Source organism: Platalea leucorodia (genome assembly GCF_965183815.1).
Source record: "Platalea leucorodia genome assembly, chromosome: 6".
Taxonomy (NCBI): domain Eukaryota; kingdom Metazoa; phylum Chordata; class Aves; order Pelecaniformes; family Threskiornithidae; genus Platalea; species Platalea leucorodia.
This window is the reverse complement of record NC_138828.1, coordinates 81062247-81134335: the sequence shown is the minus strand read 5'-3', so window position 1 is coordinate 81134335 and position 72089 is coordinate 81062247.

The window sequence follows — 72089 nt, the reverse complement described above, 5'->3', positions numbered from 1 at the left end:
CATTTTTAAATGAGAAAAGTGGCACTGTAGTAGACCTGAATTATTGCTTGGGTGCTGAGACATTTGAGATTTCAAAGCATGTACTTTCTTCCATGGTGGGTTTGCCACAGAGCCACAGCAGATAGCCCAGCAAAGCTTGCCCTGTGCTGCAGAGCTCCCTGTGTTAACCTCAGAGGAAGAATCTGCAGAAGGGAGAGATGGATTACCAGAAGCAGCTTTCACTTGTTGTGTGGATCTTTTTATAGCATGACCTTGAAGGCTCACGGTATGCAATAAAATATCAAATGGGACTTACTGCTCTGGGCCATATCTTCGAAAAAGCCAACCCATGGAAGTAAGAGTCAGATGGTGTTTTCTAAAGCACATAGGAGTCCATCCCCCACTGAAGTGGATGGCACTTAGCTCCTAAATTATTTCTGAAAGTATCAATATTCACCTGTAAATACCTAAATATTTTTGAATATATGGTCTTCAATACCAAGGGAGAACGATAATAATGAGAAGTAATACGTGACCCAAATCACCTACAATACTATAGCTATAATTGTACCAGTAAACTAAACAGAAACAAATCATAGACTTTGGCAGTGGCATGGGCTAGACTTTCTAAAAGCAGGTGTCCTTCCTTGCATGGTTTTGGCTCATGCCAGGTATTTTGGGGGCAGGTGCAAAAGAGACCTCAGCCCATATAGGTATGAGCTCTTGTGTGACATTTGTCCTCAGGGATGGAAAATAGCCATGGCCAATTGTATTTCTTAGCTTGTATTTATTGGCATACTCTTTGTAGGGCTAAATGAGGGACCTGTAGACCTCTAACATCTTTCCTCCTCCCCTCTTATCCCCAGTAAACCAACCTTTGGCAGGGATTTTTGGACTAAATTGCAGATATTGCTGTTAACCTTCATTTTTAAATCCCAAGGCAATGACAGAAGCTACAACACAAGAAAGAATTTTGGTGGTGAAAACAGGTGTAATATTTGGCCACTGGTTACATCGTCATCATGCCTAAAGGAGAAAAGCTGCAAACGTGCCCTTCCACAAGTATACACTGGCTCCTTAGTAGAAATACCCATTAAGCACTTCTTTTGTAAAATCTGCACCAAGAAACCCCCCAAGCTCCCTGTATAGGTCAAGCAAGCAATCTCTGCAGACATGGGGGAAAAAAAATGTTTTGCAAGTCCATAATCTCAAGACAATCTCAGTTATTCGGTTCTGAAGCCTTTCAATGGAAAGAACTCCGTTACCAGACTGGGTGTTTTTTCCAAGGAAAGAATTTGCCACTGGCTCTTCCATCCTCACTGTTTATATGTGCCCTCCTCCTAAACCAGGCAGCCTTGATATAAAGGTATATTAACTGGGAGATCTAACACATTTTTGACAAGGCTCAGCAGAAATAATACCACCAGTATCAAGGAATAAAATGAGAAACATAAAGATGCTGTTTAAAATGCCAAAGAGCTCTAGGTTAAAAATATGAATATAAGGCCTGATCCAAAAAGTCTTTTGAATTTAATAGAAAGAGTCGTGATGAATTCAGTGATTCTGGAATAAGGCCCAAGAAGAGCAAAAAAACACCATGTCGTAAGCTACAGTTCAGCCCTCTGCACATTTCTAACTCATGAACTGATTTCTCCCAAGGCCACTCAGCAAACTGTTCTTGGGTCAGTGCCAGCTAGCGCATTGCCCTGAGAGCAGGACAAGTCACTTAGGGCATCTGTCTGTGTTTGACTTTTGGGACAAAAAAACATCTGGAGGCCTTTGGGGCTCCACAGACAAGTGCTTTGGGATGGATACAGCTTTGTGAGACTGTATGAGGCAGCCAGCAAGAATCTGTGGGCTTGTGCATGGCAGGCTCTGTCCTGCAGGGACCAGAGGCACGGGAAGAGCATCCTGCACAGAGGTCCCCAGGCTGTGCCAAGGTGTCTTGCGGAATGTCACAAGGTCCTTTTGTGTTAACTCAGTGTGTCTCCAGTTCAGGCCTGGTCTCATTTGCTGAAATGCGAATTAACTCCAGTACCAAACCCCGTGCATAGCAGAGAAAGCTCTTGTTCTGAAGGAAACTCGCCATAAAATAGACATGCAATTAAAAAGTGAAATATTGAACTGTTTTCATTTATAGAGAGCAACACAATCCTATAGCTGGTAACTTATTCACAGAGTATGTATCTTCTGTAACAACATCTATGATCACATATAAAATATTTAGAAATTGCTTTAGCTTTTCTAGACTGCAGTCTTTAAAATATCCTCCTAATTCTTTTTGTAGAATATGCAGGCTTATTAGAATAATTTAATCAGCAGGAATAGAAAGTAGCTTTATGATCATATAATGGGTATTTCAAAAAGCCCAGTGGCAATTCCCACTCTCTCTTCTTCCTCTTCCTCCACCTCCTCCTCCAAGAAAAAAACCAACAATGACACCACCAACAAAAAAGGTTTACATTTCCCAAACTACTATTACTTTCAGTGAATTTGGTCTTGAGCTGCTGCTTTTTCCATCATAGTGAGTTTTCAGCTGCCTGAGTCTGCTCAACCATTAATGGTAGATTGCCCAGTTGTCCTTTAAGCACTTGTGTGCTTACTCCCTGCTGTGGCTCGTGGCACTCTGTGTAACGCTCAGCAGAGCTGCTCTCTGTCCATATTCCCTGTAAACCCCTGTGCATGAGACTTACCGAAGATTCCCATCTGGTTAAGGGGCATGTGACGAATTTTAACTCTCTCTCTTTTACTGTTACCTTCCTACCAGTTTTATCTGCCTTTTACTGCCTCCAGGACTTTTGGGGACACAGACTGTCCTATTTCTGCCTAAAGAAAATGCTAAACTTTATTTTTTTTTTCTTACAGAAAAGGGCTTTTTTGTAAGGTGAAAATTTCTACACAAATGTCCATTCCTGGATGTATTTTTCATGTTTTTTGTTTAAACAGAAAACTTTATTTTTCCTTCTCTCCTTCCCCCAAATGGTAACAACCAACATCTGTTGTGACGTAAAGGATTACCCAGCTTGCAGGTGTGTAGAAATTGTGACAATGCGTACACAGGATTCCATAATATACAAGGACACAGAGGCTTCTATCCTCTAAAACTCTCTACTTTATTACAGATTACCACAAATAGAAAATAAAATCACCACAAGCAAGTATATCTGTGATTAATAAAGTGAATATATATATATCAAGCTATTGCAAATTACTATCAGCAATTAATAATACAGTATCAATCAACAGTAGGGCAGCAGTTAATAATAGTAGCAACCAATCGTATAATGAAAACCAATAACAGCAACAACCAAGTAGGTTTATGCTATTACAGGTTGCTACAAACTTATCATTAGTGAAGCAACTTATCAAGAATTTAACAGCAGATATCCTTATGATAGACTGCTTATATGGATGTATAATACCTGTATCAAGGGAATTAGATTTCAGAAGAGGCCAAACCATCCCAGAGGGAGGACCAGCTGATCCCAGAGGGAGACCTAACGATCCCAGAAGTGGAAGGACAAACTGAACCAACCCTAAGAGTGGGCCCAGAGCGGGATGAGTAAGAGAACAGACAGACTCTCACTTCAAAGATAATCTGTGGCACAGAGTCTGGAGTCAGCCAGGTGTCACCCAGTGAGCATCCAACATCTCATAGAAAGTTCATGTGGAGAATTCAACCTGTTTAGGAAAGGAGAAGTACACACAGCACAGGATGTTCTCAGAGAGACAAGCTTCATTTTGGATAAAAATTAAGCCCTTTTTATATCATAGTGACATAAGAGAATGTAGGACACCATCAGTTTGAGCAACCAATAGATGCTGCTAATTTCAATTTTTCACCTATAACAGCCAACAGATGATGAGGTTTTCTCTTCTTTCAGACCCATTTTTATTTTCCCAGACTGTTTCCACTTTTTCAGATGGTAAGTTGCCATTACATTTTCTTGGTTTTGCATTTATTGGCCGTATCTTGGGATGTCTCCAGTTTCTAGATAACCCAGCTGTACTTCAAAGAGGCCAGCTGCACTTTTCAAGGATGTTTCTGGTTCCAGAGCCACGTTCCCAGGCTCACAGCTCCTAGCCTGGCAGGCTTTTCTCTGTTTTGTAATTTCGTAATTTATGTTTCGTAACCTTTATGGCTCCTCACATCAACACCTTACATTCGTATTTCAGTGTTATAGTGACTGAATTCTTTTTCATTTGAGTTGACCAGAAGACAAAAAAACAAAGGAAAGTATTGATCTGTTTTTCTCTCTCTAACTTTTCAGGTTTTGAAAAACGGTTTTGACAACAACGACAACATTTTTGTACTGCCTGAAATGTCCCATGAGAAGCAAACCTACTTAGGAAGGCCTTTATCCTCTAAGGATTTACCAGTCTCAAACATCTGTTTTCTGTAACTGATGAGAACTAAAGAAGGTGGAGAAAGAGAGCCACAGGAGAGATGCCAGTACCCCAGGGAAGAGAGGACGTGAAGATCTTCTTTGTGTTGCTCTACATAAAGCCTTACAAAACTTGGCACGCTTTATGGTTTCTGGGTACATTGAGGTCTGTATTCCTAAATGTGTGCCTGCTCTGATATTTGAGGATCACCTGAACGTTGGCCCACACTTATCCAGAATATGCAGTGCATCCTTCCTTATGCAAATCATTTCTAATAGTCTGTACCAAAGGCCTTTATTTCAGTACAAATTTAATGTCTGCCATGCTCCTTTGTGCCGTGCACAGAGAGACCCGCTGGGAATCAGACTATGGATTTGCTTTTTCCTTCTGGAAAATGGAGTTCAGAAAGGCTGAAAGACAGGAGCAATATATTAGGGGCTTTCTGGTAATTGCCTTAGTGTGTTCATGATCTGTGTGCTTTCTTTTCAGACCTGACACTGCAAAACACAGGTGAAGCTGGGAAGCAGGCAGGGAAAAAGATTTCATGACAAGAGAGCAGCAGAATTTGCAAAGCAAGAATGGAAAGTTTTGAGGCACAAAATATCCAAGCATGCGTTGGAAGCTGGTTTTAAAGGATGAATAGTTTGTGATTAACAAGAATCTAATCTAATCCTATTAACATAATAATTCAGGATTCTTAAGAATAGAATATCTTCCTATCCTAGGAAGATGTTATTTTTAGATGCTGTGTGTAAATTTGCAGATAACTTAACAGTTGTACTCAGGAACTTAAAGTACTAAAATAATTTTAAGAACTAATACTTAAAGTTGCTAATGATGAAAACATTTGTTTTAGTATCCTTAAGTAAGGATGTACTTATATAACACAAATTTATACCTTGTTACTAAATCTTTATGTATTTAAAAAATCTTGTACTTTTCCCCCTATCTCTAGTTTTTAATAAACTGCTGATTTTCAGGGTAACCTAGGTAATCACTAATCATTCACGGTCATCTGTGTCGTGGTTTAACCCCAGCCGGCAACTAAGCACCACACAGCTGCTTGCTTACTCCCCGTGGTGGGATGGGGGAGAGAACCAGAAGAGTAAAAGTTACTATAAATTAATTCTATCCCAGCCAAAACCACCACAATCTGCATGTCTACTTTTCAGTGCTAATATCTGAAAACTACTGAAGCAAAAACATAACTTCCTATTAGCAGCCTGTGTTAATGAAGAAGGTCTAAAGCATACATACTACTTAGCTCTTAAACGAATTACAAGTCCTGGTTGTTAAGTGGTTGAGTGAGTATTTTTAGACAATGTTTAAATAGCACCTCTTTTCTATAGCTGCAGTTGTTTACAAAATGCCTGTATTTTACCTGCATTTTTGCTCTAATTTCTAAAATAACATTTTTAAACAGCTGTTAGTTCTTCTGTCAATAGCTCTTGCTTTATAATCACCAGTAATGAGCCAACAAGATTCCCACTGCATTCCCTCAAGCTATAATACACAAGGAGGCAGACTTTTCCAATTTATTTTTATTTAACTAACATTTCAAGCACAAAACTTGAGAAGGTTTTTCAATGGCATTTACATGCAGAAAAGGGGAGAACTCGTTGTTCTATACAGATGAAAGCCCTGTTCATCCCTCACCTACCAATAAAATGAAATGATACCTTCAAGTGGGCTGAGGTTTCCTCCTTTGTACCCAGAAATAAAGTATGAGCTAGCTATTAAATGATTCTATAATATGAAAGAAGGAAAAGAAACCTTTTATGTGTGACAGGGGATGTTTAACCTTATCATGATTTATTTAAATGTTTCAATGCCACATTTAGTGCCATGGAACATTCAAAGGTCATGTACTAATACTCCTGGACTATGGTATTTTGCAAGTAGCTCCATGGAAATTAACAGTAATGTTAAAAATGCACATCTATTTTCAATGCAAGAGTTGTAAAATTAGACTTGAAAGAAGTCAGTCATGGTACCCTAGATTAGTGGAAAGATTTGACACATCTGCTCACACTTAGTAACCTTGAGTTCTCGGGGTTGAAGAGCATAGTTCTGTTCAACATCAGAAAAGGCACAAAAATGTGACCCTGAGTGAGTGACATAAAGCACTTAGAAGTCCGGAAGAGAGACTGCTTTGGGAGAATTGAAAGGTATTTTTATATATGCTGGGTTTGGTTCAGAGTTTATGACAACAGCAAAATAAATGTGACTCAACAATGGACCTCAATATAAAGCTTTTCTCCTCCAGGGGTCTAGCTGTAGGAATGATGGACAAACCTCTAACAGAGGTTTTTGAGATTATAATCAGACCTCCAAAAATTAGAAGTGTAACCAAATCCTCCAAATGTCTTTGGATGTGTAAGAGTACTTACTTACGTGCTTGAGTATTAGAGTTGCCAGACCCTTCCTGTTAGGCTACAGGACTCTTTTCAGCGCAATTTAAATGGCCCCAGACTTGACTGTATGGAAGGAAGCTGGTACGTGTCCTGGTTTCGGACATAGCAGCACGCAAGTTCAAGAGCTCTTGCGTTAATGTTCAAATGCTATTATGCAGCTTCTGCACCTGGCACTTGCATGACGTGTCCTTTTTCCAGCTCAGAGGACTTCAGTTTTCATTGCATGCCACAAAACACCAAAACATCGTGGAGGACTCCAGGCAAGCTCGTAGCTTCACTCACATGAATCCTATTTTGGGCTTAGTATCGTAAAATGAGATTGAAGACAATGCGTAAAATGGACTAGAATTACTAGAGCTGCAAGAGCTGAGATCCATTTTGTGGCTCCTTAAATAGCTTGGGAAAAAACCCAAACTACTCACAGATATCTTAAAGGTTTTGTGCTGGAATAAGCGCGACACTTACAGATGTTATGCTGAAAATGTGATTTTATTACCTGATTGAACTTGCATTTTTTCAATGAGAAGGGTCTGGAAGATAGGATGTAGGCTGCATGAAAATTTGCCAACCTCAGAATAAATTATTCCCAGTAGTCTTCATTCCCTCTGACTAAAGGGCAGCAGTATCAATGTCTCTTTTCATAGTCAAATTACTTTAGTCTTGTTCCTAGTGACACTTAGCTGTCTGCTGCCTACCAAAAAAAGCTAACCAGGTTTCTATGGAGTTACACTAGGTGGGGGAAAGGGTGGGAAAAAATCTATATTCTAAACCACAAGTCTCACAGTCAAAATTCTGAACTTTGCAAGTCTGGATTTATCTCATTATTTAAAAAGGCCATACAAAAGATTGTCCACTGTCCAAAGTCATTGCCATAAACTATAAGCCAAAAAAAGGAAATCTTATACCATTACAAGAAGCTGGCAGTGAAACATGGGAAAAGCTGTGGTAGTGGCTTGAAGAGTAGACTGGGTTTTGAAAGGATTACTGTTTTACTTTACATAACGATTATATTAGGTTTTTTTCTAATTAAATTGCAGAACAGACCAAATTAAATGTTAAGAATTACACTAAGATACCAGGCTACATTTGCAGGAAGAAGCTGATAATTTTGGTATGTTACTTTATGTAACACTGAAAGGTGAAATAAAGAAACATGCTAAGGGGCGATGCCAATTAAATAATATGCAATTGGCACCTGAATTATATTTCCATTTGCATTAGAAGGCATGCTCGGTGATACCACTGGGTCCAATATAAACCACATTATCCATGGCCTGGACGGCAGTAGGCATCAATATCATCATAAACCAATCTTCACTTGGTAACAATAACACACTTTTTACAAATGAAATCTTTATAAAACACTGAAAAATGTCACCCACTTCAGGCTACTCCTTCCTGTTCTTTCTCAGGAGCTTTCTGACATGCTAGCTGTAGGCAGTTTGCCACTAAATGGCTTTGATGAATAGTACATGAAACTGTAATATGAACGAAATTATGTGACAGCTACATGGATGATGGTATGTACATGGAGGAAAGTCAGTGATGGATTCAGCCTGTATGTTCATGCCCCATGATAAAGGAGACACTATAGCACTGAGGAATAGCAATGAACTCACACTTCATTTTCTGTCTTTTCTGGGAAAAGCTTCCATAAAACATAATTTTCTGAACAAATAGAAAGTCTATGTTCTGGAAAACATGTGAAAGGGATGAGATGACGTTGGAGATACTTAATTGTGTCTGATTATTAGACAGAGGTTAGATAGGTCTTGGTAACTCCTTTTACACATTGATTATTAATAAACAATCTATACCTTCAAAATTCTTCTATTGTTGGGCCATTACTGTGACCTACAATAAACCTTGTCTTCTTTTTTTACCCTTCCTTTAAAAATAAAAGTCAAGCAAAGCTGTTTTCTTATCAGGCCTTATTTTATAAAATATAGTCAATTGCATTTGACAATTTGTTGATGTCTTTAAAATGAATTCTTTGAGAGTATGCCCTTTATGACTTCCTGATTCCGCCATGCACATTAAAACTGTGATGATTTGGGAAAATTTTCAAATTTAAATAATAAAAAAGGTACTGATTAAATTCAATGTTAAAAAACTAAAAATTTGGCCCTTTTCCCATGAAAGTTTAGGGTCTACCCTGGAATTAGCACCTACTATAGAAATAACTGCTCATTACTTGTTATTTTGTGTTTCATTGAAGTGATCTAGCACACCACAGAATCAGAATAAGTTTTATGTCTGATTTGGATTTGAGGTCTTTTTTTTGTGCTGATTAGTGGATCTGTGCTTAACAGCTAAAAATATCTGCTGATGGAAACTTGTTGGGAAAATGAACAAAAAGTCTCACGGATGCTATTTTAATCTCTCCAATGATACCTTCCTCAAAATGAACATCTGGAAAGTATAGTAACATATGCTTTGCTTAATAGTGAATTACCCCACATATTTCAAGAAAGGGAGGAATTGTTAAAATTTTCTTTTTCTTTCACCACAGTTTGCATACTTCAATAAAAGTAACTCTTCTTTTATATCCTCCTTTCTAAAGTAGCAGCTCCTAAACATATGATGCTTACATGTACAATGTAATTTGGTCGGCCATTTCACCCCTCGGATTTATTCTGCAATTATACTGTTAGTAAAAATATTGTCTTTTAGTTCCATAGGCCAGAGTTGGGCTCTTAGACCTCTCTGTTTTCACTATAATTGCATTTAACTTTCATGTAAAGACAGTCATTGCCATGCCTAGTCATTGACTGCGTTGTACGTTAGAGGTAGATTTTCATATGCACAAATTAAAAATTTGGATTGAGTCTCTAACCTGATGATTCATTGGCATGACTCTCACAAATATACATGTGCATGACTGTCTTAAAATTCTTGCTATTTACTGTTGTATGGATTTCTCCTGACCTGAGTTTGGATCTCCTAAAGAAAAACAGCTCACAGAGCACAGCAGAGTGTGTTGGTATTCACGGTGTTCTTCTATTTTCTCTGAGCAGTTCAGTCTCTAGTTGACAGACAACTGCAGCATGACTCCCATTCAAAGGAAATTTGGGGCAACTGGAGACTAGCATCTTTTCCAGTAGTAGAATAAGCTGCAAGCTGAATGTTAGCCTCTACTAAACCAATTCCTATTCATAGTAATTTCATTTCCACTGGTGAAATAAAGAGCTGAATTATGCCCAGATTGTCTAGTAAAGAACAGGATGTAATGAAGGCTGGATTTACTTTTACAAATCCTCTTAAGGTATTGCTTCAGAAAAGATAAGAAAAATAATTTAATTTCATGAACAGTTCAGCAGTTGTAAAATCCCACGCTATGAAACAGAAAGGAGACTTTTGGAGAAAGGCTTCCTTGGGATAGCCAACAGCCACGGTGCGTCAGAGCGTCTCACTGAAGTCCCACATCCAGACACATTTCAGACAAGTGCTGCAGCTACTGCGCTATTTTGAAACGAAACATGCTCTTCTTTTGACAGAAATGCCACTTTCACTTGAGAAATTAGTCCTTTTTTTCCTCCATTACAATGAAATATTATTTTTCTTTCAAAGAGAGGAAAGATTTTTTTCCATTTTTATTCAGCATCTAAACCTATAAATTGCAGATAAACAATATCATTTTGCTTTTCTTCTCCCATATGTCTTTTGAAGTATATATTTAAATCACTAAAACAAACTTTACTTCCATTTCAAGACTGCTTTTGTATTCTGGACCTACTCAATTAATTTTCTGCTTTAAGGTATTTGAAATGTCTTTTAAAATTAGACAAAAGACAATGAATATGAACCCCAAATGCCTCATTTAAAAATAATTTGAGCTAGTATAATGAGCATAAATCATTCTAATAGAGCAATTTTACATCAATTATGACACCATTATTTTTGAGCTCATTACTGATTTTATAAATAAAACAGTAACCTTTCATCACTATACCATGTAGATGACTACACTGCATTGTGTCGTGACATGAAATGGGTGTCATCTTGCACTCTCAAGGCTGTACAATTATTCCCCACATTATTTAAGTACTTGACAGCCCTGTGCTAAGTGCAGTGCAGAATAACACTACGTGAAGTGTGTATCATTTCTCTAAACTCACAGGGAATAAGAAGATTTTTCCACCACTTTCTGTTAAGTCAACTTCCTCCCTAATTAATAAGACACTCATTTTTTTATATTATTCTTTGTTGCCTTTCCAGTTAGATCTTACATCACATACTTGAATCTGTGTAGGACCTTTTAGCTGTGTATTAATTTTTGTCTAATTTGAACTTATCGTTTTTTGCAGTAAATTTGTACTTTGTTTAAATCAGGAGCTTATTGTGCTTAACAATGAACATACAGCGATTACATGACAGACCCTTCCCAAAGATGTAGATGAGGTAGAGAAAGTGGGGAAAGACCAGTTCAGTGTCATGGTATAGATTGGAAGCAGAGATTAAAATTGAAGACCTGACTCCCAGGCCAGTACTCCACTAATCTGCATCCCCTCCCAACTATGTTTGGGGGGGGGGGGGCAGGAAAAAAGAATTGCCAGGTAAATTTTAATAACATTACAGTAATTTTCTTCAAATATCTTTTCTGTCTTGGTCTGACTAAATCACTTTTTCTACCCCTTTACACCATCCCTATTCGTATAAAAGTGCTGATCTTGAAAACAGCTATTCAGATAATTGGTGAGTTATTGAAATACATTGTTTTTACACACAAAAATGTGGGTTCAGGCTGCCATTGGAAAAGGGAATGTAACTGACACAGGCGTGATGATACATTGCTGAAGCAGATTATTAAGGGCAAGGAAAGGTTGGAGATGAGGAGAGAGAGAATGAGAAGCCAAGATCCTACCTGCCAGTAGAGTAGCCTGTTGCACAAGGGGAAATTTGCTGCAGGAGCCCCTCTTACTCTTGAGATGTGGTGACCCTGATGTACTCTTCACCTCATCTTACCTACTCAGCATGTAAACACATTGCTGCTCAAAGCAGGTTATGAAAGAAATACTCAACCCAGGAGGCTGTAAACATGACAGTACAGTATTCCCAGACCTCTGCAGTACTTGTCTAAAGTTATGCCTATGCTATTAAATAAAAGGGCTTGTTCTCTGTCCTTGAAACCCAGTGGTATGTCATAACGGCTAAACTGTCTTCCCTCTTTTGAAAACAGAGTTGCTTCCTATCTGCTGAATACTAATAAACATCTCCAGCCCATGCTGTCCTGCAAACCATGTTTGGGCACTTGTTGGGAAAACACTTACTGACATAGGCCAAAATCATAGCAGGTAGCATGCAAATAATTAGACAATATGAGCTATCATGGGATGGTTTTGAAGGCTGCTCCATGGCCCTGATTATTTCACTAGTGTGAGTGCAGTGACTGTTAAAAGTCTTGGGAGATTTGGAGCATGAGCACAAGCACAAGAAGTCACGTCTGAACACTGGACCATAAATCACAAATGAGCTGGAGGCTTCCATCTGGCCCCATTTCAAAAACTGACAGACAGCAACAAAAAAGAAGTGATTGTTTATAAAAATGCTGGAGGGAAAGGAAAGCACAGAGCAAAGAAGCATGAGCTGGAGACCTCCAGGCAGATATCAGCAGACCAACACATCCACAGCAGCATGCTGCTGGCCTAGGAAAAGGCCAGGCTTTCAGCATCACGTTAACATGGTGTTTACAGCAGCACTAATACAAGGAGGGGTTCTTTTCTAACTCTCTTTGGACTTCCAGGTGCCAGTGGGGACAATGACAAGACACGGGCTGTCTGTTTATCCTGACTATGTTTTAAGGCACGTAGACAGAGCCAGCTCCAACCCAGAAGCAATGTGCCGGTGCAGTACATCTGCTGGGGGTTGTGCCACATTAGCAGTGTAGTGCATCTGTCTTCTCTGCTCAGTATTTCTCTCTACAGCAGTCTAAATCAGAAGGAGCAGAAATCCTATAACACAGGGATTTTGCACTCATAAGATTTTAGACTTAATCATGGAAGCAAGCAGCATCCTGCCTCTCTCATTTTTTTTCAGAAGAGGTGTTTACCTGAACTGAATCTGATTTCCAGACCCTTTCAAACTCCTCTAACGAGAAACTAATGAGGTCAGTGTCTTCTAAGACGGATTAACCCTGACTGAGGCCAGGAGGTGGGGGTCAGGTCCAGAGGATGATTTCTTTCCAGAGCCCTGATTTACCACCTCTTTATTACACTATTCCTGCACTATACTAAGCAGGAGGCATGAAACTCAATAGGGATTTTGATTATGCTCTTGCATGAAGACCACTTATAAAACTGCACTTGCCACCACACCGCTAGTTTTCTTAGTGGTAGACTTATCTTCCCACTGCCCTTTTATTCTGAAAAATAATAATTTATTACTTGTTGTGCAGCACTTTTCTTCCACCATTTTCAATGCCAGACATGATATTAGCCTCCTGGCACAGTGAGTCTCAATTGCCAGGTGTCTGCCAAAGTACTGTGGTACTGAATGTCAATGGTGAGACTATTTAGATTGATGGAAGGGCTTAACTGATGGACTGGTGTGAGCAGGTAGGAGACATGCACTCTATACAGGGAAACGATTGCTCAGAAACAGTCTCTAACGGGATATGATGCAGAACACAAACTGCTTTCAGGCTTCAAACCAAGGTTAGAAATCTTGAAATTTCTGCCTAGCATGGTTACCAGATAATAAAACCAGATATATGAAAAGCAGAGGATGTGCTACTTGAACTGAATTGCATGAGTGATGGGGGTTGGGGAAAAGATGATCCCTCCATAATTTGCATGAGTTGTCATAAACCTGGGGTCCCATCTCATCACTCACCTGCCATTGGTCTGAGAATGGGACTGAGTCCCCAGTGAACGGAGTGATATGCCACTTCCCAAATAAAATATCTGAAGACTTTCAGAACAGCAGGGTTGATCTCTGTCCCTGGCCCAGCTTGATCACACTACCATGAAAATACATCTCTCTCTGGCTTCTTCCACAGGCACATCACACCACCTTTACCATACCTGTATGTATTTGCAAACTGTTCAAAGACAAAACAGGAAACCACAGGTAAGACTAAGATAATTCATACACTTCAAAGAAGACACAAATCATGGACTGTATTTATATCACCTCATGCTTGGAACTAGGTATGGCAACGTAAGGAAAGCAGCATTTATGGTGTCTGCAAGCTACATCTGTACTTTTGAGCAGATAACTAGTTAAGCCTTACCCTACCTGGAGATATATTCTTGTCAAGACATCCTTTCATTAATCAATGGACTATGCTACAAGTAGCTCAAAAAATATACTGCCCTTTCATGGATATTTTTGGCAAACTCCCCACTGAACTCATACTTAGAAAATAGCAATGTGAATCTAAAGTATGGGGAAGACTATAACTCATTCCCTAATCAAAAACAGGTTTTACTTTCAAGGCTATAGACTGGATAGTGCTAAACAAGTGTTGCATCATGTTATTTTAGAAGCATATTTACAGCATTAACCATAGACCTGCTTTTAAGGCTGTGCTCTACCATTGACACATACGTCTTTGTGCTCAGTCCGTTTCCATACCACCAACTATAGATCCATAATATGGGCATCATGATTACTTCTCTTCCAGAAGTTTATTGAAATCTAAGATTTTGTAGCCCTTGATTACAGCTGATTTTAACCATCCATTGGTATCTTGATCAAAGATGTCAAAATCATATGATAGCCACAATAGGCACATACTGGAGGTAATCATCTCATCACTTTTGGTGTCTGCCTCAGTTATCTCTCTATAAAATAGTGTTTTCCTGCTTTACAAGGCTATAGGGAGAATAATCATATACGATAGGGATAGAAGGGATCTTAGTAGACCATCAAGTCCATTTTTCTTGCTTTACATTAAAAATTAATGAAGAATTGTGAGACGTTCTGTATCTTACAGTAATAATAGACATGAAAGTACCTAAGATCCCCAGCAAGATGAGGATATACCTTAATTCTACCACTGGATTAATTTCCAGTGGTAGATTTTTCTTCTTTATAGATTAGACAAAACTACTTCAGAAAGGATATGTAATTTGTTAAAAAACACAAATGTGGGCAGTAATTACTAAGATTTCATGGCTAAGCTCAGAAGAAAATGTCAAAACAGGCTCTTTCAGAAGTTTTTCTAATACAAGGTCCAGTAGCATGAGATATTGTCATTAAGCTCTGGGAAGATGGAGTGAAGAATGGCCCTAGTGAAATTCATGGTCAATCTAGGGCTGGGAGGGCAAGTGAGCTGTTCTACTGAGTGTAGAGTTAAATGGCTGTGCTATATGAATAATCAATGAAATCCAAAGAAACAACGACAAACATATAGATGCTGCATAGGCCGAGTTGATCAAATGCACAGGTACGGCAAGGGAAGGATTACTGCCTAAGCAATATTGTAATAAGGAAGTGTCTGAAGATAATTAATGGCTATTTGAATAGGGATTGTTCATACGACTCTCTCCCGAGTAATCTACATCTACAAGGCAGAACTCAAGAGAATTTAGGATTCCTGACAGTGTTTGAGTCTATATTCCTTTTACCAAATGGCACACACAAGGGGAACTTGAATTCCAGTAGACATTTGAACAGATTTCTCTAAATAAATAAAAATACCATTACGCCCATGTCTATTCAGCCATAAGCCTAATGACTCCTATTGTCTTTTATCTAAAGGAATTTTCTTCTATGAGTGGTGAAGAATGGAATGGAAAATCTTAAGCTGGAAATCTACTGAAGGTCCATCTCCGTCTCCATATCTTTTACCTTAACTTAAGAATCTTCCATTATTAGCTTCACTTCAAGTTTAGATTTAATTGGAATGTTTCAATTAGGCTTTAGAAGTACATGAAACATTTGAAGCATGAACATTTGAAAGATGCAGTATGGAGGGGCCACAGAGAGTGTCCTTATAGCTCTTGTTTCCTGTGTGCAGAAAATGCAATATATGTGTCTGAAGTCCCCCTACATTCTAACATCACATACCAGTCCTTTACAACTACTGTGTATATGTGTTTAATAGCCTCATGGTGAAGGAGAGAGCACAATTTATGCTGAGTGCTCCAGCTCTTTACTATGCCTTACTCTCTAAGAAATTTTCAGACACAGAAGAATTATGACATACAAGGCATGAAACTGAAAACAAACAGCCACAGCTAAATTATTTGTAAAGCTACTACTACAGAGTTATAGATCCAAATCTTCTGCAGGCATAAACTGATGGAGCTCTTATGTCTTCAGTGGAGAAATAATCTTACCCACATGCAGCAAATTATCCTTTCCCCATTTCAAGGATAGTGCAGTAGAATAATCTAGGCAGCCAAGGCTGCCTAAAATATGGGATCCTTGTTCAAGGTGAAGTCAGAGAGTTTCTGAATGTGGCTGCATATGGAGTGTCCTAACCTCCCTCACAAAACTATCCGAGTCATCTGCAGCTCTACAAAGGGTGTAAAGAAAGCAACTAAAAGGACTGAATTCAGTAAGTGTAGAAAGGAAAGAGGAAATTTTTAGATGGTTTTTTTTTTTAACTCTTATCCACAGCTCCTTAGTGAGTTCCTAAGAGACAAAGCACTTTTAAGTCTTATATTTCTTCATCTTTATCTCCTCCTTCTCCTCCTTTTATGTACATAGCAGGGTTTGACTCTGAGGTACAATGTCAAATGATTTTTAGTGCTTTGTAACCAAAGGCAGGAGAAGGAAGTTTTTCCTCAGCCTTATGCTATTCTTGAAACCTTCTCCAAGTGCCCCATTTCTTTTTAAGATTTTTACTAATCAGAAAAAGGACCATTTCAGTATTTGAAGTAGGCTTAAAATGGGATGTTTCGATAGCACAAAGGCACACTTCACCTGAAGGCTGACTTCAAAAGGCACAGAGCCTTCTGTGAAGGCATCAGGATCAACGGGTGTGTGGAGACATTCAGTGTGTTTTGCATTACAGATTTGATAGTTGTTTTACTGTAACTCCTTGAAGAGGTTTTCAATGAAATTTTCTGGGCACCTCATAAAGTATTATTGCCACAGATTGATTGCTAGTTATTTGTTTGTTGTCGTAGAAAAGTTTCTGTATATCAAGATCAAAGATGGGTTCAATCCTGTCCCCTGCATTCAACTTGAAGGAGAAACTAAGTAAGGACCATATCAGCTGTAAGTAGTTTAATGGTAACAACAGTCTGGGGTTGTTGGATCCCACCTCCTTCCCATTTCCTTCATGAGAGAAACACCCAAAGGAAAAATTCCCTTTTTGAATGAAAAAAAAAAAAAATCAATTAGTCTATTTAATATCATTGTAATTTTGAACAAGTTCAGAGAAATGATAAGCTCTGACCTGGTGCTGCTGCCTCCAGCAGTTTTCAAATAGCCCATCTGTTACAAGGCAGTGACATTTATTTTTACTCCCTGAACATCTAAGGTTCATCCCTAACATGTGTGAAGAGCTTAAACACCCAAGCCATCAGTATTGCTGTCCTCAACTCAGTTTTTTGTTGCCCAGCCACAGAGGGCTACTGGGCAGTGCTGAGGGACTGCCTGGGTGGCTGTGGGCACAGTGGGCACCAGACACCCTGCTGCTCCCCTCTCAGCTGGCTCAGGGGGCTCTGGTTGGTGCCAAAATACAAGCAAAAGTTCTTTCTCTATCCCACTAGTGAACCTGTGTATGTTGTCAAATGCCAAAGCCCGAGCCTTACTCCTCTGTTACACGACACTGTGTTTTTTCCTACATCTTATGGACTTACCTGACTACATGGAAATCAGGTTGTGGATTTGGTACAAGTAGGACATATCAATTAACCTCTAGCCAGCAAGCACAAGTGAGTTGAAGCCATGTTGGTAAGGATTTAAAGGCTGTCTTCTCAGAGATTTACTCAGAGTCCTGAGAGGTTTTAAACAGTTTGTACTAAATACTTTTTTTGCCATGTTTACACTGTGACAGCTATGTCAAAGCCAACATGAGGAGCTCAGTACAGATGGCTATCGCATCTGTGAATGGACTAGAAACAAATCCACAGAAGACAGATATTTAATTAGGGCAAATGGTGGGATTATTATTTTGCTGATATACAGGCTCCCAGTACAATGACTTTGGCACTGACTGTGATCATTGTGAAAACAGAGGGCTAAAGGAAATGTAGGGAAAGTGTCTGAGCTCAAAATAAAAGAAAATTAAAATTAAAGTAGGGAAAAACTGAGTCTTTTCTGTTGAGATTTTTATTGCAAAATTTGAAAATGCCAAAGGAAGGGAGGGAAAAAATGTATATAATTTCAAAATGTACTTCACATTTTTCACATTGCTACTTGTCCTTTAATGAGATGCATATAATATTCAACTCCATCCACAGAGGCAGTCTATCAGAATAACAATAAACAAATTCCAAACTCTGAAGGAAATTTTTAAAAAGTGTAATTTAAAAGAGGCAAATATGCTATAAGAAAAAAATTAAGCATAGAAGTCACTTGAAATAATGATTTACTTTGCTACTGTTATTAAGTAGACCAAATAGTAGACCAAATCCATGTTGTGAGTAGGCTATTGGTACTAGAATCACGTTGGCCACATTAAGCAAGGTGTTATATGAATGCAAAAAGGGGCAATTGCCATTTATAGTCTAGACAGATAAAGAAAAATATTTATGGAAAGGAAGTATTTTTTGGAAGACTATATTCAGTAGCAAATCCAGAAGAACCCAAAATTCACGAATGCCAAAGAAGTGATCACATTGCCCAGACACTATCCATCTTTGTCATGTGTTGACCTTGCTACTGGTTCTCTTAAAACTTCAGCTCACAAAGACAACTATCCTCTTCATTTTTAGCTGTCCTCTTACATTTATTCCAAATCCCTTCATTAGATAGCCTACATCTAATTCTTTTCTTTTCTATATTTTCTAAAACACTCTCATAATCCTTATATCCATCAAGGCTTTTGTGAGGGGATGAGCTTTGGAGAATAAACGTGAACTGCTGCGCTTAACAATTGTCCTAACTAATACACTTTGTCAATGCAGCAGCTTCATGGGCAGCAGCATTTGAAAGCTATTTATTAACGAGATCTATCCCTGGCTTCATCCTTCACTTGCTGCTTTCTACATGAAAAGATGCATTATATCGAGCATTTCCTCAGTGTAAAGTCTTGTGTCAAGAACAATTAAAGTACACACATTAATACAATCTATTCCTCAGCATATTTTTTTCTTTCCTGTCCTGGTTTCAGCTGGGATAAAGTTAATTTTCTTCCTAGTAGGTGGCATAGTGCTGTGTTTTGGATATAGCATGAGAATAATGTGATAACATGCTGATGTTTCGGTTGTTGCTAAACAGTGCTTATACTAAGCCAAGGCCTTTTCAGCTTCCCATGCTCTGCCAGCAAGGTGGTGCACAAGAAGTTGGGAGAGAGCACAGCCAGGACAGCTGACCCGAACTGGCCAAAGGGCTATGCCATGCCGTATGACATCATACTCAGTATATAAACTGGGGGGAGTTGCCTGGGGGGCAGCGATTGCTCCTCAGAGACTAGCTGGGCATTGGTCGGAGGTGGTGAGCAGTTGCATCACTTGTTTTTCTTGGGTTTTGTTCCTCTCTCTCTTGTGGTTTTCCTTTTCATTACAATATTATTATTTATTATTATTATTATTTCTTATTATTAATAATAATAATAATATATTTATTTTTGTTTTGTTTTCTTTTGTTTCAATTATTAAACTGTTCTTATCTCAACCCGTGAGTTTTCTTACTTTTGCTCTTCCAAATCTCTCTGCCATCCCTCCAGGGGCGGGGAGGGTGAGCGAGCAGCTGGGTGGTGCTTGGTTGCTGACTGGGGTTAAATCACAACATTTCCTTTCCTTTTCCATTTTCTTTCCTTCTTTGCTGCTGTTTGACAAAGGCATCATGCCACAGTACTCTGCATGTGTCAGATGAAGGTAACTGAAACACCACAAAATCAAAATTCTGCCTTAAAGAGACTGGGGGGATGGAAGGAGAGGGGAAGAAAGCTTACCTACTTCATTTAATTGACTTATATAGCTGTGTAAAATCAAGTGCAGTGATGCAAAATGCTGACTGGATAGTAGACTGATAAAACTGTCACTCAGACAGTAAACTAGAATCTCAGATTAGATCTTAAACCAGTTTGGAAAATGGACTTGGCCATTTTCTTACTGAGTTTCTCACAGGCAAAATTTCCTATTAATACTTTGAAAATAAAATGAGGGGAAGGGAGGGAAGGGGCAGGGGGAGAATGAGAGAAAGAAGTGGGGGAGAAGAATGTTGTAACCACCAAAATGGTGCAGTAGCAGCAAACCGTGCTGCATTGCAGGCAGTTCGAGCCAGCTCAGGTAAGAACCTCTTGCTTTCTGAGTTCTGGGCTGGTGAAGGTTGAATATATTCAGTTGTTCAAATTCCTTCTCTTCTGTGTCAGGTAGACCCAGTGCAGACAACTTTAATTTGCAATAAATCAGACCAATTATTTTCTATAGGTCACACACAGAGAATTTTTTGATATTGCTACAAACAGCTTGTTTCATAATTTTATTTTAGATGAAGGAAAGCTGAATATCAAAATGGAAGGGCTAGATTGTCAGAAACTTAAAATTTCTCTAGTAGGTTTAACTGTTTTGATAGAGCTAGGGTGATTTATAGCAGCCCTAAATCTACTTCCTCTCATATTGTAATCTCCTGACAGATGTGTTTAGCAGTTCATATACCAGAGGTATAAAAGGTAAGCATTGAAGATTTTACTACCAAAAAAATTAGACCTTGAAGTCAGAAGGGATGCAGTGAGGAAGTAGAAAGAAATGGAAAAGAGGAAGGGGAATGTGAGTCTGTCTGCATGGATTACTTCCTTAATCTTGAACCATCTGCTCTGTTGATTTCCTGATGTCTTTATTAGAGCTTGCAACTTGTTGCATGAAAAGAACTGGCAATTGTGGCGTTAAATACTTCTTTCTAATGTTTCAGTTACAATTTCTGTTGAGATGCAAATTAAACAGCATAAACTCAGGTATTTGAACTTCATAAGTTTTTAAAATTAATTTCAGGCAATTAGAACAGGTATATTTTGTAGTAGCTCTTTCTGTAACTCCCTTTTGCTTACTTGAAATGTGGTAGCTTTTAAGTTATTCAAACAGTCCCCATGCCCCTTTTGCATCAGAAAATTCTCAGTGTCCAGTCCCAGGCAGAATATGGAGTTTAAATTTGGTACTCTACAACACAGCTGAGGGCCTTACACCCACAGAGAGAACCCCTCTCCCCAGAATTGCTGAACTATCTTGACTCTTCTGATGCCAGAAACTGAGGACTGCATCTTCAATGGCCACAAATCAGCATGGCGCCACTGAAGCCCGCTGACTTAAGTAAAGCCTTAGCTTTCTTGAGATGTGGTCTGACTCTGACTTAAAAGAGGATACAGGATGGCTAAATCTCTGAAAAATTTATTTGTTGTTGCAAAGACAACACTTGCACATGGACGCGTCATCTGTACTCAACCAGAGATGGGAAATGAGATTGCAAAAGCATCAAGAGCTTACATTCAGTGAGAGCTGTGTAGTTAACTCTAACTTCTTTTGCCTTATTTGCTTTAACCTGATTTTATTTCACAATTTCCAATACATAACTGATGTTTCCAGTAAAACTGTCCAAGTGTTTTGCAGCTACAGACACTCAGTGATGCTTTCATGAGAACAGGCCTGAAAATTTTCCAGGAACATTCACTTACTCGAGGCCCCAAGAAGTGCCACTCAGGTAATTTGCTTTCAGTTGTGGATTTGGTGACAGTTGCTTATTCATGAGGAAAACCAAGCTGGAAGTTACAGTGTAGTTTCAAAGGCCAGCTGCTTCCATAGAAGGCTGAAGATCAAATGCAGTCAGGTTGTCAGGTGAATTTATCAAGGCTAAAGTAAAGAGGGATTTGTGTTATGTCTTTATAATTCCTCACTTCTGTTCTTCTGAAACTGAAATGAAAGGTGTATGAAGGAGGAGGCTTCATCATATTGTACTTGCCAGGCTCCTTTCATCAGGGTCCCAGGATCCCACTCAAATCAAGGAATATGAAGGTATATCAGAGAAGAGCTTCCATGCAGGGTGCCCGTACTGCTTTACATGAGGTAACATTACAGATCTCTGGTGGAGTCCCTCCTACACTCCAGGAATGGGTAGGATGAGATACAGGAGGAAGAGAGAGTAAGTAGTACAGTAGCATGGACAGAGCTATGACAATGCTGATGGCTGGTCCTTCACTTCTCAGGGCCAATTAGGGCTGTTGGTAGTGGAGTGAAATTAGAAAATACTTTAAATACACCCTGGGCAGCACTTGAATCTCTGGATACAGCATGTGCATTTTACCTCTCATGTTTCTTGATCCCTAGGAAAGACATTCTGTGGGTCATTTTTTAATCAACAGAGGACTTCTACTGCCATCTTTTTCCCCACTCCATTACTGTGGCATGGGAAAATTGTAGTAAACATCTGTAAAGTTAGCTCTTGGAAAGCTAAGGAGACTGTACTGCATGACAAGTGTCCTCCAACATTCCCTCAAATCCCTTTGTTTCACAATCAGCAGTGAATTTAACTCATGGAGGGTGAAACCTAGTGGTAGAAGCATGCCATGCACTCCTCCTCGCTTGCACTCAGCAGGCAATTCCCTCCCTGCAGTCTCCAAAGCAGTCTCCGCCACAATCTGCTGATGAGCCCTTGCATGAGTCAGACTGAAGCTTATTTTGTTTGCATGGGTGAGAACCCCTAAATCACTGAAAGCAATTTAGTTATTTTCATTACAATTCATTGAGTTTTCAGTGGAGGGAGAAACAAAATTATATCATCTTTCTCATATAATGATCTCTGCTTAGAATAACCTGTTTGCTGTAATCAAAATGCCTGGTAACAGATGCTGGATAACAAAAAAGAGTAAAAGCAGCTCTTGTCAAATGAAAAGAGGGCAAAATCCCAAGTTTTGGAAGAAAGAATTAATTCTTGGTGGTAGATACTCTAATTCTAAAAAGGGTAATATTTCCAGAACTACCAGATCAGTGTTATAATGTGAATGGTATACCTGGCTTGTTGACAGAGATGTCGGTCTTTTACTAGACTGTATTTATGTACCTGAAGATCAGCATCACAAGGAGAAAAGATGCAGAAATGGCTTTGAACAACCACGAGGGCATTCCAGTGATGAGTGTTCTCCAAGAGATTCATTTTTATTAACCATGGAAAGAGCAGGATCAGCAAGTGATGAACCAATAAATGAGGTAATCTGTGAAAGAAGTGGAGAAAGTATCACAAAAAGGTGTTTACCTGTTAGGCATTTCTATCAGCTCAGGGGCAAGCAGACCCATGACCCTCTAGCGAAGGGAGTTCTCCTTTTTCATATCAACACATATCACAGAATCACTGAACAGCTGAGGTGGGAAGTCAGATTTACATCTCCCAGGGCTCTTTTGCATGGTATTCAATGGAAGTTCAAAAAACTGAAAACAGTTACCCTGCTGAGTGAAAGCTAAGACACCCTTCTCACTGCTCTTGATATCATCCTCTCTCTCACACAGCCCATTTTCAAGATTTTCCAACAAAATCTTAGCACCAGGTTTTATTTTAATGGGACAGTTATTCAGATTGCAGGTGGCTGATAAAAAATTTGCTCAGGAAACCTTAAAAAAAAAATAGTAACACAGAGCTGGAGTTAGAGAAAGTAGGCCCTGAAGATTTTGTTATAGTGCTCACCACTGCAATGCTCTTGTGTCTGCCTGTGCTTTCCCTGATTTCCATTGGATTTGATGACTACTAACCACAAGAGCTGGCCAGAAAAGTCTCTGGATATTCATTTCTTAAAAACTGGTAACACAGAGTTATATCAAAAGGCAACGCAAGGCAAGGAATTACAATGGATTGTTTCTCAATTGTTATATAAAGTAATGCAACAACAAATGTTTTATTAAAGTACTACTTCAAAATCTAAGTTTGGGGAGGTGGAGGAGGAATTAAAAAAGAGAAAGAACCTATTTCAAACATTGTCCATTGAAATATTTACTTAGAGGGATAAAGAATTCCATTTCCTTTTTGTAAAATTTTTGATTACTGTCTACCATACGCTATAAACTCAACTGGGAAAAATCTATTTTTTTCACAGACACATTTGACTCCTGCATATAAATCTTTGGTATGAGAACTGAGATTGCCTGTGTATATAACCACACATCTTTATTTATGTGTCATTTACAAGAAAGAATAAAAAAGTACTTTGGGTGACTTCTTGAACTAATGTAGTAGCTAGCAACTACAGAAAACAAGGTTGAATTGCAACAGTATACAAATAAATGAGAGAAGTGGATGAATCCAATCAAAACAGAATGAGGTTAATTCAGATAAATTTGGAGTATTTAGAAAAATTTCTGAGTCATTACAGAAAAGATTTGCTATAAAACCATAAAGAATCTACAGCATCTTAACTACATTTATAATGACTAACTAGGATAGATGACTAAGGCTAGGATAAGAACTCCCGCCTTTGGAGTCCTTAAATGTCTTCCTAAAAGACTTATTCTATCTATTTCAAGAGTGGATGGACACATTTCAGTGCACTGAAAAGGGACACGGCAAAAGAGCTAGTACTCATTACTTAATCTTGGAAAAAATCTAAGAACCCCTCAATGCTGTGCTACAGTGAGAATTTGTCATTGCTGAGATGCACAAAATGCACAGCAATGTCATGCCCCAGAACATGCAGGAGGTATTATTCACCAGTGTGAATGCACCCAGAGACCTCAACGGTATCTTTTCTGTTAGAATTTGCCTGCAATCAATTTACCTTGATACAATATGGTATTGTTGTCCTCTGAGTGGTGGTAATTTTCTGTCTGCCCTCTTAAACCCTCAGAAGAGGTGAGGTAACATAATTTAGCTAACTGTGTAATGAAAGCTGGCTAAATCATGGGACTTTGCCTTTTTTGTCCACATTAAAAGTCTATACAGATACAGTAGCTCAGGTAACCCAGAAGATAAGTACAACAGTTTATCTTCGAGGATATAAGAATTGTGGTTCTGGATAAGACCAATGGTCCATCTGGTCCAGGACTGTGCAATATGATAGACTGTTAAAGGACAACATGGTCTGGTAACTTCTGACACTTCCTTCTCCAACTGATTAGGGATGTTAAAACTACATCTAAGTCTGTTCCTTTCAGCCTCTATTTACAGACCTGTTGCTCATGAAGTTATACAATCTTTCCCTGGATCTGAAAAGACTGTTTTCACAACTTCCTGTGGCAAAAAAATTTTGGAAGTTCACTACCTGCTAAGTAAAGAAGTCCTGAAATCAATATCCTGCTGTTTTTACTGAGAGCCCCTTTGTCTTCACACTGTAGGATTTGTAGAATAACAACTATCTGACTACCCCCAAAAGCTCAGTGTCATCTGCCAACTAGACGATTTCCCCGGAAAGATGTTGGGTAAAATGGTACCAACAGCATTCCCTGGGTAACCCCACTGCTAATCCATCCCCATCCTGAAAAGTGTCCCTTTGCTTCCTGTCCTTTTACTAATTTCCAACCTAGAAAAGCATTTTTCTTCCAGTCCAGTAACAAGCTAATTTTAGTGTGATATATTGTCAAAGGCTTTTGAAAATCCAAAATTATGTGCACCGGATGATCTTTATGCATGTCTTTACTGATGCCCTCACAGCAGATTACTGAAGCAGGATTTCCCTTTACAGAAGCCTCGCAAGAGGCCATTTTTAGCCCTGAGCTCAGTGATCATATTTTTATTACACATTTACCATCTTACAGGAATGGAAGTCAGACTCACCAGCCTGCAGTTCCCAAGATTCCCTTTCTGTAGACAGAACTTACTCTGACAAACTCCCCATTCTCCTGCGAACCTTGTGAAGATAAGGTGTGCAACATCCCAGCGACTGTGCAGACAGGTTGCGCACCTTGGCCAATGGTTCTGCAATTGCACATTTGTGCTCCTTCTGAACACTTGAATCAAGGCCTCATCAAAGTGACCCACTAAAATTGAACTTAATGATTTGGTCAATGCGTCCTCTATCTTTACTTCAATGCACATAAAACAGCTATTCAAGTTGTTTTGTTTTGTTTTGTTTTGTTTTTTCTTCAGAGTTCTGAAGTTTATTTCTGTGTGTTTCATGGTTGCTTTTCAGTGTTGACTAATTTAGGCATCCTAGAGAAGACAAAAAGGGCCAATCCTATTGAGCCACCTTTGTAACCATGTCTATTGACTACACTTGCTTCCAGAGATCCGTTTGGATGATAGATGCACGAAAAAGCATGTTATACGGATGCAATGAAAAGTATCAGAGTAAGAATATATGAATGATTATTCATTTTTGCATCAGTGTATGATGTATGACTATACAATGAATAAAAAGAATTTATTACAGCACAGAAACATGGACTTCTTGCTCGTAGACCAAATGCCTATCCACTTATGAAGTTACCATCATTTCTAATGAACATAGCAAGAGTTGTGGGTTTTATTCTTATGTATCAAAAAAACGATGTTTAAGAAGGCACCAGTCACAGCTGACAGCATGCCAGGGTATCCTGTCCTCGGAGGCTGTAAGATGACACATATCATTGACAGAACAGTCTGTCAGGCTTCTTTTCAAAGCCACACATGCGTTCAAGAAAACTTGGAACCAAGTTATGGTTTGAGACAAAATAAGTGCTCTGCTTTAAGTCCCCAAAGTACTAATAACTTTAAAAATGTTCCTTAAATTAGACATCCCAAATAATCAGATAGTTTTATTTTCACCTGTGCTTTGTGATGAGAAAACAGTCCATTGTTCGCTTCTTGGGGAAGTCATGAAGGTACCTTCTTTCATGTTTGAGAAACACCGATGTGAGATAGATGAAAAAAATGAAAAGGCTAGTGAGTAATTAATAGTTCTGCCTTTAAAGCCAGGCAGGCAGAAAATGCACTTAAACAATGAAAAAAGAGAAGGCATCAGAAATAGCCACTTTCCACTTTGCACCTTCAAAGAGGCAGGGATTCTATGGGGGAAAAAACAAATGCAGGAACCTAAACAGAATTAGTGTGTGATCATATTGAAAGGCTGCTTCATAATGCAGTTTCTAATTTCAAATGATTGATTTAGCAATAGAGCCAGTGTGAAATTCGTTGACAGAACCATTTGCTTTTTGAAACCGCAATTCCATCAAAATGGAAATGATCACAAAAAAGTGTTGATTTTCCTGACATTTTTGGGTTGGAGAGGGGAGGGAAAAATACTTCATCCCATTTTCACTTTTTCAAAGTTAAACTTTTCATGTGACTTTTTTTTCTATCACGTGTGATAATATACAAGACAAAGTATGACAAAAACAATGGAACAATAAGTATACTTGCACAACAGAATTTCAAAATTATAGAGTATATCACAGATACATTTTAAAATCAGGAGGTCATTAACAAAACAAAATTTGTATCCTTTACACTACAATATTTTTGAACTTCTGCACATATATATATTTCTATATATAAATGGAGCAGGGAAAGAGTCTAATTACAAAGCAGCAAGCTGTTGATTGATTTGTTTTTTTTTTTTAATTCCATCATGTGGCACTGGAAAGCTTGAATCATTTAGAGATGTCACCCAGGGCACTCTATTTCAATTTTTTGGTAACAGTAACAGGTTGTAAACCTTAGTATAGCCTGCCTAAGTAAAAGAGGACTCGTGGATTCCATTTTGGAGAGTGTAGCAAAGCAGGCACAGATTTTATGAGCGAATCCCTGTTTGCCTTGTCTCAGGCAGCCTGTTCCTGCCCTGGTCTGATCTCTTACCCACATGTAGGTGAACATCATGACCATTCCCTATCAGAGCCTTTCTCTCTTTCAGTGTTCCTCAGTTCAACCCTGTTGTTCATTCAGATTATACTTCCCAGTATTCTTCGCATATATTCCATACCATTCTCTTTTTGTGTAAAATGCAGAATTTAGAAAATACACCACCCTGAATGCAGGGGTTTCCATACATTGATTCTGTTCATTTACGTTCACCACTGTTCTCATAGTGACTGCTGCTGTCTGCAGTATATGTGAATTGTCAGGGTTGCAATAACAGAAGCTTCATTGCTGTTGTGCTGGCTGTTCACTGATGTCAATGCTAATCATGTTTCACAGAAAACAAGCAAAGGTTTAGTCTAATGCTAAGGACTCGGTCATATTTATCGCCTACAAGACACAGTCCTAACATTTGTTCCAAAATGTGTGAGCACTGTGTAGCAAGGCATTGCCACAAAACTACAACCACAAGGACAATGCAAAGCTTATGTATTTTCAACGTTATTTCAACAACATTACAAAACAATGATAGATTGCACCTAATCTGGATGGACACATTCCGCCACTATGACAGAGGCCACAGAAGTGTAAATCCACCTTACACTTCAGAAACGTATCCCTTTTATTCCCTTTCTGCATCAAAAAATATCTTGTACCAACTACCAGAATTCATTATCGTTTTCTTGCTTGGACAGTTTATCTGTCAATAATGCTTCTATGGGATACACTTTGACTAATACTTTAGACTTTATTTTAATGAACATACTAACCAAAACTCCAGATTCGTTGTTTGGAAGTACTTCTTGATCACCATTGACTCTAACTGAAACTTATTTGACTAGTTAAGTGGTTTGGCCACTCTAGTTTAGAGTAAATGTTAACTCTGAATGAATAAAGTTAGGGCAGAGGAACTTTATCACTTCTCAAGATTTTTGAAGACTTTTATGTCAGCCAAAGTTGTATGGTTCTTGGTGAAAGGGGGGGAAATAGTCCTTTATAAAACCATTTCTGCGTTCTAGTAGACACACTTATATGCACACACATTAGCTGTTAAACCTCCCTTCTAATTCATCTAAATGGATAAGATAGCTAAAGAATCATTGCAATATGTTTTATATAAATATATTTATGCGAGTGTGTGTCTCTGTTATATTTCATTGTTTCATTTCATCCAGTGTTATCAAACTTCATAATTTTCTCTGTGTTGTCTGGTAGACCTAAATTATTTTGCATGAGATTTTGCAAAATAAATATGCAAATACATCACACCAAGAAGGAAAGAAAGCAGCAACCTTTAACTACTTGATTACAGCCGTTGACATCCTTCAGAAATCGGTGATACTGGCTGCTCTATAATACATATAAATGTGTCCTTATCTCTGTCTTTAATATTAATAATATTTCATCTCATTCATCTGCCTCATCTCTATTCTGCATATATCACGCATTTTAATGACAACATGCCATGAAACATCTGTAGTGGACTCCTTTTCTACTCTCCCCCTTAGCCTTCACTGACCCCATTTCTGCTGTTGAGAAAGCTAATTTACTTGTATAGCAACTGCTGAACCTGCTAGAGTTCAGACTTCTAACATAACCTAAGTGCTGGTTTATCTTTATATTTGGGGCAGTAATTTCAAGCAATGACTTCACAAATAGCTGGCTCATCTCTGCAGGGCAGACAGCTGGAAATGGAAACCATTAGTACTGGGGAAAAAAAGATAAGCTATTCACATTGGCATTCGTATAAAGCTCTTGTAATTTCAGCTCTTTGACTAAGACTCTCACCATAGCCTCGACCTTTCCGCCTGGAGGATCAGTCCCAGTTGGGTAACAAAGGAACCAGTAGAAACCCTGAATGCCAGTTATTAACAATCCCAATGTTCCTGACTTATTTCAATTAGTGAACATTTCTTAAAAAACCATACTTACCTTTGCCCTATGAATTGCAGTAAATTACAGCCAGCAATCAGAATGAGAAGCAAGTCTTTTGGTTTCTCTGTGATAGTTTGGGGTTTTTTTTTTGCATTAAATCTCAGAGACTAGCACAACATTTCATCATACATGCAAATAGAGCATCATACATGCAAATAGAGCACAGTCTAACAGAAGCAAATCAAAGATGCCAGGGTTTCAATAGTCAAGAATAAACAGCTTATAAAAGAAAGAAAATAAATGCATAAAAAGATGAAGGTAGCCTGTGGAATTACTATTCTCTCTCATCATCACACACACACAAGTGGTACTATGCCTTTTTGATTTGTGAAGCCTACCTTAGCAGCAGGCTGTTTTATGCACAGTAGCCTAGCCTAGGTCCCTTTCCTCAGTGCTCCGTCATACTGCCTCTCAGGCAACACTTCAGGTTCCTGAATGAATCAATTTGCCAAGCTATAAATATGTGAGTGATCTACTGGGTATGATGGCTCCCAGCTAAAAACACAAAGCCAAAATAGTAAAGATAGAAGCAAATGAACACAAGAGGTGGACTGAAGAATAAAATAAGTTTCAGACTTGCGAGGAGTGGGGGAAGCTATGCATTTGTTGTTCATAAATGAAAAAGACATACTATTTTTATTTGCCTTGCAGTGATGGCACAAAAATTACTCTTTTCTAATTTCTCCAGTGTTCTCTTCTTCTGTTTTGGTTACACTTAATTATATTAATATCTTCTACTGAAAGCAGGCTGTCAACCAAAAATGAAAAATTACCATTAAGTACTATAGTTTACATTATTTTTTAATGAGATTCTGTGGAAATAACTCTCTCAAATCTGTTGCATATGAAAGTCTGATAAAAAGGTCCAGAACTGTATGTGTGTTTATTTAGGTGTGTGTGGATGTGTACAAACATATATAAACTCACATACTCCAGGGCATATATGTACCCATTATCTAGCTAATGCCTATGATGTTTTTCTTCAGATGGTTTAAAGATTCTCAAAGCAGACTTGATGCCTCCAAAGTGTTTTGAATGGCTTCATGTCTTTATCATATAATTGTATTTCCCTTAATACTGGTAAAGAAAAAAATATTACCTTAGCTGAAATAGCTAGAGATGGCTAGATTGTTACTTTGGGCACAGATTTGAGTAGGGGTAGTTTTGGAGATACCCATTCATCCAAGACCACCCCATTTATGCTGTGGCCTCTGAAACCATGGTTACTTCTTTAAGTTAACAGTTTCCAGCTAACCAGTAAGAGATGGAGGAAGGACCTCATAAGCTGAGGACCCATGAAGCTGTTGTATATATAGGGGAACAGGGCAGCATCACTGCTCCTATCCCACGAGGAAAGAGAGACATGCAGACAAGTGCTGCAGTAAATGGGAATACAGCCCCCAACAATTCTTTCTGCCCCTTCTTTCTCCTCTTCAACTGCAGTGGCTATGGGACCGCTTGTTCTCAGGGTGCTCATTTCTCCTCTGCCTCTTGAAGCAAAATTCTTCTGGTTGATATAACACGTCTCACTCACAGTCTCTAAGCTGGTACTGGCCTTTGTAACCTATCATCTGCTGTGGTGCCTTTTTTTTCCCATGCTAATATGGGCTGGCCCAGATACAAAGGTCAATGAGCAAATAGAGGAGGCTTTCCTTACCTAAGGCAGGAGAGCTCATGCATTAAGATCCAGAGTATTGAGGTTCAGTGTCTGCTGTCTGGCAATTCAGCCACAGGCACATCAAAACCCCTGAACCACTTCCTTTGCAGAGATGACTTTAAATGATGATATATTGCTGTCTTGAAAGTCTCAAGGCCAAAGCCTGTTCCTCTTAAATTCAGTGTCAAGGATCCTATTGATTTCAAGGGATTGGTTTTCAGCCATCAGACTAGAAATATATGCCTTTAATGACAGGCAGAAATATAGGGTAAGACAGAAACAGGAAGGGGAAGAATCAAGAATTTCAGGCATTCAGTAACATGTGCTAGATCCACCTTTGTTATTTGAATGTCAAAGAAATGTCTTTTATTCCTTAAAGTGCAAACACCCTCAAGGTGAAGTGCTAGCACATCTATAATTGTTATTTCTCTTGAATGTACTAGGAAGCTTCTTCCCATTTTGTCTTTTCAATAATAAAGAAATTGATGACGGTATTAGACTCACAAGGCTCAGCTTTGTTGGTTGTGTTCCAAAACCTTGTTTGGGCGTTTTAAACAGAGAGAGACATGGAATAAAAAATAGATTCAACTGATACTTTTTAATACATATCATACAAAAATTGTGTATGTGCTTAAATACATAGAAGAATTTTATCGCTGAGTTCAATGAGGCTGCATGATTTAATAAATTTATGTGAGAGTGTTTTTGCAGAATCAGATTTTCAGTCTGAACTCTGTTCAAGGCAGAGGCAAAGACTTCTCCTCACCATACTTGTCTACATAGAGGCTAATACTTTTTGAGCATTATATAAATAATAATTCACCACAAATATTAACTGACTCCTGTTAAAAATCCCACTTGCTATTCAACAGGAAAATGACATTTAGTAGTGAAGAATTTAAAGCACTTGAGATGAGATCAATTTGCTACTAGTAAAATTCTAAATCATATTGCCCCTCAGAAATCTTGTAATGTGGTCACCTATGTGGATGAGGTTCAGGGCTCTCAGATTCATCATAGTGGGTATTTCCATAAAGAGTGTTTTGGTGGGTTGTTGTGGTTTAACCCCAGTCAGCAACTAAGCACCACACAGCTGCTCACTCCCCCACTCCCCCCCTGCAGCAGGATGGGAGAGAATCGGGGAAAAAAAAAGTAAAACCCACATATTGAGATAAAGACAGTTTGATAGGACAGCAGAGGAAGTAATGATGATCATAATAATAATAACAATAATAATAATAATAATAATAATAACAATAATAATAATAATAATATATACGAAACAAGTGATGCACAATGCAATTGCTCAGCACCTGCTGACCGATGCCCAGCCCTTCCCCGAAGAGTGATCATTGCCCCCTGGTGAACTCCCCCCAGTTTATATACTGGGCATGATGCCATACGGTACGGCATAGCCCTTGGGCCAGTCTGGGCCAGCCCCCCTGGCTGGGCCCCCTCCCAGCTTCTTGTGCGCCCGGCAGAGCAGGGGAAGCTGAAAAGTCCTTGACTGGTGTAAGCACCGCTTAGCAACCACTAAAACATCAGTGTGTTATCACATTATTCTCATCCTAAATCCAAAATACAGTGCTCTACCAGCTACTAGGAAGAAAATTAACTGTATCCCAGCTGAAGCCAGGACACAGGTAATGAAATTTATAAAGGACCTCTGGTTTCAGTATGTTTTGTTTGTTTGGTAACAAGGCTGAGGTGAAGAAGGACGAAAACGGTTAAAAGTTGAAGGAGGTGAAACAATCTTCATGCTAGAGATTAAGTATATAGGAAGACTAGTTTCTTATTTGCACTAAAGAACTCCTTCTTTTTCTTATAATAGTTGCAAATTATGGTCCGAGATTGAAGGTGAGCAGTAATTGATCAGTCTGAGTATTAAAGCAGAGGGTTTTGCTTTGTTTTTATCTTAATTAGTCACAAGCCAGTTGGTAACAAGCAAATTTAGGGATAATCCTAAAATCTGATGTGGAAGCATGTAAGACAGAAAAAAATACACTGGTATTAGTTCTCTCTCAGAGCATCACTTCATGTCTTTGGGTCAGTGTTTGAGTCACTCTCCAATCTTAGAGTGACAGTTTTGCTTTGTACAGAAAAGAAAGTTCCTTCATTTGAAGTGTCTTAAAAATCAGCTCAAGTCCACATTAAAGCTTATTGGAACAGGAAAAGTGTGCCGAGTAACACATTGCAAAAATATTTTGGTGACACGGAGCACAGATGACCTTTTTATACAGACAGTAATGTCCAAACATTCAGGTTTTTCACCTTAAGGAGTATTAGGCTACAATTTGACAGAGGAGTTTGTTTTTTTCATTGACAAGGAGCTATCCAACGCCCCCCAGGGTGTGCTGCCGCCAGGGAGCACAGCCGGAGATGTCTCATGGTCTTCAAAAGCTGAGCACATAAATAGAGTGTATCATCTTGTCCAGGTCAGCTAAAAGGATTTTCTTGCAAAAGGCATACTGAACGATTTCATGTTTGTTTAGAGTAGTCCTGAAATTTAGAAGCACCTGGTGCCATGGTTTTCACTTTGTTTTCTACCTTTGCATTTCTTTTTTTTCTAAGTTATTCTACCTATGTTTTCATATCTGATTTAAAAGACACTATTATGCCACTTAGAGCATTAGTTTAGGCATCCAATTTAGATGTTTAGAAAATAGTCTTGCCACATTAGATACGCAGAAGAGAAAAGGCGGCTACTTAGTATTTTAGTGATTAGAAATGCCCTTGAAAGGGACAATTTTTTTCTTCCATTGACTACATAGGGATTTTACAGTCTAAGCTTTGCTACCTAAATGAGACACTTTAAATAAACAGTAAGAATCAGTATGGGTTTTCTACGTCTTTATTTAAGAAGTGTGTGTATATCTGTATAGGAGATGCACTTATATATCACTTTATTTAATATTCTTTCTATCTTTCTACCTCTGCCTTTGATAAAGTATATGTTTTTGGTGAAAATTTACTACAAAAAGCCATCTTACTTAACATTATTATTATTTAACAGTAATGCTTAGTTTTGCACACATTATATCATTTAAGCATCTCTTAATTGCTGATAAGCATTTTCATAACTTTTGTGAGAAAATACGCTCTATAAATGCAACATTTATGAAAACTCTCCACCAAATATTTCTTAACTAGCTAAATTAATAGCATTATTTACTATTTGAGTTGCCAAAAAGTAATTTTCTTTTTTTGCCTTGCGTATTTTTTTCCCTGTGAATAATTTCCTAGGACACAGACTGTGAAGTGAGTGAAGTGCATTGTCTTGTGCATCGTTCATCAGTAAAACTGCCAGTAGAACTCTAATTTCATGTTCTCTATTAATGGAGATGACACAAAATGCAGAACAAAACAGCTTGATTTTCAGATTGTAGAGTAAGTTTGAAGCAGCATAAGTTACAGCAAGTTGACTAAATTTCAAACAGTTGCATCTGGGAGAGAATAAATGTAGGACACTACAGTGTCATCTTACTAAGATCCTATTCTTGCCTTTGAATTGCAAAAATGTTTTGAATTAAAAGAATTGAGGATTACCATTTAGTTCTTTTTTCTTTTCTTTCAAGGCACAAAAGAATGAATACCTTTACTTATTGCGTTACATTGTGCAGATTTCAGGAGTAGGTTATATTAAGTAAGAAGTTTCCATAATAAAAGGTATTGGTGGACCTGGTAAAGTTCAGTGCACAATCACAAACTTTCTGAAAATGTTCTCTTTATTAGCCCTCTGGAAAAAAACATTATTTCTACACCCTTTCCACCATTATTCCTAGTATAATTTATTCATCCACAGTTCTCCCTTAAAAGCTTTGTCTCTTCCCAAGGTAGGTTTTTCCACTATAGATTTGTTTGAAAATCTCACCCTTTAGATGTGATTTGGAAGGTTTTGCTGAAAAGTGTCATCTTGTTGACTGAAATATTTCACACTCCACTGCCTGGAGCAAAGATCCAATTAAAAAATTTTTCTCGTGTTTAGTTACATTTTTGGTCAAAATTGTGAAGGTTGCACTGACCTGTCCAGTCCACAACATTCATCTGCGGTCAGATGCAGATAGCAAGTCCAGTAAACCAGATCAAGCTAAGCATCTCAAGCACCAAAATGCAGAAGAACATTTCTTTCCCTTCAAAAAAAAAAAAAGATGTCTAGGGCTTTGAATCTACTGTGATGCAGGTCAGAATTTTTTTTTTTCATCTTTTTTCATCTTTTTTTTCTTTTTTTTTTTTCATTTTTTTTCATCTATCCACATCCACACGCACAAACATACACGTGCACACACACAAAAACAAGAGTAAGAGGTGGTGTAATGTTCTTAAAATCACAGCTTATTGCAAACATATGGGTTTCATGGAATTTCTTTTCCTGTTATAATTCACATTATTTCTTCTTAATCCAAGTATTTCCATCTTCCTGTAAATATTTACTTTCTACCCAGCTTGACTGAATGTGGAAGTCTTTCATTCTCCCTCTTGATTCTTTTAAGTCTAACATGCACTGTTGCAGATATCTGAACCATAAAACATCCCGTCAGATTAATTCAGTAACACAATACAGGTGCTATGGCAAGACCTAAAGATAGACCCAAATTGATTATGTACGATTACAGGCAATGCTCTGACACAAACCTTTCAAATGTACCAAGAAAGACAAGCTGGCAATAGGAGGATAATTAGGCTCTTTCTTTAGCAAGAGTACATTTCTGCAGTGATGGAGTAATTGCAGTCCTACTGTGATATGTAAAAACTTTCTGAGAAGGCAGAAAAAGGCCCTGGAAATTGTAGCCATTCAAGAAATCACTGGGTCTCTATTTCTGTTGAATATTTAGTAATATAAGCAGACAAGCTTTAGGTAATACAAACATGCACATATTAATATCGACTCTAATATTTGCAAATACTGCTCAGACTGAATTGAATTTTTCCCATCGGGTTTTTTTACAAGAAGTTGTACAGTGTTAAGGCTTATTGTTTTGGCACAAAACTTTGTGGTTTCTTCTCTGTTGCTCAATTCTTCCATTTGTACTCTATGATTCTGGAATGCTAGGAATCACTAGGAGGTTTCTCCCAAAAAATTACATGGGAACAAAATCAAACCCAAGATCTCCAATATTTATGAGTATAAATCTTTCAGATTCAGCTAGAGTGAAGTATCTATACACTTTTGTGGATCTGGACTGGTGGTTGGCTTCATCTCACATAACTTTAGCTAACTAAGCATTAGAAATATAAGTTACTCATTCAGAGCTTGCTCAGAAGTTGGAGAATATTTTTCTCATGCAGCTTGCGGATGGAGAGATGAGGGTTCCTACCAGAGCAACTGTCTCTCTTCACTGATTACTGAGAGATTTGAGGCTTTTAACTTTCTGTTCTTAGACTGCAGTTACAAGTGGGATGTAAGTAAAAAACAAAAAGCAAATAAAAGCACAAAGTGTTTGTCCTGGAATGCCACTGTTCAATATTTAAAAAAGTGCTTCAGTCTCATAAGTGAAAGAAAAGAGATCCTCAAAGGGACAGTATGCAACAGGTTTAAAATCTGGTGCTTGCAGATGTCACAGCTAAAACTGAAGAATCCAGTTGTGACTTTAAATTGCATCTCCAGAGTTAATAACCTTGGCCTGATTCTTAAGACATTTGCTTTGATACAAGAAAGGTAATGGAGTTATAGTGATTTGAATTTTGTCAGATCAAAATTAAGACTCCTGATCGTTATTAAATGATTCAAAAAGCTTCATGGTGAAAACAACCTTGTAGATAAAATAACAGTCTTGAATCAAGGCCCTGAAAATAAGCAAATGTGGCCTGTGTGTACCTATTAGTATAATTTTATGCTCCATTTCCAACATGGATATTACAGTAATATTTCACACAAATTATAGGTCAATTTTCACATAGATGCTGCCCTAAAGGTGCATGAAATAACATTAGTAGGGGGAATTGACATCATACTTGGCTTTGACAATTGAACAGAAAAATAATGGTTTAGTAATCTCACAGCTTTGAATGCAATGGTGGGTTTCACAGTGTAAAATGAATGTTACCATCTGTAATTAAAATGGTTTGCATTGTTCTTAGTTCTATGAAACCTTCTATGAATGTTAACACAGGCACCTGTGTTACCACAGCTTATGTAGTTTTGTTGTATTTTAATTTTCTAAAAAAAAAAAAAACATGCCAAAACACTATTTCTTATGCTACTCCCCATGACCTTGTGGCTTTTTTCATCAGTGTAAAAACTTGAAGACGATTACAGTTCACTCCTTTTCTTGAGGTTTGACTGTGTTAGCTGGTCAAAAAAGAAAACCATGAAGTCCAGGTCAGGTCACATTCCCAGACTGCTGGCCAACAGACAGTCAGCGCTCCTTCTGATGCCCAAATTTATCTGGCCTAAATCCCTGTGCTCAGCGTCTTTTATCAGCTCGTTCTGGGATTCCAGATGGACTTAATTAGTGAGGAACATTAGTCCCAAGGACTGAGATAGAATTAAGACTGGATGACTTTTGGCTCAATTTCTTTCAGTTTTTGACCCAGAGTCCATATTTCTGGGCAGCCAATCTATACTACACTTTTCATATTCCTTTTGTCAAGAAAATTTTCCTTCGTGGTTCCTTGATGGTTGATAAATGCCATAAAAAGCAGCTAGCACCAGATTCTTTCCCTGTGGTACATTTGTCCTTATATTTGTCTGTCTACTCTTTTCCACCTTATCTCCAAGGGTCTGTATAATTAACAGCGGTCAGAGAATCAAGCAGGTGAAATTCCTGGCTTTACAGCTCAATTGCTGTTAGAATTTTAATTATTCACCTACTTTCTTTGTGACTCAGTTTATCCATCTAATAAAAATCTAAATTTTTAAGAGACATAATTCCTTGCATTCTCCAGAGGACAATTTGAATATAATTCAAATGTGACAATAGAAAAAGAACAATTACGTTCACCTACATGGTCTCAATGAAATGGGAGACAAGCGATTTTGTTCGAAAAGTAATTGTCTGATCTGAACAGACTTCCTGGCGAATACATCATGTCCACACCACCCCGCACCACTAATTTTGTGTTTTAGAAAACAATTGACATGCAAACTGTAAGAAAGACTGGCTAAGAGATTTAATGTCCCTAGATAACATTTGCATTAATATAGTAGATCACTATTTAAATATTGTCATCCAGAATGTGGATTTTCAGATGGCACTAGCCTCCATTTCTATCCCAGCGGTGCTACCATTACAAATTTAGAGAACAAGTAACTAATTAAATGTTTTTATCAATTTAAAGAACATGGAAGACATGATTTATATGTACCTTTACGGTCTTAGCCAGACTGAAATGAATTTTTAATAAGCTGTGTATGTTGGCTCTGAATATATGACTCACCACGGTGAGACATGTTATAGATGGAAAGGGCTCTCCTTAGAAAGCTGACAGACTTTTCATCGGTGTTAAGTTGTTGCTGTTGTTTCCTACAAAGAAATTATATGTAAACGTTTTCTTCAGATCTCTTTAAGAAGCAATTGCTGTTTACTTTATTCCTTGAGATGTGGAAACAATAGTTTTCTACTGAATGTTAAGTAGGTGACTGGCAAAAGAACATGAATGAAGGAATTCATGCATCAGTATTTGAAACCTCATTAACATTTTCCCTTCTCCAAAAAACAGGTGTACCTTTTCACAGCAAACTGTGCAACAGTCAGATGCATCACAATAAAAAATGTTACATGCATTTTCTGTCACTGGGTTTGGAGAAATCCTTGGATTACAGAGATAAACGTCTTTTTCTTTCTCATGAATTTTATGAAGGGAGTCCCTGTATGTTTCACATGTGGCTTTATGCTCAGTGCTTTCCAAAACAATGCCTGGTTCCTTTGCATTATAATAAAGAAAACTACAACTGGATTTTTTTTTTTTTTTTCCCCCCTATTCAAAGAACTCCCTGAAGACTGGGATAACCACTTCCCATAAGAAAGAATGCCCATGCTCATAACAAAAATGAGAGTAAAGAAAACCCTTCATTACATACCCACAATGTAGTTCACTTTCATTTCAATTTATAAGAGACTAGAAGACAGCTTGACAGGTCATCTACTCCTTCATCTGCACCATAACAGAATCACCTTTACCCTTTTTTTTTTGACAGATGTTTACAGATGTTTTGTTTGTCATAGGTCAACCAGTGACTTACTGGTAGATACCATAGTCTGGAAGCTTCTGTCAGACCTGTTTCTTCTCACGTCATGAAGATGTAGAAATGCCTCTGGGCAATATTGCTGTCCCAGTAGCTGAATGCCCATGCAGTGCAGAACTGGAACACCTGCTCATGGCTGGATCCACAGGACAGGCTGGAAGCACTCTCCTTTGTGTGGATGCGTATTTTGTCTCACAGCAGAAGTTGTTGTTACTCCACAATAGACTGTAAAACTAGGAATTTGGACCCCATGATTGCCAAGGTTGAGTTGTTCATCTTTCTACTGATGATGACACATTTCTACTGACTTGTGACACATTTAATAAAATTGAAGCCCATTACTTGTTCTCTCTGATCGTGGTGACTAGATCAATAATGTGTTCTCCTCTTCTCAGAAAGGTTTTTTTTTTTTTTTTTTAAATGTAGGCAACCGAAAATGTTCATGAGTATCCCTCAACTTTTTCTTCTTAAACTGATAACCTGTTTGTTCTTATTTTGCTCACTTTTTTACTGATATATATTCTAACGTTTGTGCGGATGATATTCTGGGACATTCATAGAAAGACACTGATACAGATTTCTAATTAAGAAAGCATGCCAGAGTGTCTAAGAAGAATCATATGCCTGAATTATCTAAAATCAAGGGCTGGTTTACGTAAACTGGAGAAAAATATGTATTTGAAAAGGAGGTTTAGCAAGCAGTACAATAGAAATGAACTGATTTTTCTATTCAATGGTTGCTAGTAATTTAGTAGGTGTGTGAGTCTTCATTTACAATTGCTTAGCTAAAATGAAGGCACAGTCTCACTTCAACTGCTATTTTAAAGCTAGCTGGAGAATTTTTGTCAGACAGTGTTCAACCACAAGCAATTCTCCCGCTTGGTATTTTCTGTTCTGCACCAAACTTCTGGCTCACATTGGCACTAGTGACTTTGTAACCTGAACCACATTGCACTGTAGCCACTGTAGAAATACCGTGTTTGACAAATGATGGACTTGGCCTGCACAATGATGCTATTTTGGGCCTGACCAGAGCAATGGGTATTGGAAATCTGTCAGCTGTGATTTGTTTCAGGAGATTTCCTGCCCAGTATTCCAAAACCTACATTGTTACTTTTATCGCAGAATTTCTCCAGACATTTATATCTCCCCAGACAGGCAACTCACTCCCCCAGGTAAGGACATTACTTGAGTGTTCCGGTCTGCACTCTCAATGGGTTTGTAGATGTGCTGGTGCTACCAATAGGTGTAACCCCTCTAATTCACCTGGGAGGTCTGATTCTTACTTCTTTAGAATGGATGAAATTAAACACGCTAATTCACTAAATCTCAGAGATAAGCAACAGATGGCCCATGGACAAGACTTTAACGGGGGCAGTTGAGCCACCACTGTATTCTTGATGACTGTAGCAAAAGGGCCTTTGCCCATCAACACACAGGAAGAATTGCAATGATCGCTCAGCTGCCGGTCCCACATGCACAGATTGCGGTTCAGCTCACTGTTCACCTCTAGCCTAACGTGTGAAGCAAACATTCGCAGGTGATTTTTCTATAATTGGGGTATTCCCTCTGTATCAGTAAGATCACCTGCAAGTTCCCATAAACTTAGATGTCAGTAAGACAGAAACTGGCAATTGCCATGTCATTACACTGTGAAGTAGAATTCAGTTTTCATGCTGAACTGAAGGAAAATCCGAACTAGAACTTGACTGTTTGTTAATTAGTGGTGTAATTAGACAGTAAAAACATTAATGCACATATAAACTTTATATTTTTGTGCAGCACTTCTTAGCACAAAGTTCTGTCTTGGCCTATAGAAGTCACTGCATTTCAAATGTTTCATAAAAATGTTAAAATTCTTGCCTTTGCCAGAAGGAAAAAAAATCACTTAAATAAATTTTGTTCATTTAATTTTGTTTTATTTTCTTTTTTGGAAAGACCAGTTAGCATACTGCAAAGACAAGAAACACCTGTTTGAGTAATTTATTCTTTTTTCTTCGGGAATACTACACTAAAACTCACATAACAATGCATGTCAAAAAGCTCCTAAAATCTTAGTGGATAAACTTGGAAGAGATGCACAAAGTAGATTAAGACTTTTAAGCTTTTCCCATGTAATTATTTTTAAAATGGATTCTTCTCTACTATGATCAATAAAAGACCTAGCTAAAAGAAAATAATGTAGCAGTATCTATAGGAGAGATGTAGACAGAAGGAGGGCAATTTAAAATGTACAGTATGCTCAGTAAAACCAGTCATAGAATCATAGACTCATTTAGGTTGGAAAAGACCCATAAGATCATCAAAGTCTGCCCTCCATAAGACCAAGGTAGCAGTTCTGCTGACCCCCTTCCTTACTTCTCCAGGAATCGAAAACTCTATCATTTCGTGATCACTATGTCCAAGACGACCTCCAACCATCACATCACCCACCAGGCCTTCTCTGTTCGCGAACAGGTCCAGCAGGGTGCCTTCCCTAGCTGGCTCCCTCACCAGCTGTGTCAGGAAGCTATCTTCCACAAACTCCAAGAACCTCCTAGACTGTTTCCTCTTTGCTGTGTTTTATTTCCAGCAGACATCTGGTAAGTTGAAGTCTCCCATGAGAACAAGGGCTAGAGATCGTGAGACTTCTCACAGCTGCTTATAGAATATTTCATCTGCCTCTTCATCCTGGTTGGGTGGTCTATAACAGGACTCCCACCATGATATCTGCCTTGTTGGCCTTCCCCCTGATTCTTATCCATGAACACTCAACCCTATCATCACCATCATTAAACTCTAGACAATCAAAACACTCCCTAACATACAGGGCTACCCTACCACCTCTCCTTCCTTGCCTATCCCTTCTAAAGAGCTCGTAGCCATCCATTGCAGCACTCCAGTTGTGCGAGTCATCCCACCATGTTTCCGTGATGGCAACTATATCATAGTTTTCCTGCTGCACAATGGCTTCCAGCTCCTCCTGGTTTTTTTGCCCATGCTGCGTGCATTGGTGTAGATACAGTTCAGGGGCTATTGATCCTGCCACCTTTCTGAGGGGAGAAGCCCTAATTCCTATGTGAACATTCTCAGGCGCTTATGTGGTTTCGAACACATCCATAACCCTTGCATCTTTGCTTGCTGCATGGATCTCCATCCCCTGCCTCCACTGAGATGGCAGATCGAAGGACCTTGCTAGTACATCATCCCTCAAACATTGGTGTGCCACCCCTAGGCTTATTTCTAGTGAGCCTGATTTGATCCCTTTCCCCCTTTGAATTTAGTTTAAAGCTCTTTCAATGAGTCCTGCTAACTCCTGTGCAAAGATCTTTTCCCCCTTTTGAGACAGGTGTACCCCGTCACCAGCAGGCCTGGTGTTGTGTAGACTGACCCATGATCAAAAAACCCAAAATTCTGCCAGTGACACCAGGCTCGGAGCCAGATATTGATCTGCTGGCTCTTCCTGTAAGTGCTTACCACCCTTTGAAAAGGCCATGATTACCTCAGTTCAGTGTTTTTTCTTATATTGTTTCTTTTCAAGCTCTATAAAAACATTCTCCTATCTCCCCTGAGAAGCCAGAAGCACTTTATCTATCCGTGAGATCTTTTTAGTAAATTTTATTTAGTTTTATTACATCAAAACTATAAAAGAAGGTACAAATACTTTCTAATGCTGCTGCTGCAGGAATTTCATTGGGATGTTAACTGTATCAGGGACAGAAAAAGGGTTACTTTGTGACATTTCTCATACTTTTGTAACTGAAAAAAAAATATCCAATGAAGCATATTCTTAATTTTTTTTGTTGTTGATTATGTCTATGCTAATAAAGAAAAAGGGAACAGGGAACAGCTTCAAGGCAGCGTAGCATTGGTTGGCTGGCATCTATATTCCTCTGTAAGCTCTAAAATAGTTTGTTTGGGGGAAACAAAGAATGAGTTAATGGCTGAAGAGTTTATAAAATCAGACATCCAGTTATGAGCTCACTTCTAGGCTCTGTTTTATTTACTGTTGTATTCATTAACAACTAGGCAAATGTTCATCTATTTGAAGAATATTAGTTTATTCCTCCAATTACATTCATTTGTTTGGATGCATACATGTAGTCATGTGTATAAATTTGTTCAGTTTTACAATTGCAATTATTTTCTGGATCAGATCTTATAGATCTTGTTCATCTCTTACAACCACAAAGCAATGTTGTAGACGTGTTCTGCTTGTAGGCAAACAAGGCAAATCAACACCTAATGTAAACTACATCAATCTAACCTAAACCTTTTCTAGTATATATGAAAAAGAATTGCTAATGCACATGCAGATTCACAGCTTTGGTGTTTGGTTTTTAAAGCTACTGCAGTCTCAAAACTGCTTAAAAGCAATACAATGGTATTTTCTCTGGCTATGTCTGAAATACAAATCAGGGATCTTAAATGGATGGATTACACTGATTATGGTGGCGATTACTGCTATGGCAGGAGATAGCATTATTACTTATGCATGAGAAAGGGGCCATTGGTTTATTGTCATCTGCCATTCATCTACATTATCCAAGTCAGAACAGCTCAGGCCAAAATGTTCAGAAAGGTATCTAAATAGAGCACCTTGCTCCTTATTTTGACCAAGCCTTCCTTCATGATTGATCTACTCTGTCCAGTCCTTTCAACTTCACAGTAATGAGAGCACTCTCAGTCATATTTTTATTCAATTTAGATTTTATAATTATAAATACTGGTTGGATTAGTCCCTTAGGCACAAAAACCCTACAGTAATGATGTTTTCAGCAGATGGTATGGTGTGACCCGTAGCTCCCTCAGACTCAGCACCATTAAAAATCCCCTCCTCTCTTTTTTATTTTGATGCTTAACACAGTTAATACTTTTCCCCAATAGTCTCAACAAAATGCAAAACTCATGCCATTTTCTATTTCTGTTTGGCATATATATGTATGTATATACCAATATATATATGTATTCATTAAATTGAATTTTATCTGTTCTCCCTCCACCCTCCCTGTCTCTTCTCTTCCCTCCTTACATCCATATTTATTGCATTAACTTTATCAGTCAGCCTTGAATTTTAGTGTGTCACCGAAGGAAGAATTTATTTCATCAGTAGAGGAATGCAGCAATGTTTCTGAGGAGGTTTTTTTTTCCTATTAAGAAAAGGCATTTCCCTGGTAAATGTTTCCTTTGGGAGTGTTTCCAATAAAGGTGTTTCCGGAGGCCTGATTTTCAGCTGCTAAGCACACCTGGCCAACACTGGTGTTGACATTTATTGGGACATTTTATAGCTTCAGCAGGCAGGGATTTGTATGTGTCTATTTTAAAAGATATTATTTAACATATTTATTTTTCTGAAATGTCTCGATAGAACTGCATTCATTCTTTCAGACTTTGTATTAAGATAACTGGCCAGTGGATCAAGACTCACAAGATAAATCTATAAGATATAAACATGAAGAAGCAATCTGTCTGACAGAAAGTGCATGTAAGCAGGTATAAGGGTAGGCAAGAGGGAACATCTTTTTTAAGCCCTCATTGATTTTGTTATCGTACTCCTTCTTTCCATTTGGAAGCAATATAAATTAGAATTAAGGATGAAGTAACATCTGATTTGCCAGTATGAAAATCAGCATTGACCTAACCTTTGAAGCTTGCCCACAGAACATGGGAGATGTGTCCCAGAGTTAGATATCCCAGTGCCTCAGTGGACAAAAATGAAGTTCTCCTGATTTTTATAAACTCAGGACCTAGACCTAAAGGTGTGATTTTTCGAAGTTGCTTTGCCTTCAGCCTTAATCCATTCATGCTTTATAATTTTGAGACTGTCCTGGCTCTTATGGATTAGAAATATGTTTTCTCAAATATACAAAAATTTTTGCTGGAAAATAAAATGTTGACTAACACTCATTTAATTCATAAATAAGAATCAGAAAGCATAAAGATACATTACGAAGCCTGGGGAGAGTATCCTCTAAGAGAGAAAAGAAGAGAGATCCTTAAAGGGTTAAAAAAAATGAATAAAATTAGAATGTTTCTGTTGCTGCCACAACACAATATGAACTGTGACTTCTGTCTTTCCCTCCTATCTTCTTCAGAATAGGATACCTTGTTTTCTTGCTAGATTTCAGTCTTTTTGGGCTAACTATTGTTGCTATTCTGGTGAGTTTTGCCTTGTACCTGGTTTTACATTGCCCCTGCAGTACTTCGGCTTGTATTTTTCTTCCCTTGTTCTCAGTTTCATATAAGGATCAACCTATACTATTTCTCTATAAGGGCTTTTATTTAAGGGAAAAATTCCTATCACATAGCACTTTTTTTCAAACAGTGGCTGTGAAAGGCCGGCCTCATAACTTTATTTAATAATCTTTATTTTGATGCAGAGCATTAACTCTTAAATAATTCTGATTTGGATTTTTTGTGCATTCCTAGGTGACTACATGCAAAAAAACCCTTGTGTTTAACACTAAATTGATTTCTTCCTCTTTCCTGGATTCTAAAACCAGACTTTTCCATTTTAATCTGCCTCAGGATATTTTATTACCATAGTTGCTTGTGTATAGGCCAGAATTTCATCTAAGGTATTTCATCACATTCTTTTGTATGCCAATGAAATGTGCTAACCTGTAGCACTGGAAAATTTGGGCTATCTTAATGTTAAATGAAAGATGTTATATCCGTGCTGTCACTTTAGCTCAGGTTGAGTTCATGCCCATGCTCAAACTCCCTGGTCATCTGCAGTGCCTATCCTTTGGCTCAATCTTCAGCTCTTACTGGGAACAAGACAAATAAGTCTGCAGGTAGGGACACTCAGGCACTCAGGGGCACAGGGTAATTCAAACTGTGTCCCTGAGTTTCATATAGGTCTTGCATAAAACTCCGAAGTTTAAGAAATCACTGCACAGAATCATAGCTATTTAAAAGTAAGGGGGAAAAGTAAATTTTTATTAGCAAAATAAAACAAAAAATCTTTTAACAGCCTCAATATATTTGATTTTGAAAATGTTTGTATATTTTTCCCACTTATTCTGATGTTTGCCTTTTCGCTCCATCTTTTTTACCCCCAATTTTTTTCTCATTTAAAAATAAGAGTAAAAAAACCTTTAAAAAATCTTTTTGATTCATTAAAAAAAAACAGAATTTTACTTAAAAAGGAAGATTGGTAAAAAATATTTGCATTCACTTTATACAAGACTGCTTATGAAATTATGAGCTGATTCAATGTCTCTTACAATATGAATAGGTAAAAAGTACTTACACAAAACCAGTGATTTCTGGGTACACAAAAATTGGTTCCTTGATGTTAGGTGGTTAAGAACTCACACTCTTAAAGATGCTTCCATTTCTTTGAATGGCGCTTGCGGTAGGTTGACCTTGGCTGGACACCAGGTGCCCAGCAAGCCTCTCCATCACTCCCTTTCTCATCAGGACAGGGAGGGGGAGAAAATAAGACAGAAAAAACTCGTGAGTCAAGACAAAGGCAGTTTAAGAAAGCAAAAGCAAAGGCTGCACTTAGAAGCAAAGGAAAACAGAAAGATTTATTCTCATCAGCAGGCGATGTCCAGCCACTTCCCGGGAAGTAAGGCTTCAGTACACATAGCATCTCTGGAAGACAAACGTTGTAATAACGAATGCCCCCCCTTCCTCCTCTCTCTTAGCTTTTATTGCTGAGCAGACATCATATGGTATAGAATATCCCTTTGGCCAGTTCGGGGTCAGCTGTCCTGGCTATGTCCCATCCCAAAATCTTGTCCATCCCTAGCCTACTGGCGAGGGGAGAATGTTGGAGAGATGTCCTTGATGCTGTGTGAGCACTGCTCAGCAGTAGCCAAAACACTGGTGTGCTGTCAACACCTTTCTAGCTACCAATACAAAGCACAGCACTATGAGGGCTGCTATGGGGAAAATTACCTCCATCTCAGACAGACCCAATACAATTTTTTCAGAAAATATGGGTTCATATAAAATTTCTGACCAGTCTTTAACCTCATGGTCTGTCATGGAGAAGGCCAGAAGTAAAACTGATGCTTGTCCTTTTGACTCTGGATATTTAGGACAGGTGAATCAAAATTTCTAGATGGAAACTGTCTTCATGGAATTTGAATATCCAAATCTCAGCAGTTCTTTAATGCATTTTTAGATATAGCTTTTTTTATATATACATATATACTTGTATTTATTTCTGTGACATCTTTTCCCTCAGATTTCTCTTTTCTGATGGAAAAACAAAGTTATTATTTTGGCACTGGTGCCAGTACTTGAGGAGTTTTCCATTCCTATGCGTGATAGAAGTGGATTTGGTTTTAAATCTCATACTACATTCATGGCTGCAGTTTAACATGACTTCTAAAGATCATCTGAGACATCTGTTTCCAAACCAACAAAAACAGTTTTATGTAGTCCTTGACAACATATTCTGACATAGCAGTAACAAGGAAGGAAGAATTCACTAGTAACTAACAGTTTTGCTCAACCTCTTCCTTAGAGGTTTTTGAATAGTAACCTCCACAGCATTGATGGGTAGACTTTGAATAAATTCTCTTTTAGAGAAAAACTTGTGCTGTTCATGGTCATGAAGGAATGAAAATGAACAGACCCATTGTGGATGCAGGGATAACGGAGACCTTCTGTTTCCCCTTTAAACACTACAGAAATTCTTTGGAAAAATATTACCACCTGAATTTTGGAGGAAATTACACTCCCATCAACTATAGATCCTTACATTTCTTTTTCCATTCTTTCCTATTTTCTGTTCACAGTTTACAGAGAACCATTACCTTTCTGTTTTTATGTGTGTACGTGTGTCTCCAGTACATGTTCCGTTCAACTTTCAACTTTCCATAGGAATTAAATTACGTCTGTAAACTTTTTGCATTCGTGTAGTTTGGCTTCCCTAACTCTCTGCAGATCCTGGTTTCCCCACTACAGACACACAGTAATTGCATAATATTGATGTTATTCTCCTGTTTTTCAATTCTAATTCTCTGCTGCCATACTTCAAAATACCAATTTGTTTCTTAACATCTACAGTGTATATAGAATAAGACTGTATTGTTAGCCAAGCTGTCCAAAGTGATTTGTTCCTTTTCAGGCAGGTTTGCTGTTTTAATTAGTTTACTTCCTTACAGTGGATACAAACTTTGTTTTTTTAAAGTCTACAGTCTCCCTATTTGCCACATCCCTTCTGCCCATTAAATTCTTCCTGTTTTTTTAAATTGAATCATTGATGGTGTTCCTGTTGGATCATGACAGCTTTGCTTGTTGTAGTTGCCATTTTCAGTGTATCAGAGCTGACCCAGAGTGACACTGCTCTGAAATGAAAATTAAATGGGGATGACAATTCCCAGATAGTTGACAGATAGTTTGTTTGAGAATATATATTCAAAATAACTAGTGCTAAATCATGATGAATGAGAAGGGAAAATAGAAAGTCTCACAAGAGAAGATGAGCTGTTGTAACAGTGAATAAAGCAAAAAGTAATGTGGTGATACAGAAATAGAGCAAAACAAGTGATAATAGCAATAATGTTACTAATAATTTAAATTATTAATCATAATAAATGGTAATGCAGGATGGCACCGTGAAGTACCATGTATAGGCAGAAATATTGCTCTAAAGAAATTCTAGCCTGGGCTTATTGGTAATATGTAGCTAAAATGAAATAATGCAGCACATACATAGAACAAGCTGTGAAAAAAATTGTCTATGAGGAGGCAAAAGCCTAAGGGAAGATATGGGAGGTTGGAGAGTACCTGAGAGAAAGACAAGAGAGGGATGCCAGACAGAGGGAGTCCCAAGGGCTGGAAAGGAGGACTAGAGACAAATGTCCTGTTAAGGATTTAAGAGGAAAATCTGTCCTTGATTTGAATTATATTCCAATATATATGAAGGTTAAAGATGTGTTTTGCTGTGTGCCTGGACCCTGTCTTCCCTGGGAGGAAGAGTCTTTCCTTCAGATACAGGAAAAATACTCAGAAGCAGGAGGAAAGCTACCATACTGCAAAAAGGATACCATTGACAAAGCATCGCAGCTCCAAGAAAGGATCACTAGTTCATCCAGACCTTTATAATGCAGGTCAAACATACTGGAAAAATAAACCATCACAGTATAAGTGCTGTGTGGAGGAGAGGAGGAAACACTTTGGCATCTCTATCAGATAACAAGGAGCCCACCCTGCATGCAGCATCAATAATGATGTGGGGAGGCAACAAGTTCCTTTTTTCTCCCACACTAACCCATGCTAAATCAGTGTTCCTTCTGAACATGGAAATCCAACTCAAGTAAAATATCAACGCTTAAACTAAAAGACAATGTTATTTTTTTCAAATACTGAACAATTAAAAGGAAGAATCTTCTAATACGTAAGAAACATTGCATGTAAGTAGCTGTATGGAAGATCTTTCTAAGTTGTCTCTTCATCCAGACTTGAAGTTTTTCTTTTTATGGTTTATGAATAAAAAAAATGTAATTTATTAGAGGGATACATATGTGTATGGATATATGCACACACCTTAATCATTCTTTTCATCTGCTTGAAGAAGCTTTGTTAAAAAGGGTTCAAATTATACTTCTGTGAAGCAACTCAACTGATTAAAAGATGCAAAGAATGTAAAGGTTGGGGAAAATGTTAATTAACTTTTAAAGATCAGTTCAGGACTTCAGACAAATATCTGTTCAGTAGAAGAGCAGGAATGATTAGCTGACCACTGAAGATTCCTTCCATCCACATATCTCTATGAAAGTGCTTAAAATTTGTTTAGCTTCAATGCATAAATATTTATTTTGGTCTTAATAGGTTTTACACACACTAGAAGATAAATATGAATGCTGCTGACTCCTTTCTTTGCAACACAGCTCATTTTATAGAATGTTATTTTAACCAAATTTTGACTTTGAATCAGCATAGAGAGAGGGTACTGTTTGGAGCCATGCCCAGTGAGATCCCAATATCAAACTCACATTTTTTTCATTATTAAAAGAAAACTCACCTAGGGAATCCTAACAGAGACTCAAGACTTGCAATAGTACTTTCACTTGGTCCTATTCTCACTGCAAAGAATTGCTGCAAATACTGCAGAGAAGCAAGCTGAAGCAAAGACCAGCTAAGCCAACTGTGTTTTTCAGGGTGTGGAAGATGGCTTTTATTTAGTCTTTTCTCTGAGTTTCCCTTCTTCACATATGCTTATTAATAAGCTCTTATTTAGCAACAGGAGAAGTCTTTGTTGACTGACATGTATAATGGCAGTAGGAAAGACAGATACCTGACAAGCCAGACTTTTGCTTAAGTAAACTAAGGACTGGGTGAACATAATCTTGATTCTCAGATGCTGCTTATAAAAAAGCCATACTTCTTTCAGACAAAAAAGTTAGCAAGCACGAGCGATCAGTAAAAAGCACAAATACGAATTGTGCAGCACGCTATAGTATTTCAAAAAGCAGTGGGCCGCTGAAGCTATGTTAATGTGCACCAGCGGAGGATTTGATCTTTAATTCAGTTTGGTAGCAAAGGGAATAAGTTTGAAAGGATCCTTATTTTCAGCATGCAAATCCTGTCTCTGTACTGCGTTAGCAAATAGTCTTTGTAAGTGTGCATTTCATTCAGCTTTCATTTATTCTCATTTTCAGGGAGAAGAACTTACTCATTTGTATCATCGTTCTAATATGGAAAATTATATAGATATGTTCAATAAGATCTGTTGCCCCAAAACCACAGTCACTAAACCTTAAAAATATTGTCCCACTGTTTTTTAACTTGCTTTGAAAATGCATTTAAAAGAAATGTGAAGTACTGGAATGTCAGCCTTGGACAGCCAATCCCTTTATGGGGTCTGCAGAGCTGATACAGTGAAGATGGTGCCTTTACAGGCTCCCCCATTAACTCATCTTTAAAAAAGTGGAGCTTCTTCCTTCCTAAGGTTATTTCCTGAGTTGTTATTTTCTACCTATCAACCATCAGAGAGTAACAACTTCCATTTACATTAAATCAAAAAAGCTGATTTTCTATTTATTTGTTTAATTTCTGTTTTAAGACTTGTCTGTTTTCTTCACACTTTTTTTGACCAGAATCTGGAGTTTGACTTTCCTTCCAGAACAAAGTAAAAGTCCTTGATCTTTTACAGGAGTTAATGGCATGTGTCATTCAACAGCATCTGGGGTCCTGCTCATCTACTGTGTGTGACTCAGATGCATCCATGCCACGGAAAGTCAGTGGAGCCAGGTAGATTTATGTCAGTTGAGTTTTCCTCTGGCCCAAAATCTTTTAACCTGAATGCCTTTCAGGGCTGGAGGATACAGGGTAAACAAGCTGAACAGTTCCATTACAGCTTAGTGTTGCTAAGAGTAGTTCTGCTTGTTCTCAGATGGATGAATAAATGGAGAGGTATTTTTGTAACAATTTGGAAAGTGACTTTTCCTTTCACAAAGGAATGAGCTAACGGAGTCTGTAATGTAGTTACTGCTTAAAATGTGTTTGGATTTTATACTCCCTAAACTAGATTTGTTTTTGTTGTTCTTATTGTCTAATCTAATTCAGAATGCTGATTACTGAATAGTAATTTGTACACCTTTGAGTTTGTTGAGATGAAGACTGCAAAGTTTATTTAAAAGAAGACAAGGTAAGACAAGAATTGTAATAGCTCAAAGGAAACAAATTGCCTCACTGCAGTTTGCTTATGCATGTTGTATTGCACCTAGGCTTTAAATCAGCCCTGTGCTCCTGCTGCTGAATTATATAGCACCACTCTACTGACAGCAGAGCCGGTGGCTGAGAAGCAAAAAGGATGATTGCAGGCTCACAGGCTACGTTAACCAGGAATGTGGGATTGTGCTGGGATACAGCTGGTCTGTGAAGTATCATCTGTGATGCTTCTGCACACAAGAATCATGTCAGTGCAACAGGGGCCACAGTTTTGGTTTGGTTCAATTTGGTTTGGTTCCTTGCATGATGCTTTGCAAGGACTGTTGGGGTGTCATCCGTCTGGATGGGCCTCTAGTGTAATGTTTGAAAATACTTCATCCCAGAGGAAGACCAATACTTCTGATGACAAGGACACAAAGGCATCTTAGGATTTCTGGAAAATGGTGCAGAGGGACCAACATAATATTAGATAGATTTGGAACTGAAGGATGAAATCTGTAACAGCACCTATATTAATTGATAAACACACCTACTGATTAAGTGAGGATTGCTTTGAGTTAACACCCATGTGGCACTGGCATGAGCATTTCCAGTCTGAATCCCCTTCCTAGACTCAGGGAACTAAATCTCCTTTTGGAAGAGGAGTGATTTCCCTTTGGCACAGGAGTGACTGGCTCCCTCTTTTCTCTCAAAGCCGGGCAGGGATGGTGCCACTGCCTCTCTGTGCCAACACAGTGGTTAGAAATCCCAGGACACTAAGTTGAAGATTTCCCTGAGGCTGAATACATTTAAAAGCACATCTTCTTCCAGCAAGGAGAATGCACCAATTGCCTGCACGGCACCAGGCTGGACTAAAGACACATTTCATCCCTCCTGTACCACAGTGCTACCAAAAAAGCAAAATTAGAGAAAAGACAGACGGTCTTTTATACTCCCTCATGGCTAGTGCCCCTTTCTGGGGATGGCAATGTCAAACTCTGTTACCAAGATTGAATTAAATAGTCTTTGAATAAAACATATCAACAACATCAGGAACATAGACTGCATCCTCATGTGAGTGACTGTATCACCGGGCTACAAAATCAAGTTGCTTTTTCCCTCTCTCTCTGTCTCTCTCTGCCCTCATGAATCTTGCATTACTGAGCATAGTAGCCCAGCTTCTGTGCATATCCCCACACCAAACCTGCACGCTGTATAGGCATGATTTCGGACAGATACCAATAGTGAAGGAAATACTGATTCCTTAAAGAAATGCTGTTGTTTTTTCTGCTCTACAGTAATACTTCATACAGGACCCCAGTGTGTGTCCAGACTTTCCTGTGTTATATTTATTTCTTTTTCACATTTCAGCTACAATAAGGGGAAAGATTCATGCTTTCTGAGTATTTCTTCCCGTCTTCATTCAGATTCGATATTTCAATAATTAGTTTTAATTGGCATTTTCACTTAATCTATTTCTCACAAACATGAGTCTCTCTATATGTGGTTTATTCAAGTGCTTCATACTGACCTAATATTCATTAACTCATCTAACCTTGTGTCAATCTGGCAGAAATGGACTGCACTCAACAGTTGGTGTATTTTAATAGTTCATTTTGTTCCATGCATTTCTTATGAAAAGAAATTACAGGATGTTAAGCACTGACAATTAATGTTTAAAAGAGTGTGATATTCTATTTGGATTATTCCGTTCCATATCGTATTGGTCTATTGAACTATCCAACCCAGGAAACAAATCTTGGCTGTATGTTCAGTCTTTGTTTCCATATTGATGGGTTTTCAACGGTCTCATTCCTTTGTAATCTTAATCAAGAGCTACCTGATTATTTATTTATTTTATAACGCCACATGAAACATTACTCTCTTGTCTTTGACTTCATGGTACTGCAGGGAAAACTCCTCTTTCTAAAACTTAACTCTATTACTGCTGGTCAAAACTTGTATTTTCCAACAAGATTTTTTTGTGTAGAAAAATTATGCACACATACACAGACATATACATATATACTTCCATAAAAACAAAAAAAAAAATGCTCAGTGCTCATTAGCTCAGAAATGTTGGCTGAAAAATGTAAATAATCTCCACGCACACACACTGAAGACCTCAAAATCTAGAAGTAATTCTCCAAAACAAATACTATTCCCAGCATACATTCTAAATATAAATGCATTGCTATTTGCTGAGTATAGCAACATATTTCTCCTGTAATACATTCTTCTGTGCTGATCAATGGATTTCCGAAAGGTGATGTTTTATAAATAAACTAGAACTTAAAATTATTTTAACACAACTGTGCTATAAACAAATCTTAGATGGTATGCATTGCAGTATTAGAAAATATCTGTATAATGTAAAAACTATAAGCAATAGTCCATGAGTATGAATGTTTATTAAATACACCTTTCATTATTGTCTTTTGACCTTCTGTTTTCCTCCCCCCCTTTTAAAGTATTGTGTTAAGAAACCTGAAAACATTAAAATCCCCCTAGATAAGATAAAGAAACTGATCATTTGGAAAAAGGTGAATGTCAGTGTTTATAATAAGCAGTCTAAAGCATTTTAAAAGGGATGTAAACTCTCACATTCCAGCTCGCAAGCAAACTTCTGCCTAACAAGTAGGCAGAGGAACATTTCCCCATGGTCAGCTTGTTTCCATAGCTTTTACTATGTTTTTCTCACAAGCGTCTGGGATTGGCATCAGGATAGTGCCAGAGCACATCACAGGAAGCATCTACCAAGGCACATCCTACAGATCTCATAATATAAAACTGTCATATCACATGTAAAGCAGGTAAATTTCCATGTATTTTTCTTCTTCCTCCTATTAATAGCAATAGTTTGCTGTATAATATGTCCTTTGAATTCTTACATGCCTGATGAGACTCAAAACTGGAAACTTCTGAAAGATGGATCATCTCTAATTTGTGAGAGCTCTGGAACCACTCCCGTCTTTCCCTAATAATAAAGACCATATAACTAAAAAAGAAACATTAGGAAGGAATTCACTTGTTTCTGTTGCCATTTCCTATAACCAGTTCATTGTGCTCTAAACCCTTTTGCCATGAACACTAAAAGGAGAGGCTGGTCCTCTGGCAGTTCTCTCTGCTCCATCTGATTCCAGTCCATGCACAGCTTTGGCACATGGCAAAACAGCATGTGGCCACACAAAGAAGCCTGCTGCAAAAAAAAACCCTCAGCTGTCACAAACTCCAAGTGGGAACTGGTCCTGTAGAGCAAGTGGACATTATCAAGCCATGCAGTAACTGGCTCTCTGAGAGTCACATCCCCAAGAGCTGTGGAAGGGACCATGGCACTAACAGGAGGCTGTGAGCACAAATAAATTAAGGACAGCTCTGCAAAAGCAACAAAGAGCCTGGCTGCAGCCCATTTGCATTGATAGGTGTCTGAATTAGCCTGGAAGCAGCTGGGGTGGGATGGGATGGCCACAGCACTGGTTGTAGCTTCAGCCTGGGAAGCCATTCAACAATACAGTTCCAATTATACCATTTCAAAAGCACAGGTTGTAATTTTCATGCGTTATTTTCCAATCCCTTTTCAAGAGCACATCTCCTTACCCCTCAAATAGCCCCAGAGATATTCTTTCCTTCCTCTGGCTGGCTCTCACAGCACAGATCTTCTCCAAGCTCTTTAGAAGAAAATGGCAGACTATCACAAGTAATGGTCAGACCCCTAGAAATGATGAACACCAGAGATCCAGAAGTTATTGCTATCAATCAGCTTGATCTGAAAGGGTTACAAAGATAAGGGTGATGGTAAGAAGGTTAAAATGAGTAGTGATCAGCAAAAGGCAGAACTTGCTCTAAATATCCTGTCCTTTGACTTTAAGTGTTCAGAGGATCTCTGTAACTGCAATCCATTTCTCTGAAACCTAATAACAGGACCACATACATGTTCCTGCTACCTAAAACATGCAATTCTGCATTGTAGGACTTGATTATTCACCAAAACTCGGCAGGGGGTGCTGGGAAGGCATCGAGAAAAACACAGGAAAAAAAACCCTAGTGTACAACAGGACCTAGGACTCCCTGTATTTGCCTTGCCATAAGCTTCAAATACAAAAGCACCGAGTTAATCTCTGTAAAGATTCCTTAGCCTTTAATCTTTGTGTTTGGTTTACTCAAGCTGATCACATTTACAAGGAAAAAATAGGAGGGAAGTATCCTGGTTTAAAAACTTGAAAGGGTTTTTCTAAATATAACTCTAATGTTTATATGAACCATCCAAGCAATTTGACCCTTGTTCTTTCAAAAATGTGCTCCAAAACCTTATTCCTGGAAACATGTAAATCACTTCTTTATTCCTGGGAGTACAGTGCACAAGGGGACATTCTCTGCATCAGGAAGATGCAAAGGGCCGGACCCTCATTTTGTATAAATTTTCAGATTAATTCGTTTTAAAGAGTTAAATGAATGTACTCAGCTGAAATTGTGAGCTATGGTTCAGATGTAGGAGTGAGCTACTGTGGCTTAATGAGGGGCTGCTCATCAGGTGAGCTGTAGTAGCTCACTTTTCTGCATATTTTTGTCTTTTCACAAATGCAAAATAAGATATGTAAGCTTAAACCTCAGTCACTAACTCTTAGGCTAATGCATTTTACTTGTTTTCTCCGTGCTAAGAGCATGCACTCTGTCAATTACTGCAGCCCAGTTGATGAGTCATAACTCATTAAGTCATGCTTTCTGTAGTGGCAGTTGAGGGCCAAGCAGGAATATTAAAAAACAATGTACATCTATGTGTGGGTAACTGAATGAAGCTCTGTTGTGCACTTAACTCACTAAATGAAGGGATCTGCTTTTCCTACACATCCACTACTGTCTACTGACAGAGACAGGACTTGGTGGATCTTTGATCTGACGAGATGTAACTATTTCCATTTTCCTGTGAAAATGGCAATGGAACTTATTTGAAGGCTGAGTTGTTACAAGTCACATAATTTTCTACAAATTAATTCTCTGCTACAACACGTTTACTGGGAAAGGTGTCTCAGGCAAGGATTTACTGTTCAGAACAAGATCACACCAGAAGCAGAGACAGCAAAGCATCTGACTGACAGGGTCTGGATTGTGAATGAGGCTGTAGTGGAGGTGACTGGACTGAGCAGCCAACTGAGACCACAGCCTGAACCTCCTCCTGAAACCTTCCTCCAGCCATTCTCCTTCCTGTTGCTTCTGCCCCCTCTACCACTATGGCATCTACCTTTCTTCACTTGCCAGGCAAATCCTTCCTCTCTCTCTCTAGAAATCTGCCTACAAAGCCTTGACCACAAAGTCCCCATCACTCTGCATCACTGGTTCGGAGACCTTCTCTATCAGCTGTGTGTCCCAGTCCTGGTCCTTCCTGATAGTCATGGGACCTGCTTCCCAGAGCTCCTAACACAGAAAGGGCTTCACATTGCTGGGTTAGGAGGACTCCTATTCGTCACTGCTAGTTATACAAAATATAGGGTCTCCTATGCCTTAGGTTTATTTTGTCCCATTGTAAAACAATCCTCCTGCACAGTTAATTAAACCTCACTGTTTTCCTATCCTGGCAAACGCTGTCCATCTCCCCTTTTCTTTCCCTCTTATTTTCCCCCTGGTCTTCTTTATTCCAGGGATGGTTTGTTGGGTTTCTTTTCCAAATGCATGAACTCATATTTGCTGCACTGATATTTGTAGTTTATAGTAGTTGGTTCTGTTTGAAAATTGAAGTCTCAGTATTGTCTCAGGATTTTTCACTACATTTCTAGTTGCTATTATCTGTTTTCCTTTTTTATTTTACTGCCACTAGGACTATGGCCACATGCAGAGGGATTTTGTAGGATAATTCAGCTAGGCTTTGTTTTCTTGGATGGACAACACTCTTGCTATAAGTGCCTGTCATCATAAGCCTTTAGAAAATATGTCATGAAAACAGGGAATGACTGGGGAAGACAAGAAACAAAATAAACGAATACAAGCACATGTGGCTCTAGTTTTAGAATTAGAAATTAAGGAAAAGTTCTTATATAATCCGTCAAAAGATTGTTACACAAGTGATTTATTTTGTTTAGTATAAGTGATTTATCGGGTCTATTTTTGTTCTAGGGGTTCAGCATTATAAATAACAGCAAGATCTCTTTCAACCAGAAATACTTGGAAACTTTAATTTACAGCTTTGGAAGTTGAAGGGTAGTTGCAAGTTGTCCTGGTTTCAGCTGGGATAGAGTTAATTTTCGTCTTGGTAGCCGGTATGGGGCTGTGTTTTGGGTTTGGGATGAGAACAAGGTCGATGATACACTGATGCTTTGGTTCTTGCTAAGTAGTGCTAAGCTGTTGCTAAATAGGTGCTAAGTGGCGCTCACACTGGTCAAGGACTTCTCAGCTTCCCCTGCTCTGCCGGGCGCACAAGAAGCTGGGAGGGGGCACAGCCGGGGGGGCTGGCCCAGACTGGCCCAGACTGGCCCAAGGGCTATTGCATACCATATGACGTCATGCTCAGCCTATACAGCTGGGGGAAGAAGGAGAAACGGGAGGACGTTTGGCGTGATGGCGTTTGTCTTCCCAAGTCACTGTTACGCGTGATGGAGCCCTGCTTTCCTGGGGATGGCTGAGCACCTGCCTGCCGATGGGAAGTAGTGAATGAATTCCTTGCTTTGCTTTGTTTGCGTGCACGGTTCTTGCTTTGCCTGTTTTACTGTTCTAATTTATTTTACTTCAATTGTTAAACTGTTCCTATCTCAACCCACGAGTTTTCTCCCTTTTACCCTTCTGATTCTCTCCCCTGTCCCACTGGTGGGGAGTGAGCGAGCGGCTGCGTGGTGCTTAGTTGCCAGCTGGTGTTAAACCACTACACAAGTACAGAGAAGAGTTAATTCTCTTCCAAAATTCATCCAGATTTCTGCCTATTCCTATCACAAGCCCACAATGCCAGCTTCTCACTTTACTACTACATAACCTGTCCATTATCACCCAAGCTGCTACCCGCTTCCTCACCCAGAAATGGAATTCGCTGTATTGGATCATCTACAACACAGGGCAAACGTGGGAGTGCACATGGCAGCAGACAACAGCAGCCCCTTTGACAGAAGAACAACTTACTGTGCCAGCTGCTCCCTGGTAAATATTAGTATTCAGTCTTTCTCTATGGGGTGTGCAAGGTAGCTTATTGCTTTCTCGTATCTCATGCATGCCACAGTTAGCAGGGAGCAGCTGGAACAGGGTAAACTTGTTCTGTGAAGCCTCTTGTTAGAACTGGTTCCTGCATCAGCCTTGCATTTATTCAAAATTATTGCTGCCTGGAAGTAGGTGTTTTCTTCCCACTCATCTCAAGTTATTAACAAAACACATAGAATCAGTACAGTCCTAGAGACTTTTTTTACGATCCCATTTGGAAATGAAGGAATTAAAAAAGGTCATTTCAGAAGATGCTTAACTATTCTCACTCTGGACAATCCCCAAGGCCCCAAACATTTAATACCATTTCCATGCCTTCACTTAACATAATGAAGGTTTTTAGTCAGGTTTCCTAAGAATACAAAACTTATTCCACCCCTATGTTTCTGGTTCACTTTGACAGCAAGTTAGAGGGAAAACTTGAAGCTCAACTACGTTATTAGACACGAGAAAATCTGTCATGTGGAGTTTCACAGAAACAAGGAGTTGTAAGTTCAACTGCTCACAAGTCTGATGATAGCTATTTTCTGCACTCCAGAGAGTATAATGGACTGAAGCCTGAAATATGGTGGTTGTTCTCTGGAAAAGTTATTTGTGTAGCTTTTTAACAAGGTGAGCTGGTTCTTAAAGACAGTTTAGATGCCTTGGTGAAAGAAGTCCATCCAAAGGTAATGAGGTAGACTGTCTCAAAGAAGATTGTGCTGAGCTATAGAGGAGTAGGCAGAGCTTGGGAAAGAGCCGAGTTTCTCTTGATGTTCAGGCATATGACAAGTGTGTATAATTATTTTTTTTATCAGCTGCCTTGAAAAATTAAGCAAAATATGAGTCAATCTGGTGATTTTTTTTCTTTGTTTTCTTAGCAAATGGAAAGTAAGTTTGAACATTTTTTTTTTCGAATTGAAGTTAAATATTTTCTCTTCTTTGGACATCTTTTAAAAATTAATGTCAATACATTTTCAGACAAAACCATTTTGAAATACTAATGAAAATACTTCAGTTGAAAATGTCAAAATGAAGACATTTATTTTTTATTCTTTTTTCTGTGATGATGCTTGAAGACAAAAGAAGAATGGGAAATGAACTCTGCTTTCTTAACTAGTATATTATTGGTATATTATATTGGCTGACACAAGAGTTTACTAACAAAGAAAAAAACAAAGCATCTGACTACCTGTACCCATAAAAAACTCATGTGAGAAGCACCCTCACCTGGTAAGAGGGGTCAGGTTCTTCTTGATCAAATATAAATGTCTATAGAACAGACACCTACTTCCTCAGAAGGCCATCTTAAACTGCCTTTCTAATCAATAGAGTAAAATAAGGAACAACTCATCCAACATATTTGCCTATTCTAGAAACTTTTTATCCTGAAAAATGTATCAAAAGAAAGTAAAGGAAATCATGCCCTAATTATTTATGTTTGATTAAGTTGCCCATTGATTAAGAACTACCATCATTTGAGATACTTTATGGAATCTCACATGGTGTCCATGTAAGATGGAGACAGCCGCTCCAGAAGCATACAAGCACCCTGTGTGCCCCATGTCATACTGCAGACTGATGTATCAGAAACCTTATTGTATCTCATACAGCACCAGACACTGGAAATAGATATGGGCATATGACACCTGATATCTGCATGAACAGCAGAAACAAGCACCTTTTTTCCACAATTGATTAGAAAGGCCACTGAGGATTACTTTCCCCAAAGCAGACAGAGTATATAGAAGAATCCAACTAACGTGTCTAAAAAAATAGATTTTGGTGTGAGCAGAATGGAGAAACTCGAAGAGAACACAGACTTGTGCCATGCAGAACAGTTCTAGATCATAAAATCAGTAAGGCTGGAAAAGACCCACAAGATCATCGAGTCCAACCATTAACCCAGCACTGCCAAGTCCACCACTAAACCATGTCCTCGAGCACCACATCTACCTGTCTTTTAAATACCTCCAGGGATGGAGACTCAACCACTTCCCTGGGCAGCTTGTTCCAATGCCTGACTGCCCTTTCGGTGAAGAAGTTTTTCCTTATATCTAACCTAAACCTGCCCTGGCGCAGCTTGAGGCCGTTTCCTCTCGTCCTATTGCTTGTTACTAGGGAGAAGAGACCGACCCCCACCTCAATACAGCCTCCTTTCAGGTAGTTGTAGAGAGCAATAAGGTCTCCCCTCAGCCTCCTCTTCTCCAGGCTAAACAACCCTGGTTCCCTCAGCCGCTCCTCATAAGACTTGTTCTCTAGACTCTTCACCAACTTCGTTGCCCTTCTCTGGCCACGCTCCAGCACCTCAATGTCCTTCTTGTAGTGAGCGGCTCAAAACTGAACACAGTACTCGAGGTGCGACCTCACCAATGCTGAGTACAGGGGCACTATCACCTCCCTGGTCCTGCTGGCCACACTATTCCTGATACAAGCCAGGATGCCATTGGCCTTCTTGGCCACCTGAGCACACTGCTGGCTCATGTTCAGGTGGCTGTCAACCAACACCCCCAGGTCCTTTTCTGCCGGGCAGCTCTCCAGCCACTCCTCCCCACGCCTGTGGCGTTGTGTGGGGTTTTTGTGACCCAAGGGCAGGACCCCGCACTTAGCCTTATTGAACCTCATGCAGTTGGCCCTGGCCCAACGATCCAGCCTGTCCAGATCCCTCTGCAGAACCTTCCTACCCTCCAGCAGATCGACACTTCCACCCAACTTGGTGTCATCTGCAAACTTACTGAGGGTGCACTCGATCCCCTCATCCAGATCATCAATGAAGATATTGAACAGGACCAGCCCCAACACTGACCCCTGGGGAACACCACTTGTGACCAGCCACCAACTGGATTTGACTCCATAGACCACCACTCTCTGGGCTCGGCGTTCCAGACAGTTTTTAACCCAGCACAGAGTGCACTGATCCAAGCTGTGAGCAGCCAGCTTCTCCAGGAGAATGCTGTGGGAGACAGTGTCAAAGGCCTTACTAAAGTCCAAGTAGACAACATCCACAGCCTTCCCCTCATCCACTAAGTGGGTCACCTTATCATAGAAGGAGACCAGGTTAGTGAAGCAGGACCTCCCTTTCATAAACCCATGCTGGCTGAGCCTGATCCCCTGGTTGTCCCGCACATGCTGCATAATGGCACTCAAGATGATCTGCTCCATGACCTTCCCCAGCACCGAGGTCAGGCTGACAGGCCTGTAGTTCCCTGGATCCTCCTTCCGACCCTTCTTGTAGAGGGGCGTCACATTTGCTAGCGTCCAGTCATCTGGGACCTCCCCGGTTGACCAGGACTGCTGATAAATGATGGACAGTGGCTTGGCCAGCTCCTCTACCAGCTTCCTCAGTACCCTTGGGTGCATCCCATCTAGCCCCATAGACCTGTGCACATCCAGGTGGAGGAGCAGGTGGTGACTGCCACCTCTTCGACAAATGGGGCTTCATTCTGCTTCCTGTCTCCATCTTCCAGCTCAGGGGCCTGAAAACCCCGAGGATGACCAGTCTGACTAGTAAAGACTGAGGCAAAGAAGGCATTAAGTACCTCAGCTTTCTCCTCATCCTTCATGGCAATGCTTCCCTCCTCATCCAAGAAAGGAGGGAGATTCTCCTTGGCTCTCCTTTTGTCACCGATATATTTGTAAAAACATTTTTTGTTACCTTTGACGGTGGTGGCCAGTTTAAGTTCTAGCTGGGCCTTCACCTTTCTAATCTTCTCCCTGCATAACCTCACAACATCCTTGTAGTCCTCCTGAGTCACCTGCCCCTTCTTCCAAAGGTGGTAGAGTCTCCTTTTTTTCCTGAGTTCCAGCCAAAGCTCTCTGTTCAGCCAGGCCGGTCTTCTGCCCCGCCTGCTCATCTTACAGCACATGGGGACGGCCTGCTCCTGTGCCTTTGAGACTTCCTTCTTGAATAACATCCAGCCTTCCTGGACCCCTTTGCCCCTGGACTGCCTCCCAAGGGACTCTGTCAACCAGGCTCCTAAACAATCCAAAGTCTGCCCTTCTAAAGTTCAGGGTAGTGGTTTTGCTGACCCCCTTCCTTACTTCTCCAAGAATTGAAAACTCTATCATGTCACGGTCGCTGTGCCCAAGACAGCCTCCAACCACCACATCACCCACCAGGCCTTCACTGTTCATAAACAGCAGGTCCAGCAGAGCACCTCCCCTGGTCGGCTCGCTTACCAGCTGCGTCAGGAGGTTATCTCCCACACACTCCAGGAACCTCCGAGACTGCTTTCTCTCTGCTGTGTTGTATTTCCAGCAGACATCTGGTAAGTTGAAGTCTCCCACGAGAACAAGGGCTAGAGATTGGGAGACTTCAGCCAACTGCTTGTAGAATACTTCATCTGTTTCTTCGTCATGGTTGGGTGGTCTATAACAGACTCCCACCAGGATATCTACCTTATTAGCCTTCCCTCTGATCTTTACCCATAAGCACTCAACCTTATCTTTACCTTCGTTGATCTCTAGACAATCAAAACACTCTCTAATGTACAAGGCTATCCCACCACCTCTCCTTCCTTGCCTGTCCCTTCTGAAGAGCTTGTAGCCGTCCATTGCAGCACTCCAGTTGTGTGAGTCATCCCACCATGTTTCCGTGATGGCGACCACATCATAGTTTTCCTGCCACACGTTGGCTTCCAGCTCCTCCTGTTTATTGCCCATGCTGCGTGCATTGGTGTAAATGCACTTCAATTGGGCTATTGATCTCTTCTCCAACACAGACATGCCACCCCTAGGCTCATCCCTAGCAAGCCTGGTTTTAGCCCCTTCCCCCTTCGCATCTAGTTTAAAGCTCTCTCAATGAGGCCTGCTAGCTCCTGAGCCAGAATCCTTTTCCCCCTTTGAGACAGGTGAACCCCATCTGTCTCCAGCAGGCCTGGTGCCATGTAAACTGCCCCATGACTGAAAAACCCAAAATTCCACTGCTGGCACCAGCCTCTGAGCCACGTGTTAATGAACTGGGTCTTCCTGCTCCTTTCCGTATGCCTCCCGGCTACTGACGGGATGGAGGAAAACACGACCTGCGCTCCTAATCCTTCAAGCAATCGCCCCAGTTCTCTGAAGTCCCTTTTGATCATCTTTATGCCTCTATCAGCTACCTCATCACTGCCAACCTGAACAACCAATAGCGGATAATAATCAGACAATTTTACCAGCCTAGGGAGCTTCCTGGTAACGTTTCTTATCCTTGCCCCAGGGAGGCAGCAGACTTCCCTACGGGATGGGTCTGGTCGGCATATCAGGCCCTCCCTTCCCCTCAGAAGGGAGTCGCCTATGACAATTACCCTTCTTTTTTTTCTTACCAGTGGCCATTGTAATGCGTGGGGCTGACTGGTTCCCCCTAGTCATCCCCTTGGATGGATCACTGTCCGTATGTTCATTCTCCTGGCCCTCAAGTTCCAGAGCCTCGTACCTATTGTGTAAGGGCACCTGGGAGGGTGAGGTAGGCCGGGAGAGGATTCGCCTGCTGTGCCGAGCAGGGATCTGTTTCCATCCTCCTCCGTCTCTTAGGTCCCCTCCTTCCTCCTGGTGGCAAGAGGGCGGGGGAGCCTCTGCTTCTCTTGATGCTTCCATCTGGCGTGCTTGTCTCTGGGATGGTAGGGAGTGGCTCCACCAGTCTATCTCCCTCTCGCACTCCCTGATACTCCTCAATCTTGCTACTTCTTTCAGCTCTACCACCATGCTAAGCAGATTCTCCACCTGCTCGCACCTCACGCAGGTGTTGTCTCAGCAGCCCTCTATCACCAGAGCAAGGCTCTGGCACTCCCTGCAGCCAGAGACCTGGGTGGCTGCAAGTTTTAGCGGGAGCTTCGTCTGCGTCACCACATCCCTTCTGGCAATGGCTCTTGTCCAAGTGGAGACCATGGCTAAGTCTCTTCTGGGGGGACACAGACCACAAGGGGAGCTCGCCAGCTGCCTGCTTGCTCTGCCTGCGTGAACTGCCACACAAACCGCCGCGCCACGCCCTTTCTGATGTGCCACACCCTGTTTGCCCATCCTGTTTGCCACGCTCCTGGTTGCTCGTGCTCCCTAGGGGCCCGTTTAAATCTCCCGCGGTTGCCCCAGCAACGCCCAAGCCCCGTCTGCCTCACTCGCGAGAGCAGCCGGTTATTCTCTGGCGCGAGGGCCCCACCAGGCTCTTTATCGGGTTCCCCGGCACAGGAAACCCCCTTTTCCACCCCAATCTAGCACCCAGTCACAGGACTTACCATTGCTGCCACCGCGTGCCTCGCTGACTGAGATGATCGCAAGCAAATATGCAAATGTGATTAATTTCTCACAAACTGATACAGTGGGGAGAAATAGAATGCAATCTCTAAGCAAATGAAATCTTCCTAGTAGCTTTAGTTATTCGGTTTATTTGCTGGTGAGTTGACCTACAGATTAAGAGTGTCAACATGCACTTCCTATGCTCAAAAGCAATGTTAAGGTGAAATAAGTATCTTTATGACCTGATATTTAGATTTGAAGAGAGTGTGACAGGGAGAAAACAAAACCAAAAGCCTCAAAGGAAAAATATTGCTTGTTTCCCAAAATATTGATTGATGCATTGCCTTTTGATATCAGCTTGGTTCAGCCAGGCAGGTGGCTGGATGAGCTGAAGGATCAGGCACTGTTTTGAAAGGAAGGCAGACATATCAGTTTAAATTTAACAATCCCTCTACTCAAGTTGTCATTCCAAAGCTTTCTTATTCCATTGACCTGACATTAGATCAATAACATTATGACATATTATGGCACATCAGTGACATAACAAAAAATATTGAGTGAAAACCATAAAGGATGGAAAAATGCCAAAAAGTATATATTACATGTAGTGGCCTCTTACACATCAAATAAGTTAACTTGTTTCATATTTGCTGTATCACTTTATTTAGTAGTTATTGAAATTGTATCAGGGGGATCACTTCTCCCTGAAGAAACTTGGACTGACCCTAAAGAAGCCCAGTTAGCTGAACTCATTACTTTTTGTCTGAATATACACATTGAAAGATATTTGTTCTGCTTGATTGTTTCTACTTCAATCCCATTTTCATCTTTCTATTATTTCTGTATGCGAGACAGTATTATTACAATTTTCCTTGACGTGTCGCTGGATACACACTCTATGCATAAAACTAAATCTTTATGAGCAATGACCAAATATATGTTAAAATGTTATATTTTTAACAGTACTCTCAAAGTCTAAATGGGAAAAAAATATCCTTCTTCAAAGACTGACCATAAAACACCCTCTGCTCTAGACAGCCTAAAGTACTGCAAGTTTAGAAAAGTGTAAGAAAAAAAACTTTGTAAAACATAATACCTGGCACAATATAAATGAAATGCAGAAAAACGTTGGTTTGTGATGTTAAGAAAGTATAATAGTAACACAGATTGTATTTGATGAACTCAAAAATTTAATTTCCATTACCCTGGACTCTTTCATAATTTGAAAGAGTGCATCAGTAAACTGATAGCAATACATGACACAAATCACAATATGATGAGAGACTGGGTGTTGACTCTCCAGGGGCAATTCGATCTGAATAAAGCAGCTTCATGTTTTACTTCTGGTCTGCAAATCCTCTGCAACATAGGCTGATGATCACACATTTTGGACATTGGGGTTTTCTGTCTATGGCAGCAACATTCATATTATCTTCATAATGTTACCTCTAAGCTAGTCTCCCAAGAGGAGGTGGAGAACAATGGGTGCTTAGAGGTGTGATTTGCCTAACCTGTTTTGGACATATGCATTAGAAAAAGTTAAACTGATCTACAGATACCACTGGCAACTTCGTGTAGCCCCATAAATAGAGAGCCTAGAGTGACTAACAGAGCTCTAGAAATCCGGTCAAATGAATCCCTGCTTGGATCATTGTCCAAAGAAAGTAACCCTGCTCTTCATATTATTTGTAGGAGAGACATCAGCTTAGAGTGCGACATTCCTATTTGCACACTAAGGATCTTTTTAGTGATGGAATAGTCATTGAAGAGCTCATGTGCCAGATTAGATTGAGACTGAAATTGTGGATTTTATTGTTTCCCCTAGGCTATACAGAGGCTGACTTGAGCAACTCAAGTTTAACTATGCGTTCCTCCATGGTATATCTTCTCCTGACAGTAATAGTTGGTCATTTTTAGTATGAAAGCACCAACTGTGCCTCTACAGCAAGCTAAAGCCTAAAAAGTAGCAGGGCAGGAGAGCACTCCAGGGAATACCACATTTTTCTTATGCGAATCCCTGGGGTTTGCTGTTGGCTGGTGCCAGAGACAGGAAGCATGAATATTTGATCTCACCAACTACATATGTTCTGTGCCTCAGGATATGATCTTTTTTCTAACTTCTTCATGGTTTATCTACCTAGGATTCTGTTTATGTTGGAAAGCTGTTTGGGGGGGGCAGTGTTTGTTTTTTAAATTGTGTCATACAAATAATCTTGCAGGAATAGGCAATTTTTACTTAGATTGTAATTTAGATTTCTCAAGAATATTGATTTATCCTAAGATGTAGCTAAAGTGTCCTCTGATTGAGTGGCTTGTTTATGAATAGGTACATGGGTACATTAGTACATTGGTATGTTATGGTAGAAGAAGTTTCTGTCCACCTGGTTTGCATACATATGTGGCAGCACTTCAGAACACAAACATAACAGTGACTCACCAAAAAAAGGTGGGGTTTTCATGTTGAAAAAGAATAAAACAGATTGGAGCATAATTTCAATTTCCAAAATGCATCACTGTGTGAGTAGTTCAAATTAAAATTATATTTTGAAGTTCTATTTTGAAGTTTTGCTCTCAAGAACTTGATGGATTCCTCCAAATGGCTCTATGGAGGTCAAAAATACAGATAACTGAAATCAAATTGAGCTCTTGATTTGAAAAAGTGGGAAGAGATATTTCAAACTGTTCCTGTGATGTATGTATGCATGCATTATATGTGTCTCTGCACAGATCCACACTTGTGTTACTCTTAACTCTTCTGCATAGTTATGACTTAATTTTTAATACGTAAGACCCTAATACAAGAAACATTGTTTACATATATCATATGTGTGACTAGTCTAAGCTGCAAAGGCAAATTTTCCCAAATAGATAGAGGAAAATCAGTGGCATTTATTATAGCCCCAAGATGTATGTTTTAGTGAATTGCAGCGACCTGTACCAGACTAAGACCTCCTTACACAAAGTGCTGTATTGCACATTAAAGCCTGTGCCTCACGGTGCCTAAAGACCAGTTAAGAACAGTGGGAGAGAAAATAGATACAGAGGAAAAGTTATTTACACATGGGTGCACAGGCAATGAGTAGCAGAGTAGAGTACAGGACCAGCCCTCCTGCCTCTCAGCTGTGCCCTTTTCACGAGAAGAAACTACATCAGCTGAACCAAATCAGAAGCTAAGACAATGGCCTTTTAGAACCAGGTTTCTGCTTATTCAATCATTAAGTTCTTCAGTTTTTCTCAAATTTAAAGCTTAATTGCCATTTTAGGTTCCGAGCTACAGACACATTCAAAACATTTCTCTTTCTCTACTAACTTTATCCCTACAATTGCCTAACTGATCGCAGATCTTTCTCTGAAAGTGCCACAATGCAGATAAATTTTGAATAAGATTAACTGCTTAAAATAAGCATGCTTTCAAGCACCACAATGTGGTGCATTTCAATTCAATAACTCAACAGTTGGAGTACTCACCTCAGATGTGGGGACCCTTTGGTTGAGAAAATTTAAACCTCACTTAATCAGCATGAGTTTTCTAGCCACTGAAATAGCTGTCAGCCTTTACAGCAGAATTTTTGCAGACCTCATGGTGAAGTTATTTCACTCTGCACCGAATGCATAAAAATTAACTGGACCACAGACAGGAGAAAAAGTGATTTTGATTCTATATATCCACCTGGACACCTTTCCTCCTACTAGAACCACACTGACTAATGGCCAGGAGTTAGTGCCAACCTCAGTATCAATGTAGTGGGTCCTGTTCTGCATTGCACATGTTCTGTTAGTGTTTTGCCCTTTTCTCAGCTAGTGAAAACCAGCCAAACTCTTGTGTAGTCAGAGAGTCTTGACTGACCAACACTAGTGTCTGGGGTAGTAAGTGTTGTGCATATTCTAGGTCTCCTTCTAACTCCAGTTCACAAAAACTAAGGGCTTGATTCAGCTGCTCACATGTGGACATCTCTTACCTTTTTGGACTTTGTAGGGTATCATGTGTAGCCTCCAACTGCTGCCTCCAAGATGCACAGATATCTGTCGTAGATCATCTAGTATATTTGCCAGCCCCATGTGGGTGACTCAGGTACCCTACAGCATCTCACAGCAAGGGTGTAGTTATAGCTGCAGCTGAATAGTTTCTGTTTAACCTTAACTTTCTAGACCAAGCTGTTGCTTTTAGCTCTGGAGCATGCTGTGTTCAAATCCCAGTAGTTTAACTAAACAGTATTTTTCACACTTGGATACTAAATGAACAGCTCTTCAACTGGTACAATCAGATTAGCTTCAATGGCTTCCACGGAACAACGCCAAATTAGATCAACTGAGGATCTGATCCACTGGTAACTGATATATAAAATCAGCAAAATCTTGCTTTGAGTCAAAGATGCTGGCACCCCATTTCTGAATGTTTGCATATGATCATATTCTTACACTTGACTGGACACAATGAAAATAATAAAAAACAGTGCTTACAGTAAGAAAGGATGGAATCACTGTCCCTAGCAGAAACTTGAGCTAAAGGAACCTTTATTATTTCAGGAAATTAACCTCAGTGTCCTAGAAAACTGGTAAGAAATATGGATCTTTTGTAGGTAAAATGAGGTAGAACATAGGAACAACAGAATAACTTGCAATAAGAATTATTAAAGTCACGCAGGAAGGTTTTAACAAGAATTGATTTAGCTTTGCTCATCTCCTGAAATAGTTTCTTCTTTCATTTTTCTTTTTTATGATACATTACTCTTTTGCAAATAAAACATCATCCCCAAATTATCAGGAAGGGATTAGCTTGCTGATTAATGAGCTGACACTACTCACAGGTGCCTTATTTAAAAAAAAAGAGAAAAGGATAATACTGAAATTTTAAAAGATTTATTAGACTAGAAGAGATGTTTCAAATGCTTTGCAGCTCGTCCTTTACATATTCAGGATTCAAGTGAGCTTCTGACTTTGCCACCTGTGTGCTGGGAGTAGAGTCGAGAGAGGAGGAAAAATGCAATGCTCAGAACATAAAAGAAACCTTTTAATATGAAGATTAAAAAGGCTTCATTTTGGAGGGATAGGAATCCTGATGGTACAAATCAAGATAACTCCATTAAATAAATCTGACCCTCTTCTTTCACTGATCCGTTTTGCTCCATGATACCCTCTAACTGGTTCTGGAATGGTCAAGCTGTGTTCACGTCACCATTCTTCCTTGGTGGATTTTCCATTCCTATAACAATCTCTTCATGCAAAAAATCAGCTTTTGTGCTGCTACTTGGGCATATGTTTCCCTTTCACAGCTCAGGCTCTCCCAGTCTATGCTATTGGTTCTTTTTCTTTGTGTTTAAGCTGGTAGTCTGGCATAGCTAATAATGCCAGAATTGCACATAAATAAAATCCGTGCATAATGGAATGAGCTATTGGTTCTGTCTCTATGAAACAAAGGTCTGAAAACACAAAGTTCAGGTGGAAATTCCACATTGCAGAAGTCTCCACATTTTTTTCAGATGAAATGCAATGTTGACTCATAAGATGGAAGGAGGCATGGCCTAACATGCAGGTCATGTAATAGAGGAAATACCACACTGCATGAAGGGAGATGAGAGCACAGACCTCGTGAGTGCTAGTGCAAACTATTGTTTTATGAAAACTATTCCTCATTTTTGTACATAGAAGAAGATTTGAGTCAGGACAGTGTACAAAACAGTGCTGTCTACCCAAGATAATTTTAAGACTTCAGTGTCACTGCCTAAACAGCCAGATTTTTTTCTGTAGTGATGTTGCCTGCCTACATTACTCCATTTGTCTTTGCACATTTGATTTCTTACATGTAGTGTTTTTCTCCGTATTTGGCTGAATTTCATTTGCTGTTTCTCCTATCTGTGAGTCTGATGAATAACACTGGTCTGACAGCAAGTGGAGCTCAGCCAGCAAATGGGTGATTAACAAGCTGTGAGTAAGGACATGATGAATTGTACCACATCAAGAATTTATAATACCATAATACCCCCAGTGAGATTTGAGAATGAGCAGAGGAGCTGCGAGTGACCACATTTAGGATCACCAGCTGTGTTGCCAGTGACCCAAGGGAACACAGAGGATGCTGTAGCTTCCACTTGCCAATTCCTTTTCCTTTGAAAAAACATACAAATAGACCTGTGAGTCTTGGACCATAAGGAAAACACAGCTACTTAGCTGATGCAAAGAAATGTCACTTTAACTAAGTGCTCCGATGGCTGTGATTTCTGTATGACTATTTACTTAATGCACGAATAAAGCAAGCTAAATATATAAGCCATGTTCACTAGTCACTTTTCTAACTTAATGTATAATTTCGTAACTGTCCTCTCCCTGATTGCCTAGATTGTGATAGAACTCCTTAGATCCTTCAATAGCAGAGCAATTAGTCAAATAGAGTTTGTCTAGTTATACAGAGGCACACACAAAAGTTGTGTCCAGGGCTTGGAAGAGCAGGAGCAACACACTGAGCATGCCAAACACTATGATACCTGTTAGGGAATGCAGCACCGTTCATGGGGAGGAAAACAAAGAGACTGCCTCTGCTCTCTGGACTCCAGGTTTTGCTTAGCTAGACTCAGATTCAGGTATAATTAACAGGAGCCTGAAACCTGTATGCCAGGCTTTACATTTGCATAAAGGCTAGACATAGACATGAGCCCTGCAAAGAAAATGGGGTGAAATTCAATCACCATTTAAGTTAGTGATGAAACCCCTACTGATTCCTCTATATCACTTTTTCTTCCCTGAACTTTACTGCTTTATCCCAGTGATA